Source organism: Oncorhynchus tshawytscha, linkage group LG14 (genome assembly GCF_018296145.1).
Source record: "Oncorhynchus tshawytscha isolate Ot180627B linkage group LG14, Otsh_v2.0, whole genome shotgun sequence".
Lineage (NCBI taxonomy): Eukaryota > Metazoa > Chordata > Actinopteri > Salmoniformes > Salmonidae > Oncorhynchus > Oncorhynchus tshawytscha.
The window spans coordinates 34,143,391-34,215,479 of NC_056442.1; the positions used below are offsets into that span (position 1 = coordinate 34,143,391).

General features: G+C 43.3%; 1 protein-coding gene and 1 pseudogene across 1 annotated transcript; both read left to right on the forward strand.

The window, feature by feature from the left end:
- LOC112267084 overlaps positions 1–6,261 on the forward strand; it is a 9,536-nt pseudogene extending 3,275 nt beyond the window's left edge.
- A 3,112-nt stretch (positions 6,262–9,373) lies between these two features.
- On the forward strand, positions 9,374–58,966 carry traf4a (tnf receptor-associated factor 4a). Its single transcript, XM_024445148.2, has 7 exons — positions 9,374–9,926; positions 47,409–47,460; positions 51,053–51,157; positions 51,388–51,549; positions 54,395–54,556; positions 55,441–55,596; positions 56,349–58,966. Exons 1-7 carry the CDS (start codon positions 9,784–9,786, stop codon positions 56,979–56,981), a joined length of 1,413 nt encoding a protein of 470 aa, XP_024300916.1. The 5' UTR covers positions 9,374–9,783; the 3' UTR covers positions 56,982–58,966.
- The last annotated feature ends 13,123 nt before the right edge of the window (positions 58,967–72,089 follow it).

A 72,089-nucleotide genomic window follows, 5' to 3' on the forward strand; every position in this document is an offset into this window, starting at 1 on the left:
GTCAGATTGGATTTCTTGATCCACATTTCCCTTCTCTGTCTGAATTAGCCTTGTCAACCTCAGTTAGGTTTCATAGATAAATATTGCCCGTAACCATCTAAGCTACTAGCTGCCACTTTAATACCCTCAGATTATGCATTAGAATGGTTACAAGATGAAGGATTTGTTTTTAACGATATGAGAGTGTTATCTGGATAGTCTTTAGTATCAGCAGTATTCACACATTTCCTAACCACATCCTAATGGTACGGTGCCAGGTGATGTCAGTAGGATCTGGTGAGCCCACTCTGCCTGGTGCAGTAGAACAGATGCAGCTGCAGTTCAGCTCTCGCTTTCTGGAGGGACAGTCTGGAGTCACCATCAAGTCTGTGTCCTGTGGGGATCTCTTCACCACCTGTATGACAGGTACAGGCCATAATAGCATCTCAACTGGCACCCTATTCCCTATATAGTGCACTAATTTTGACCAGGGTCAATAGGGCACTGGTCAAAAGTAGTGCACTAAGGGCCCATAGGGCTCTGGTCAAAGTAGTGCACTATATAGGGAATAGGGTGCCATTTGGGATGTACACCATCGCTTATTGTTTCCTGCTGGGGGGCACAGCATCTGTGTCAGGTCAGCCTCAGTAGGGGAGCTTCACTATAGGAAATCAATATTTATTCACTGTGTGTTTTTGCTACCGCACACACACACTGCAGTATATAGCACTATCATAAAGCACTGGAGCAGCATTAGAATGTAAGCTGCACTTGGAAGTGTGGATGTAATCACCTCTTTTACAGAACATTCATCAGTGTTCGTCCTCCCCTACAGAATGTAATCTCCACACTGCTGACCTGGCGTTTAATAGGTATACTTTCTCTAACTGGGATACACCGTTAGTCACAGTCATAGTCTTGAGTGAGCTGTCATTAGTCCAATACCAAAAGCAGATAACACAGGATTAAACTCCCAGCTCTATTTCCTGCTCCCTTATCACCATTTATCACTGTGGTGGAGCAGATTATTATTCCCTTGTTAGGGATTAAAACACACACTATGCTATAGCCACACCCATCAGCTCATCGTACCTATAATCTCCTCTATTTATTTTAAATTTGCAGAACGAGGTGTTATTATGACGTTTGGAAGCGGAAGCAATGGCTGTCTCGGACATGGGGAATTTTAATGATGTAACACAGGTAAATGTCTATGATTTTGAGGTTTGTTATAAACGTTGTCAGTCGTTCTGGGGGAAAGCTTGATATTATTTCTCTATATGTATTTATGCCTAGCCCAAGATCGTGGAGGCCTTACTCGGATACGAGCTGGTCCAGGTGTCATGTGATGCTTCCCATGTGCTTGCTGTGACCAATGACAGAGAAATATTCTTCTGGGGAAGAGGTGACAATGGTAAATGAGCAAGTTTATTTTGGGGGTCGTCAATCACTCTCTGTCTTCTTTGATTATGTCAGCAGTGGCTGTGGGAGAGCTTGGCATTCTAACAGAATGTTTTGCTTTCTGCACCCTCATGTTCCCTATCTGTTCCCCTCTGTGGCAGGTCGCCTGGGGCTGGGCATCCAGGACTCCCACAACTCTCCCCAGCAGGTGTGTGTGCCAGGGGAGTTTGAGGCCCACAGGGTACTGTGTGGAGTGGATTGCTCCATGGTTATCAGCACCCATAACAGCATTCTGGCCTGTGGCAGCATCGGGTAAAGTTACCTTCTCTTATAGGCTACTTAGTAGAATATTTGAGTTCCAATTAACCAGTAAGCAAAAATCCTCTAGTAGGATCAAGATATGAGCTACAATGCATGTAACAAACTAGTCCACATTTAAAATCAATTTCCTCTTCTGAACAGATGCTTGTTTTCGAGCCTAAATATTGTGCATTCATTAGGATAAACATTCCCCTGGAATGTAGTAACAACATAATGAACATATTCAGTTATTGCATGAAAGTGCTGTGAAATTGTACTGGTATTCCACAGAGGTTACTATTAATGCGATCAATCCTTTTCATTAACAACTCACTAAAGAGCAGCGCTCACGTTAAAGGTGAAACATGCTAACTTTATTTCCACTGCACCAACACCCTGCTTGCTTAAGCACTGACATAGCTCTTCATTGACATGCTTTTTTGTGTTAAACTAATGCATGGGTTTATAGAGGTGGTGTATGCCATTTTCTTCTGGGCCAATATCCAGTGAGGCAGCATTCTCATACGGTGACAAACACTCTCTCTGATAGTTAACCCATCTACCAGAAATCCTCATGGGCAGGAAGCAGGGTTCTATTAGAGCGAGGTTTAGGAGAATGAGCACAGTGCTATCTGATCTGGGTTCAAATACTATTTGAAATTATTTCAAATAGTTGATCTGGGTTTAATTGAGTTTGCGTGGTTTAATGGAACCAATATAATATTCTAAAAACTGCTAACCTTGCCTATCTGTCACTACAGACAGGTTAAAGCTTACAGTCATAGTATTTGAAAGATTTCAGATAGTATTTGAATCCAGGCCTGAGTGCTATAGCAGGGCATAGTGTGATGCTGAGTGGAGAAAGCACTGCCCAGATACCTGTGGTTTACCTACTAGTTTACCTACTAGCAGGAGCCCTCCCTAACTCTCTTACTCACTCTACTCCGTACGGAATATTTTCTCTGCCTTGAACACAGAACTCCCCCTCAATGAATTCTTACAGAACATGACACAGCATTTCCTCCTTACACTTTTGTAGTGTGAAATTGTAGAAAACACATTTCAGCTGATAAGGTCAACTGGATCTAGTTTACTTTTAAGATATCAATGTTTCCCTTTTGATACGATTCAAACATTATTTTTAATTAATTGACCAGAATAGTAGATTGATATTTTCTTCTAAGGCTGTGTTTACACAGGCAGTCCACTTCTGTTAGTTTTCCAATAATTGTGTTTGGACCAATCAGATCAGATCTTTTGCATGCCAATAATTGAGCAAAAGATCAGAATTTGGCTCCCATTATCATTTACATTTAAGCCTATAAATGTGTTGCCATGAAAACAATTGCGACTCCTATAAATGTGCTTGGTTAGGTTCAACAACCTGCGGTTGGATAAGATCAACACTGCAAAGGAGCCAGCCCCCTGTGACCAGATTGAAGTAGTCCACTCGTTCAGTCTTGTCCAATCAGCACCGCTGAACGTGGACAAGGTTGTTTACATTTATATTGGAACAGCCCACTTGGTTGCTGTCAGAGGTGAAATTATATTTTGTCTTCACCTGAAATGTCACCATGCAGTTCCTGAACCCATTGTAATTAGAAATCCAAAGTTCCTATAAGCTGCAAGGATGTGACATCCCCCCGTGTCATGCCTAAATAGTAAAACATCTAGATGTATTGTAATATATAGTATTATCTACTATAGGATGCTTGTGCTTCTATGTGTCTTTTGACAATACAAAATAACAATCTTCTTCACACATTTAATTCCCCTGTTCCGTGTGTCCAGAGGAGGGTCAGTGTTTCACATTTGGTAGTAACCAGCATGGTCAGTTGGGCTGTAGCTCCCGTCGGACCAGTCGTGTGCCCTTCCTGGGCCTACAGAGCATCACCATGGTAGCCTGTGGGAAAGCCTTCACTCTAGCCATTGGATCAGGTGTGTAGGGGGCATTAGCAATCAGGGAATATATGATACGGTTTTCTGAAAAATGAATATACAAAAACGTGAAAAAACCGAAACAGCCCTATCTGGTGCAACAGAGACAGGAACAATCACCCACGAAATACTCAAAAGAATATGGCTGCCTAAATATGGTTCCCAATCAGAGACAACGATAAACACCTGCCTCTGATTGAGAACCACTCTAGGTAACCATAGACTTACCTAGACTACTTCACTAACCACAATCCCATAACCTACAAAAAAAACCTAGACAAAACACACCACATAAATACCCATGTCACACCCTGGCCTGACCAAAATAATTAATAAAATACAAAATACTAAGGCCAGGGCGTGACAATATGCTTTAAGCGGACATTTTCAATTTATATAAAGTATTGGAGAAATGTGATGTCATCAGTAAACTTTGGATGTTAGATAACGCACTTTATTAGAAGAGCTAATTGAACACTGTACCAATCGGTTTCTGTAATGTCCATGGAGATGTGCTTTCAGCAAATGCTTTAACAGATGTGTATTAGACATTTTCCAAAGGGTAGAAAGTTGTGGAGAATGCATGTCAGAATGTGTCAATGATCAGCATGACCTCCCATAGGGAGGTTGCAGGCACAGTCACCTCATTGTTTAGGGCTGGCTTTGTTCAGCTCTGCTCTCCCAGAGATAGAGCCATTATGCTGGCATGGCAGGAGCAGGGAGGAGAAGGGAGGGCAGGTAAGACGAGGGAGAAGAGAGGGCTGTCTGTTAAGGATTGTGCAGATTCATGAATCCTGGGGTGTGTGCTGAAGAACGTAACTATTCTCTTCACTCTATCTTGGTGTCGAAGGGGAGGAGTATATCTGGAGAAAGGGGGCCCATGGCCACCTCGGAAGAAAAGAGGTGGATTCTGGGATTCCGAAAGCAGTGCAGCTCGACAAGAGCCACCCGTTCACTGTGACGGTGGCCTGTTGTCATGGCAACAGTCTGCTGGCAGTGAAACATAATATTTTTCCTATTACCTTTTTGTTAAACAAAAGTATGTGAAATTGCCAGTAGCACATACTGTTTGTGGTGAAATCAAACAGAAGGCAAAGGTGAAACTTGAGACAAGCTCCCTTAGATGAAGCTGACAGAGATCCATGTTTTTTTCCTTGTAGAACAGAAGGTCTGAAAGAGCCTATTTGTTAATAGCTTGATAATTAGCTAACCCCACCATGCAGATTTTCCTGTAGCTTTCTCACAGTCAGTTAATTCAAAAGTGACCACCAAGCCCCATGTTTGGCTTTTTGTGTCTCTATCACCTCAGGGTCTGTAGTAACAGAGGCTCAATTAACGTGGATGAGGCAATCAGTTGTGCCTTGCTCTCCACAAGCAATAAAATTAACAACAGGGGCCTGCCTCCCTGTCATGCTTAGCTCGTTAGGCATTGGGGAGATGAGCTGGGGTTAGCTCTGTTTATAAACCTGAATGTAACAAACCAGTGTCTGATAATAGGCATCCTCTGCTATCTCTACAAAACCAGGCAGAGGGTTGGTTAGGTTGAATGTCTGTATCCATTTACACCAGTAATCATTTACTCACATTTCACTATTTACCGTACATAGTGCACAGTTATAGTTATTGATTTCAGTTTGCTTGCATATGGATCTTCATGTAATGGGAATATTTCCCCAACCTTAACAAGAGAATGTATTATCCAACCTGTGAGTAACGGTCCCTCTCATAAGGAAAAGCGAACAAGCTAGCAATTCCTCTGCTTTAAAACAATGATGGTTTCGCAAATGGCACAATATTCCCTTTGTAGTGCACTAATCACTAGTACTGCACTATATAGGGAATAGGGTGCCAAATGGGATGCACCCAATATCTATTAAAATGCAACCCTCCCATTGAAAATATATACAAATTTAGGAAAGATTAAATTGAACATAAAATCTGATCAGTATGTAAGAGAGACGTCTCTAATTTTTGGAAGAGACCCAAGTTCCAGTCCTGTTCCAGTGTAACTCGGACCTGGCTGCTTACCATGTGGTAGTGACCTGAAACGCCAACACAGTAGCCAGAGTGCCCTCACACAGGTCATTTCACCCACATTTGACTTCCATGGCTTTTGTTATTTTATCAGTATATGAGTAGTACATTAGTCCAGATACAGTATGACTAAATCCATGGTAGACAATGGCAGTGTGTGGGCATTCAAAACATTCTTGTGCCACCACACCTACTGCATTGTGAAGTAACCAAGAAGAAATGTGGGTGTATCTATATCTAAAATACAAGAGGGAAATAATTCAATACCTGTCCTGAAACCTTTTACAAGACTCAGACCCCTTATTGCATGTAACTGTACACATGCATGCATTGGGTAAGATGGTATATTCTTGTCTGTCTTTAGTGCTAATATAAGTGATACGTTGATGGCTTCTCTGTTTACTCTTCTTTCTCTCAGCTTTGCTTGAGGAGCCCGTCCCCAGATGATACAGCTCTGTAAACCATTCCACCACCGTCCAGCCCCTCACAGATCTTCGTTGTAAAGGGTTTTAACACTGTTTCCCATGCTTGTTCAGTGAACCATGAACAATTAATGAACATGCACCTGTGGAACGGTCATGAAGACACTAACCTCTTACAGACGGTAGGCAATTAAGGTCACAGTTATGAAAACTTAGGACAGTAAAGAGGCCTTTCTACTGACTCTAAAAAACACCAAAAGAAAGATGCCCAGGGTCCCTGCTTATCTGCGTGAACGTGCCTTAGGCATGCAAGGAGGCATGAGGACTGCAGATGTGGCCAGGGCAATAAATTGCAATGTCCGTACTGTGAGACGCCTAAGACAGCGCTACAGGGAGACAGGACAGACAGTTGACCGTCCTTGCAGTGGCAGACCACGTGTAACAACACCTGCACAGGATGGGTACATCCGAACATGACACCTGCAGGACAGGTACAGGATGGCAGTAACAACTGCCCGAGTTACACCAGGAACGCACAATCCCTCCATCAGTGCTCAGACTGTCCGCAATAGGCTGAGAGAGGCTCGACTAAGGGCTTGTAGGACATGCACAATCCCTCCATCTTGGGGGAATGTCCTACAAGCCCTTAGTCGAGCCTCTCTCGGCCTATTGCGGACAGTCTGAGCACTGATGGAGGGATTGTGCGTTCCTGGCACGCACAATCCCTCCATCAGTGCTCAGACTGTTTGCAATAGGCTGAGAGAGGCTAAACTAAGGGCTTGTAGGACTGTTGTAAGGCAGGTCCTCACCAGCCATCACCGGCAACAATGTCGGCTATGGGCACAAACCCACCGTCACTGGACCAGACAGGACTGGCAAGAAGCGCTCTTCACTGACGAGTCGTGGTTTTGTCTCACCAGGGGTGATGGTCAGATTCGTGTTTATCGTTGAAGGAATGAGCGTTACACCGAGGCCTGTACTCTGGAGCAAGGGATCGATTTGGAGGTGGAGAATCCGTCATGGTCTGGTGCGGTGTGTCACAGCATCATCGGACTGAGCTTGTTGTCATCGACCCTCCAGCATGACAATGCCACCAGCCATACTGCTCGTTCTGTGAGTGATTTTCTGCAAGACAGGAATGTCAGTGTTCTGCCATGGCCAGCGAAAGGCCCAGATCGCAATCCCATTGAGCACGTCTGGGATCTGTTGGATCGGAGGGTGAGGGCTAGGGCTATTCCCCCAAGAAATGTCAGACAGGTGCCTTGGTGGAAGAGTGGGGTAACATCTCACAGCAAGAACTGGCAAATCTGGTGCAGTCCATGAGGAGGAGATACTGCACTGCAGTACTTAATGCAGCTGGTGGCCACACCAGATACTGACTGTTACTTTTAATTTTGACACCCCCCTTTGTTCAGGGACACATTATTCAATTTCTGTTAGTCACATGTCTGTGGAACTTGTTCAGTTTGTCTCAGTTGTTGAATCTTATTATGTTCATACAAATATTTACACATGTTAAGTTTGCTGAAAATAAACGCAGTTTACAGTGAGAGGACATTTCTTTTTTTGCTGAGTTTATTTAGCTTCCTAAGCTTGTGTAGCTAATATAATGCTCTACCAAAAGTATTGGAGTGAGATAGCAGGAGGAGGTCATTGGGGAGCTGTCGTGCAGTAAGGTTTTGTCTTCTCTCACTAGAGGTTGGCATGATACAATACACAGTCCCGGGATGTCTAACTGGTTTGGTAGCTTTATTTACCCAGTATTTAGTTAGACAAAACAATGTTTAGGACTGCCACTACAGTGTGAGCCTACTAACTGACTCGTCAGTCAAATGAAGCAAACAAGTACGACACTTTAAATCTTGAGCACATTATCAATGGCTCTCATTGTGCTTTTAGGATTAGTCCTCATCAATTGGATTAGTAACTTTTGTTTTCATTTACAATAACACGTGGTTTGTTTCGTGTCATAGTAAGGTACTTTTACACAACACATGAACAGTGAAAGTTTCTTTAAGGCTGACTAAAGGAGGCCACTGCTATAGTAAATGCAATTCAAGACACATGGATCTTTCAATCCTCAAGTGTTCATAGATTGTTTAAGATTTTTGATGTGGAAGGGTCACTAACAGCATGGCACAGGTATGAGAGACACATTAAGAGTCAATCTTGTCTCTTCAGCTGTGTGTGTCATAGGCATGAGTCCGTTTGATATGATGTACTTAATTATAACACTGGTTTCATCCCGAAGGGTACCCTATTCTCTACATAGTGCACTACTTATGAACGGAGCCATATAGGCCCTGGTCAAAAATAGTGCACTATATAGGGAAAAGGGTGCGATCACTGGCTTGATCTTACGTTGGAAAGCCTCCAAACAGGCTGAGATGGTGAGTAAACTGTAGTGCAAAAAAGGTGGGTCACTGTCTAGTATAGAGAGATTTACATGGTTATAAACGTCATGCCAGGGTAAGCCAACACAAAACACAGCCCTGATTTTAAGTGTTTCTAAAATCCCATATGGGAAAAATGAATGCTGGAAAAACGATTGCAACTATTTCCCTGTTTGACCGCTAGGTTGTATGGGTATTATGATTCATACTTTGGTACTATATTGTTGACAGGGTCTATGATTTAGTAATACTACAATGCTGTAGCAGATTTTCGCCAGTTATTTGAAGAAAGAGTATGTGCCTGTGTGATGATGTAATCCTGAAGCAACAAGGTTGGTGATGACAACCTATGGCTATTGAATATTTGTAAATGGAGACAATTGTAAAGGTTTTAAAGACAAGTTATTGTCCTATCATTCGAAACCACTTCCGACAATTATCGAAGTCAATGTTTCATATTGATGATCATATTTATCTGCAACTCCATGAATATCAGGCTCTTCTTTTTCAGTTTCACCACCAGAGGGCAGTTTTTCCTAATTATTAATGTGTCTACCTAGGGTCAATTCATCAATACATGTCATGTTTTTTGTGCAGACTTTAGGATGTCAAAACATTTCACTTCGTGATTGAACATTAGATACTGTATCTGTACCCTTTTTTAAGTGAACATGCTCCTTTCAAGCTATTTAATTAAAGACAATTTGCAGGTGAAAGCATACATTATTTCCATTCATTTTATATTATCATTAATTTAATAAAAAAGAGAGTTGAATTAAATAGCTGACAAATAAATCAAATCAAAGGAGGAGATATCATTGACCCATAGCATAGAAAAGCAGATAGGCTATGTTGAGTTCACTTTCGACTCCTCCCGCAAGAAAAATAGTAGGCGGGGGTATGTACCTAAACAGATGGGATGAGAGCATTGTCTTTAATCTGTCACTGTTACCTCTGCATGGAGACATGCGGACGATTTTCCTGCATTTATAGACCCAGATGAATATTGTCAGAAGAAGACATCGCCAGGTTTTGATGCAATAACGTTTATACTTTCGAGGATTCCCTTTGTTTCCATGCACTCGGTCACCCGGTTGCTGGAGAGACATCGGAGCTGAATCGGTCAATAATTTCGTCTCGCAAACCGATCTGTCGCTGGCTGGCGAAGGGGACATGAATATCTGAGAATCTCTCTGGTGACGGCCATCAGAAGAGAGACATCGGTGGCATCATACCACAAATCGCATAGGTGGACCGGACACAGGGGCGAAGGGAGAGACATTAATCAGCAGTGTATTTCTACTCCTCCTGCAGCAATGCCGGGGTTTGATTACAAGTTTCTGGAGAAACCGAAGAGACGGTTTCAATGTCCCTTATGCAGTAAAGCCATGCGAGACCCTGTTCAAGTTTCTACGTGTGGCCACCGATTTTGTGACACCTGTCTACAAGAATTTTTAAGGTAAGCTGTTGGTCTGTGTCTGTGTTTCTGTATGTCTTTCTGTGTGTGTCTGTCTCGCTCTCTCTCTGAATGTATATGTGTGTGTGTGTGTCATATTCCAGATTCAGAGCGATTAGCCTATTGGATTGACATAATGATATTACATTGTAATGTGTTCTGTATACACAAAGCCTTAAGGGTAAGTCAACACCACTTCCTTTTACCTATAATATTGTTTCACCTGTGAGTGCAAAGGCCTTACAAAGGAAGGACACACCTACAGGATATGTTTACATATATACTTTCCAATTGAAACTGAACATTAATGATTAGTTCCTAGAGTGTGAGACAAGACATGTAGCCTATACACAGAGAGAGAGAGGTCTAAAAGCAAGTTTTTTCAGTGTTCTTTAAACCAGTGGTTTTGAAAGTCTATGTAAAAATATATATATATATATATATATATATATACACACACACACAGTGCATTCGAAAAGTATTCTAACCCATTGACTGTTTTCACATTTTGTTACATTACAGCCTTATTCTAAAATTGATCAAATTATTTTCCCCCCCACATGAATCTACACACAATACCCTATAATGACAATGCAAAAACAGGTTTGTAGAAATTTTGGCAAATGTATTAAAAATAAAAAACGGAAATATAACATTTACATAAGTATTCAGACCCTTTATTCAGTACTTTGTTGAAGCACCTTTGGCAGTGATTACAGCCTAGAGTCTTCTTGGGTAAAACGCTACAAGCTTGGTACACCTGTATTTGGGGAGTTTCTCCCATTCGTCTCTGCAGATCCTTTCAAGCTCTGTTAGTTTGGATGGGGAGCGTTGCTGCTCAGCTATTTTCAGGTCTCTCCAGAGATGTTTGATCGGGTTCAAGTTCTGGCTCTGGCTGGGCCACTCAAGGACATTCAGAGACTTGTCCCGAAGCCATTCCTGCGTTGTCTTGGCTGTGTGCTTATGGTTGTTGTCCTGTTGGAAGGTGAACCTTCACCCCAGTTGTGCACCGGGGCCTCCCACTCCTCTTTCTATTCTGGTTAGGGCCAGTTTGCGCTGTTCTGTGAAGGGAGTAGTACACAGCGTTGTATGAGATCTTCAGCTTCTTGGAAATTTCTCGCATGGAATAGCCTTCATTTCTCAGAACAAGAATAGACTGACGAGTTTCAGAAGAAAGTACTTTGTTTCTGGCCATTTTGAGCCTGTAATCGAACCCACAAATGCTGATGCTCCAGATACTCAACGAGTCTAAAAGACGGTTTTATTGCTTCTTTAATCAGAACAACAGTTTTCAGCTGTGCTAACATAATTGCAAAAGGGTTTTCTAATGATCAATTAGCCTTTTAAAATTATAAACTTGGATTAGCTAACACAATGTGCCATTGGAACACAAGAGTGATGGTTGCTGATAATGGGCCTCTGTACGCCTATGTAGATATTCCATTAAAAATCAGCCGTTTCCAGCTGCAATAGTCATTTACAACATTAACAATGTCTACACTGAATTTCTGATCAATTTGATGTTATTTTAATGGACCAAAAATGTGCTTTTCTTTCAAAAACAAGGTCATTTCTAAGTGACCCCAAACGTTTGAATGGTAGTGTGTGTATTTTTTATATATTTGGATATATATACACACACACACACTACCATATATATACATAGACTTCGAGCGCCAGCTATTCTGAGGGAAACTTCGTAGGGAACCAGCTACTAGATGGTTCGATTAGTCTTGTAAATATATATATTGGAACAGAAAATTAAGAGGACAGATTATTCTATGGGAAAATATACAAGCATTTAAAAAAAAACTTACGTGTTATTGAGTAAATGTATTTATTGGTTCCTTCTAATTTTGATAAGAGATACAAATGTAATGAGTTTAAGGTTAGTTGTTCATGTAAAAATCAAAATGTACAGATTTTAAGGTTGTCATTATATTTGAGGTGGGGTCACAATAAATTATTGCAGGAAAATAGTGGTGTATAAATGGGGAAAGAAATGGGGTCCCCATTGAAAAAGTTTGAATACCACTGCCTTAAACCTTAAGGTATTTCACTTACCCAGCCTATGGTATTGAAAATGTTTATAACACATTTCAACATTCACTCCTTGGAAAGTTTCACCCATGTCAACTTTATTCCTTTAGATTAGCCAAATGTAGCCAGCCGTTGGGGGTGTTCTTTATACATGCAAATCTCTCATGAAGTCAGTTTTTTACATTTTCCATTACTGAATTTAAATTGGCCCAACTGTCAGTATTCTGGGAGCCACCAATGAGAACTCAAGCTCCAAAAGGCCACAAAACAGATGAGAAAACAATTGCTTGCTTATATCATAATTTGGCCCAATGCAATTGTAATATTATACATATATGTTTCAGATAATAAACTGTCAGAGATTCAGTGCTGTGATGAGGGAGAAATGTTTCAGACTTTGCTGCCATTCTAGCTGTAGTCCCCTACCATGACACATTATCTAATGTTAAGACCTCAGGATCAGGGACAGAGAGAGGGGAGAGGCACTTTGTCTGTTTATGTGTGTGAGTCTGCATGGAAATATGTCTGCGTGTATTTGTATTTGTCCACGTGTGTATGCTTGTTAATATCTGTGTGTTTTCACCCAGGCAGGCAGAGGGGATCCTGGCCTATCTTCCTTGTCTTCTTGTCTGTCTTTTTGCCCTTAGGATGTATGCCTGCCTGACTGCGTTTCAGGTCAGGGGAGGGTGCAGGGTGGTAGAGGTGCTGGGTCCGGGGCAGTCAACAGTGGCGCTGCCTTGGATGAGGGGGGATTAGACAGATTCCTTTGGAATCAGGGAATCAGTGTGGTGAGAGATTGGCGGACCATTCACTCGGAGGTCACCAAATTCAAATCTCTTTGTAATCATTTTATTTGTCACTTGCTTCATAAACAACCAGTGAAATGCTTACTTACAGGCCCTTCCCAACAATGCAGAGAGAAAAATAGAGAAATTGCACCCTATCCCCTATATAGTGCACTACTTTTGACCAGGGCCCCTTATGGCTCTGGTCAGAAGTAATGCACTGCAGTATATAGGGCAGTGTATCCCTGGTCCTCGAGCACAACAGTACACCTTTTCATTGTAGCCCTGGACAAACACACCTCATTCAGCTCATTGAGGGCCTGATGATTAGTTGACACGTTGAATCAGGTGTGCTTGTCCAGGGTTACAATAAAAATGTGTACTATTGGGGGTACCCAAGGACCAGGGTTGGGAAATACTGATAGGTAGGGTAGGGTGCTATTTGGGAGACATACAGTGTTTAATTTTGGCAACTATTTTAGATTTAGTTTTGAGCCACTTGAGGTTCTCATACCCCTTCACCCCTACAACATCCCTCCCAGCCCCCATTGAAAGATGGCTGAAATACTTGGGGGTCCTACTTTATGTATATTTAATTGGATTTCAATTAAACCCTCATGTAGTCAGTTATTGCAGGATGCAGGAAGCAGAGGTGGGTCTACCTGAACTTTGTGCGACGTCATCTTGGAACACAGCTTCTGTGTTATTGTTTGAGTAGACAATGGCTGGACATATTTCAGTTATGGCAGTTATGGTTCCCCTTTATGTTTTTGCGTTTCACTTCATTGCCAGGGACAACCAGAAGTGGGATGTTTTTTTCACCGTATAGGTCTTATCTAGTTCTCTACACATATTTAGACTATCTTGGGCTACGTCCTAAATAGCACCCTGTTCTCTACATAGTGGAATACTTTTGACAAGAGACATTTGCGCCCTGGTTGAAAGTAGTGCATTATGTAGGGAATGGGGTGCCATTTGGGATGCGTACCAGGAATGACTTGTCTTCCTCCCTCCCAGCTGCACACTGTGAACACGGCTGATGTTGACGCTCTGTGTCAGTCAAATAAATAAGACTCCTAGTCGTAAGCACAGGTTTGCAGCTAGTTTGACCACTAGCAATGCCATGCTGCTTATTCATGGTGCTGTAGATATTATCATAGGACTTGAGCCATGTCTTGTCAAAAAGGAAATTCAACAAAAAGATCAAGGCATTATTGCACTTTTTTATTTGATCATTTCTGGCACTATTATTTTAACATATGCAGTGTCCTCCACTAATATTGGCACCCTTGATAAAATGAGCAAAACAGGCTGTGAAAAAAGTATGACTGCCTCATCTCTGTACCCCACACATAAAAATATCTGTATAGTCCCTCAGTCGAGCAGTGAATTTTAAACACAAATTAAACCACAAAGACCAGGGAGATTTTCCAATGCCTCGCAAAGAAGGGCGCCAATTTGTAGATGGGTAAAAAAAATAATTAAAGCAGACAATGTTTATCTCTTTGAGAATGGTGAAGTTATTAGTTACACTTTGGATGGTGTATCAATACACTCAGTCACTACAAAGATACAGGCGTTCTTCCTAACTCAGTTGCCAGAGAGGAAGGAATCCGCTCAGGGATTTCACCATAAGGCCAATGCTGACTTCAAAACAGTTACAGAGTTTAATGGCTATGATAGAACTGAGAATGGATCAACAACATTGTAGTTAATCAACAATACTAACCTAAATAACAGAGTGGAAAGAAGGAAGCCTGTACAGAATACAAATATACCAAAACATTCATTTTGTTTGCAACAAGGCACTAAAGTAATACTGCAAAAAATGTGGCCAAGCAATTCACTTTTTGTCCTGAATGCAAAGTGTTATGTTTGTGGCAAATCCAATACAACACATTACCACTCTCCATATTTTCAAGGATATTGGTGGCGGCTGTATATCATGCTATGGGTATGCTTGTCATCGTTAAGGACTGGTGAGTTTTTCAGGCTAAGAAAGAAACGGATGAAGCTAAGCACAGGCAACATCCTAGATGAAAATCTGGTTCAGTCTGCTTGCCACCAGATACTGGGAGATTAATTTACCTTTCAGCAGGACAATAACCTAAAACCCAAGGCCAAATCTACACTGGAGTTTGTTACCAAGAAGACAGTGAATGTTACTGAGTGGTCTAGTTACAGTTAGACTTAAATCTACTTAAAGAATCTATGGCAATACCTGAAAATGGTTGGCTAGCAATGATCAATAACCAATTTGACAGCGATTGAAGAATTTTGAAAAGAAGAATGGGCAAATGTTTCACAATTAGGTGTGGAAAGCTCTTCAAGACAAAGTATTGTCTCAGGGGTGTGAATACCTATGTACATGAGATATTTCTGAATTTCATTTTCAATAAATTTGCAAACATTTCTAAATGGGATATTATGTGTAGATGGGTAAAAAAAATGAAATGCATTTTGAAATCAGGCTTTTACACAACAAAATGTAGAATAAGGCAAGGGGTATGAATACTTTCTGAAGGCTCTGTATATAAACATATTTTAATCAATTTTTTTATTTTTTATTTAACTAGGCGAGCCGGTTAAGAACAGATTCTTATTTACAATGACGGCCTACACCGGCCAAACTCAGATGACGCTGGGCCAATTGTGTGCCGCCCTATGTGTCTCCCAATCACGGCTGGTTGTGATACAGCCTGGATTCGAACCAGGGTGTCTGTAGTGATGCCTCTAGCACTGAGATGCAGTGCCTTAGACCACTGGGCCACTCGGGAGCCCATCTTAATAAGATGTCTGAAGGCAAAGCTCTCCAAATATACTGTATCAGGATGACAAGCTCGTATATAGAAAGAGCGAGACCGTTGAAGAGTAAGAGATCATTGGTGGTCAATGCCTTTTGCCTGCGGCTTTGTGTCTACCTCAGAGGCATCCCTGTCTGTGTTCAGAGAATACAAATCCTTTACTCCCTGCATCCCACGCAATGACTCTTTTTAAAACACAAAGACGCACAGAATATAGATTTTTTTCAAGACAAAAAAAGACCAAGCCAGTGTTTTTGTAAAGTAGTGACGACTCGTGCTCATAACAGACAAAGAGAGCACGATTCAACAGTCAGTTGCTGCTGCAGTATACTGTGAAGTGGGGACAACCAGACTATCAGGGAGAGCAATCATCTGCACCTATTTTGTGGATGCGTAGAGTGACTAATGTTACTACCAGTTATATTCAGAGTTAATGGGGAATTGATTGCACTATTTGTTCAGCTCAAGTTTGTATCGCTTTCCATTTCAATGTTGGTGACCTAGGATGCTTCCCAAATGGCACTCTATTCCCTACATAGTGCCCTACTTTTGACCATAGCACTATGGGCCCTGGTCGAAAGTTGTGCCTATATAGGGAATAGGGTGGCATTTTGTACACACACAATGTCAGTGACTTACAATGTCAGTGACATTATTGACTTGGTAAGCTTGCTAAACTGTAGCGCAGCCAAGAGGGGGGCTCTGTTTTCATAACACATTGTTTTCTCAGGTAGCCTAGCAAACATCACACTGTTATTCTGAATGGTATTTTGTCTTCTAAAACATTTCAGTGCCTCAGAGGTCTGTCCACAACGACTTTACTATTCATCTGTCGGGATCCTATTGGTCCAGCTGACAGGGGTTTAGGCTATTTGACAGCCACTTCACCCTTCCATCGATCTCACACAGAAATGAATCTAGTCAATTGATTAACACAGTAAAAAGCCACACGTAGCAGAGTTCACCGAGTGTGTTTCCATTTTTCCATTGGCTTAATTAGAACACTGTGCAAACTGAGGACAGAGACAGTTGCGCACGCAGGGATTGCACAAAGAGCAGTTGGGATCATTCTGAAGCAAGCACAAGTAAGCTTATACCAAAGCTCCCTGAGGTCATTTGTATACATGTTGTACACAGAGTGGATCCCCTCCCAGTGAGTCCCAGCTTTTGTGTTCAGTATGTGAAATCAGTCCAGGCTTGCCAGCCAGCTTTCACTTTGACACTGATAGCTCTGCCAGCGTCTCTGGGACCCAACAGGCCATAAAAATAGTTTATTACTTTAGAGCATAAATCACCAAATTGACACTTCCACTTACTCATAAGTATGAATGATCTATGGTTACATCTCAGCAGGTCTCTCCTTCATCTCTATCCAAGTTTAATCTCATCTTCAACTTTTCCTCACGATATCCCTTGAAACAAGTGGCCTCCACACCCTAGCTTCAGGTTTAACGCTTTTCATATGCTATCGTACAATAACTTTTCCCTTTTCTCTGACAGACACACTACTTTTGAACTAACACAATTTTTTTTTTGCGGAATTATGCCAAAATCTGTCATTCTGCCCCTGAGCAAGGCAGTTAACCCACTGTTCTCCGGGCGCCGACGATGTGGATGTCGATTAAGGTAGCCCCCGCACCTCACTGATTCAGAGGGGCTGGGTTAAATGCGGAAGACACATTTCAGTTGAATACATTGTTGGACAACTGACTAGGTATCCCCCTTTCCCTTTGTGATGAAAAGACTTAGCTTGTCTGTCAGCGTGTTAGCATGTGATGCTAATGGGCTGTTTTCTCCGCCCATGGAGAGAGCGAGGGAGTGGAGGAATGTTTAAATACAACAGGCCAACAGGCAGAAGCCCTGGAGGCTCCCTGGCCCAGCCCTGATGTAGAGTCATGGGGTAGTAGAACGAGTACAGCCCTGAGGCTTATCACTTCTGCAATCAACTGTAAGTCACATGCCTGTATGCTGATCTTGCCCTGCGTCCCAAATGGCACCCTATTCCCTACTTTTGACCAGGGCCATAAGGCTCTGATCAAAAGTAGTGTACTGTATAGGGAACAGGGTGTCATTTGGAACTCAGCCCTGGTTGCTAACGGCAAACCCCTTATCATAGGCCTTGGCAATTAGCTCAATGCTCATTAGCAAAGGAGAATAAAAAAATTCTCCCCATGATATAGGGTAAGAGCGGCCTTACATGCCAAACCCATCCCATACATGGTGTGATACATGGAGTCATGTATCTTGGGTTAGTGTGTGTGTGAGCCAAGGCAGGGTCACACTTGCACAACTGTGTCATCTCTGTGGGAATAATACAGTGCTCCGGCATAGCCTTGACTGGATCAGTAATTGGTTTATTCTGCCCCATAAATTCTTCCTGGATGTGTTTCCTCAACAATATGATAGCCTACTGTAACTTCTTCCTGGATGTGCCTCCACAACACTATGGTAGCCTACTGTAACTTCTTCCTGGATGGGCCTCCACAACACTATGGTAGCCTACTGTAACGTCTATCCTGGATGGGCCTCCACAACACTATGGTAGCCTACTGTAACTTCTAACCTGGATGGGCCTCCCCAACACTATGGTAGCCTACTGTAACTTCTTCCTGGATGTGCCTCCACAACACTATGGTAGCCTACTGTAACTTCTTCCTGGATGTGCCTCCACAACACTATGGTAGCCTACTGTAACTTCTTCCTGGATGGGCCTCCCCAACACTATGGTAGCCTACTGTAACTTCTTCCTGGATGGGCCTCCACAACACTATGGTAGCCTACTGTAACTTCTTCCTGGATGGGCCTCCCCAACACTATGGTAGCCTACTGTAACTTCTTCCTGGATGGGCCTCCACAACACTATGGTAGCCTACTGTAACTTCTTCCTGGATGGGCCTCCACAACACTATGGTAGCCTACTGTAACTTCTTCCTGGATGGGCCTCCACAACACTATGGTAGCCTACTATAACTTCTGACTTCCTCTACTGTCCCGAGGCGCTTATGGTCTAATTGTTATGCCATTTTGGAACATGGTGCCATTTGGATAATTGCCATGGGGTTTATACATGTGGTGATTAATCATCCCCACCGGCCAAGGAAGTATGAGTTTGAGTGTTATGAGAGGGATGATGATTAATTTAACATTGGCAGCATAGTGTCCATGATATGTGGTGATTGTGCTGTTTTACTGATGCAGGCTATAGGCCTACTCATCTATTCTCTCTGCTCCCTGACTTGTCTGTATGGCTTCTCAGTCTCCCACACATGTAATAACACTGAAGTCCATTTTGATGCAGCATCACCAGCATTCTCAGTGCCTCCGCAACCTCCAACTTCCTCTCTCCTTCCCCACATCGCTCTTCTTCCTTCCATCCCTTCCACCGTCTGGGAAAGCGAGTGCACAAAAAGCTTATTGTGAATGAGGAAAGAGTTTGGAGGGAAGAAAAGGGGGATGATTGATGTGGTCTGAGACAGTGGAGAGATAGAGGTCAGGGTCTCGTCAGCCAAGGGAATCTGGATGAGTGTCATTGGTCTCCATTAAAGCCAGATGAATTGACTTCTCTCTATTGTGTGCGCAGTTTGATAGGGAAATGCAAAATAGAGGCACTTTTGGCCAGGGATTAGTGTCTTTTAAAGGACTAAATGGGGTCCGGGAGCACTGGTGCCTTTCTCTGTGTGTAAGCCAGTCCTGCTCTGTCAGCTGGGCCATAGAAAAAGTGTGTGTGTGTGTGTGGGTTCAGCCGGACTAATAATGAATGGCTCAGTGAATGAGGATCTCCAGTTCCAAGCCCCACACCCATCCTCTAGTCTCTTCACATAGGCCTTCATAGACCCTCACAGGTGTCCAAAGACATTCATGTATGTATGGCACACAGGGATACAGAAGGAATGTTTTTCTTTTGCTTCGTCTATTGCTGAGCAAAACGTAGTTCACTGTGCTTCGTTGAAGGGGGTTTAGTTAGCGGAGTGAAATCCCCCAGGCCTCTGCTCTGGTCTACTCTGATCTCTGTTCTCTGGGTGGGTGGTGATGACCTCTCAAAGCTGAGTAGTGCTGTTCAGGCCAGCTGATGAACTGGGAATGATGAAGTTTAGAATCCTTCTGGAAACACTGAGGCAGTAGTAGCCCATACAAAGGAGTAGGGTGAAGTTGCTCCTAGACGCTGATCTTGGTTCAGTTTCCCCCACTAATGGTTCCGGTTAAGATTGACGGAGGGGAAGCTGATTATTAGATCTGTACCTAGAGGAAACTTCAACCCAGAGCTAGTACACAGAGGCAGTTCCTAACATACTGTAAAAGGGGGGCAGGGTGGACACACCCTGACATGGAAGTATCCCAATGTAGGCTGTCACTATTGAGAGAAACTAAACCAGTACTTCCTCACACATGCATGGACTTTGAAGTAATCCATTGTGTGAAAGTCCACTGATCTTTTAAAGTTTAACATGTCAGTTACACTTCCCCACTACCTGAGCTAAGAGGCGTACTGCACCTGGTGAATCACAAATAGAGCTCTGCAAACATACAGTATGAATTATAGCTCTGCCCTTCAGAATAACTCAATGACCTATATGGTGCTCATTCACCCAAATCAACTGGTACAGTAGTCGTTACTGTACATGAATGGACACACTGATTTGATGGCGTTGGACTCTATACATACACTACCGTTCAAAAGTTTGGGGTCACTTAGAAATGTCATTGTTTTTTAAAGAAAAGCACATTTTTGGTCCATTATAATAACATCAAATTGATCAGAAATACAGTGTAGACGTTGTTATTGTTGTAAATGACTACATTAGCTGGAAACAGCTGATTTAAAAAAAAAAATGAATATCTACATAGGCGTACAGAGACCCATTATCAGCAAAAAACACTCCTGTATTCCAATGGCACGTTGTGTTAGCTAATCCAAGTTTATCATTTTAAAAGGCTAATTAATCATTAGAAAACACTTTTGCAATTATGTTAGCACAGTTGAAAACTGTTATTCTGATTAAAGAAGCAATAAAACTGGCCTTCTTTAGACTAGTTGAGTATCTGGAGCATCAGCATTTGTGGGTTCGATTACAGGCTCAAAATGGCCAGAAACAAAGTACTTTCTATTTCTAGTTAGAGACCTTTTGCGCTGTTCTGTGATGGGGTAGTATACAGCGTTGTACGAGATCTTCAGTTTCTTGGCAATTCTTTGCTGCCATTTTGAGCATGTAATCGAACCCACAAATGCTGATGCTCCAGATACTCTACTAGACTAAAGAAGGCCAGTTTTATTGCTTTTTTAATCAGAACAACATAATTGCTAACATAATTGCAAAAGGGTTTTCTAATGATTTAATTAGCCTTTTAAAATTATCAACTTGGATTAGCTAACACAACGTGCCATTGGAACACAGGAGTAATGATTGCTGATAATGGGCCTCTGTACGCCTATGCAGATATTCCATAAAATATCAGCTGTTTCCAGCTACAATAGTCCAGCTACAATAGTCATTTACAACATTAACAATGTATTTCTGATCAATTTGATGTTATTTTAATGGACAAAATTTGTTGCTTTACTTGCTTTACTTTCAAAAATGAGGAATTTTTGTATTTATTTATTTTTTATTTTATTTTTATTTTTACCCCCAATTTCGTGGTATCCAATTGTTAGTAGCTACTATCTTGTCTCATCGCTACAACTCCCATACGGGCTCGGGAGAGACAAATGTCAAAAGCCACCACCACTCAACGTCCTCCGAAACACAACCCAACCCAACCCAACCAAGCCGCACTGCTTCTTAACACAGTGCGCATCCAACCAGGAAGCCAGCCGCACCAATGCGTCGGAGGAAACACTGTGCACCTGGCGACCTGGTTAGCACGCACTGCGCCCGGCCCGCCACAGGAGTCGCCACAGGAGTCGCCAGTGTGCGATGAGACAAGGATATCCCTACCGGCCAAACTCCCTAACCGCTAGGCCAATTGTGCATTGCCCCATGGACCTCCCGGTTGTGGCCGGCTGCGACAGAGCCTGGGCTTGAACCCAGAGTCTCTGGTGGCACACAGTGATGCAGTGCCTTAGACCACTGCGCCACCCTGGAGGCCAAAACGAGGACATTTCTAAGTGACCCCAAAATTTTTAACGGTAGTGTATATGGGTCAATAAAAAAAACGATTGGTCTCTATTCCATTAGGTTATTCAACATTCGTCTTACTCAGGTATTCTGGGGAATGCGTGAACCCTTTGTTTGTTGTTCGTTTTGAATGACCTCACTAAAACAACAAACCAACAAGGTTGTATTTTGTCAACATCTATGGAATACAATACTTGGAATTGAACTTACAACACCAGGATATTTCTATTGCCCTGATAAGAGGTTTCTGTTGTGGGTGCAACTGTAAAACACCGTCTACACTTGCAAGGGTGACGTGTGCTTGTGTTCACGTGTGAGTGTGCGGCTGGGTGTGAGTGTGTGTTTGAGAGAGTATTGTATACTCACTGAACATTTGTGTCACTCACGTGGCGTGATATACTGTGTATGCTAGAACCTAAAGTCACCCATCCATTTAACTTAAAGGCACCATCTTTTCTCATTCAGCTCCTTGGCAGAACATGAGCCTTACTGTTCTTCCCATAAGACCTACAGTACCATGAGAGGAGTTATATGGGTGTGAGCCAGGACGTTGCAAGATGATATCATTGAATGGGGTCTCATGGGAGGAAGCTGAGGGGCTTTAGAGGTCCAGCTGTGATGATGATATCGCTGAGAGAAAGTTATCGGGACTGTTTCACACAGCTGCAAAATTGCAGAGTTCCTTCACACAGACTGTCTCCACATGGACCGGACAGCCCAGTTGTTATTGTCAAACTCCCTTAGCGGGAACTGGGGGTCATTTGGTTGAATGTTGAATGGCACAAGGCCTTGGTGGTGCTAATTGCTGGTCTAAGGTAGGCAAATGTGAGCAAATCTATGTACTTATTCTGGGACTAAATTTCACACCTCTCAAAGAGGGAAAGCACTTAAAATTCTTTGCTGGATTTTTCTCCCCCATTGAAATGTCCTTCCTCTCCAAACGCGCTGACTACATTCCTGAATCAATGCCCCTATGCCATTGTTCTCTGTATGTCAACTCTTTATCAACATTGTTGGTTTTATACAAAAGGAGAGTTTACAAACAAAGTGTGCACAAAGCATCCCTAGAGCAGGTTTGGGACTTGCTGAGACTTGTCTGTGGCTATGGGAGGTCTTATTCAAAGGACTCAGAGTCTGGCAGCTCTTCAGGCCAACAAAGGCGATAGGCATTCCAGTTATGCAGCAGAGCACCTTGCCCATCAAACAGAGAGCATGTTGGGGCCAAGCTGCCAGAGTCCCAGCCTTGTCGCTGGAGCCTGGCCAGTTGGCAGCCCTCCCCAGCATGGCCAGTGCCTACATGTGCATGGGTATGCATGTAAGGTGTTTATTGTGAAACAGACTAGCCCTCGCCTCAGACTACGCCATAGCCACTGTCTGCCACACAACATAGTGTAATCTGCTGGAGCCTCTTCAGACCAGACAGAGCAGACCCAACCCAGGATGTGTTAGCCTACACAACAGCAAATCCAGAGAGCGCCATCTTCTCTGGGCCAGTAGTTTTTACGATTTGTTCCATTTTAATTGAGATCAGGATTAATGGACAATGTAGAGCGGAGAGAGACTGGGTTAAGGATTGTGGGAACTGGGAAGCGATGAGGGCTGTTAGGAGGTGGATGGATAGGAAGATTACCCAAGGTTATACAGCGGACATGGGTGGGTCTGCTCGGCCATGGCACAGCTTGTGCTTAGGTGTTCGAAACCCATTCCACTGCTCGGCAGGCTCGGCTACATCTGTGCACTGCATCCTGTTGTGCTAATTGATTCCCCCCAATCTGTCTGAGTAGTCACTGCACTGGCTGTGAAGCTGACAGCCCCTCTGTACACGCTCGCACACATACTCAGACTCCAACATATATTAAGCTAGTATAATGCATTAATTAATGGATAAAATTCAGTTAACAATTTCTTCCCCCAAGAGAGGCTACTGGCTACGTTCTATTAAACCCAGTAGTCCTGAGAGCTATTAGAAACATGTCTGTGATGGATTGTTTATGTTGTGAGACTCATTAGCAGTAGGCAGGCATGCAGCTGACTGACTGACTGACTGACTGACTGACCAATGGGTCTGGTTACCGAGTGGATACCCAGGCATGTGAGGAATTTGTGTCTGGGCTTTGAAAGGAGAACAGGGGGACAGGAACATGGGGAATGCAGCGGCCCGGTCCTGCGAGGCACCTGTCTCAGTGAAAGGCTCCACTATGGAGCAAAACAGGTGTTTGCAGAGCAGTTGAGCTCTTCACTAAAAGCATACACACATCCTGAATTATAGTATTTATTTGGGAGAGGCCCCTTCAATGATAAGGTCATTGCCATTCAACCCTAAGCCATTCCATCCTGCCCCCCTCCCTCTGGCCAGTGAAAGGGCCATTGTGATGATGGCTCCCTTCCTTCCTGCCCTACGTCTGCTGTCCCTTAACATCAGCTAGCTGTACTTATTGTGTTGGTCAACTAACTAAAAGCTCAATGACCTTCTCAAGTCCACCACTACCACTCTGTCTTTGTGGTCTCGTCCCTTCTCTCTCACAGCTCATTTCAGATATGTCAACACAGCACAATGCTCAGCCTCCTCCCGTCCTCCCATCTCCTTCCCCTGCACAGACGGGCTATTGATCCTATGAAAGAGCCGAGTGGAGGAAGTGACTAACTCACGTGCGCGGCCAGATGCATCATTCACTACCGCTCTGTTCGGGATGAGAGCGCATTTGCCTCGTTGTAGCCTCTCGTCTCATTCATATCTTAATTAATTTCCAATTTCATCCCCTCTCAATTTAACTTTGGTTCCGTGTCATTCCTTTCAGTCGTCATCCGGACCCGTAAATCAATACCGCTGAACAAGAGAAACCTGCCGAAGTGTTCTCTCTCACACTCACTCACTGACTTATGTACAGGAATAGTGTCACACCAAACTGGGCCATTGTGCTTTGTTTTTGTTTAGTAAAATCCACATGGCTAATCGTCCGCTCTGTTCTCCCTTGTCTCTGTCCCTCTGATTCCAAAAGCTTTGTCATTTACCTCAATGGTGTCACTCCTGGCAACAGGAGCAGCTTTAAAGAATGCATGCAACAGGAGCACTGCTTTCGTTTTGAGACAAAGGAGTATTTTCGACGTCACTGCCTCGCCTGGCTAAACAAAGAAACTGCATCATCGAAATGAGGAGTGGACAGCAGCTTGAGCTGCAGCTGAATGCTGGTTTCAAACATATATGGCTCAAGGAGAAGGGGACAGAGGGAAGGAGAGGATTGGATTTCTCTGGCAGGTTGTTTTTGTCTCTGTCTGAATGTATATGGGCTTCAGATTCAGGCTGATAAGGGAAACAGGAGCAACAGCATGTCTGGAGACAAGCTACTGGGTTTATCGTGTTTGTGTTTGCAGTCGGTGTGTGTGTCTACGTCGCTGTTTAGATCACAGACAGCAGCCCTCTGTCGGCTTTCTGAGCACACTTCACACAAGAAGCCTTCCTTCCCTCACTGTTACCATGGCCACAGCCAGCACAGGGCCCTCCCAAACTGTCACCATCAGCGAGGTGCACAGCTCAAACACACCCACTTGAAATGAATTGGTTTACTGAAAAAATAAGAAAAATAGCTTTTTCCTTCATGTCAGATCAATGGAAATGCAGGTAGAGCAGAAATATAAATTACTATTATGTAACGCTGTTTTTACTCTGAAGTGTCACTGTAGAAAAGTGCCAGGATAAGGCATCCTTTTGATCATCTTTTTGAAGGCAAGCAGCATTTAGCGAGGGCGTTTGAAGAAGGCGATGAGGAAAGTTTGGACAGTTTTGTGGCTGTGAGCGAGGAGGAAGCCTGTGATGAGCGACTTATGGCGGATGAGGGAAGATGGTTGTATTCTGTGCCATCCGCCGCAATGATGACTGGGTGCATCCCAAATGGCACCTTATTCCCTTCATAGGCCACTACTTTCGACAATGGCCCATAGGGTCTATGGGCTCTGCCCGAAAGTAGTGCACTACTGTTACTTATGCAGAGGCAGGTCACACTGCCAGGCAGGCACAGGGAGAATCCACGATCATTAACTTCTCCCAGTGCACTCCTCCTCAGATCACCACACCCTCACACAAGTTCTTCACAGCTTTACTTCTGTGGAGATGTTGAAGAAAAGTAAACTGCATGTTATCAGTTATCTACAAGCTACACCTTCAAGGCACATTAGGACATAAGTTTCAGCAGTTGGGGTTTATCATTTTGCCTATTTATTTGTCATGGGGAATCTTTGTGGTGTTTTCCTGATTGAAAACTCTCTCCTTCTCTTACACAACCTGCTAATGAATGAGTTCAACAACATTAAAGGCTTGGCAGAATTTTTCCACAGATGTTCCATTGGGATAAATTAAGCTCCCAGACACCACATGACATGAATGAAAGTAGTGTACATACACCTGGGATCTCACTCACACACATTGGCCTACTGTACAGTCAGGAAGTGAGATCAAGGGACAGAGAACAAACCCTCTGACCTCACTGTTGGTTTTATCCATAAATAATATCAATCTCTATGGGTAAAGCATTAAGCTATGGGTACAGCATTAAGCTATGGGTGAAGCACTAAGCTATGGGTGAAGCACTAAGCTATGGGTGAAGCACTATGCTATGGATGAAGCACTAAGCTATGGGTGAAGCACGAAGCTATGGATGAAGCACTAAGCTATGGGTGAAGAACCAAGCTATGGGTGAAGAACTAAGCTATGGGTGAAGCACTAAGCTATGGGTGAAGCACTAAGCTATGGGTGAAGTACCAAGCTATGGATGAAGCACTAAGCTATGGGTGAAGCACTAAACTATGGGTGAAGCATTAAGTTATGGGTGAAGCACTAAGCTATGGGTAAAGCACTAAGCTATGGGTGAAGCACTAAGCTATGGGTGAAGCACTAAGCTATGGGTAAAGCACTAAGCTATGGGTGAAGCATTAAGCTATGTTTAAAGCACTAAGCTATGGGTGAAGCACTAAGCACAGTAGATCACCTATATTCTATGTAAACCGTATCAAGGTGAAGAAAGGAGAGCAAATTGGAACTTGACCTTGGAGCTATCTCTTTTAACATAATCAGACATTTAATGGCAACAGGTTCTCCTTTCAGTGCACCCATTCAGGCTTTTTGTATCAGCAACTCCTAAAAGGTGACAAGAAGGTAATTCCTTTTCGCCATTGTTCCCTCCAGACACAAATACAGCCTGCAATGAACCCCTCTGGTCTTTACAACCAGCAAAAGGCTTTATGGTTGTTGTGGGAATTGAGTATGAAATGGGAGCACGGTGGTGAATCACAGGTCAGATAGGTTAGACACAGAAAAAATATTGCTTTCAACAGTCCTCAATTGTATCTTATTTGCCTAACTTACTCCTCATCTATTGATGTGCCATAGAAGCAAGGTATAAATAGCTTGATGCTAATTAATTCACTGCCTTTTCTCAAAAGCCATTTGTTGCATTTTGCTGACATCTCACACAGTGAATGTTTTAAAAGAAATGAGTGGTGATGAGAGGTTCTTATACTAAAATAAGTCTTACCAAGTGCCGTCTTTAGCCAACAATAGCATACTGCTGCTACATGTTGCATGTCTCTGTGCAGGCTTGAGAGCAGATGCAGGAAAATCAGAAGATATGTAGTCCATAAGACATTATTGGTAGCAGGGAGGGATTATGTGTCCAGCCCACCTGCTGTCCCTGGGACAGTGTGCTGGGGGGAAGCAGCATGGAGTTGGTGAGGTAATCCGCCTTTAGCCACCAGCTTCCTGGATTAGCACAATGCTAATGTGGTCTTGCCACCGTGCGATCCTGTTGGCAGGCCATTGTTGTTCTCCCTAATTTGTGTCAGTTTTTGTAATCGCCTAAACTTCTCCATTGACCAGTGTGACGGAAGAAGTTGACGAAGGATTAGAGGGTCAGGACACTTCAGATTGGGTTTTCTGCTTTCCTCTGTATGGTCTCTTATTACATTTTAGTCATTGTAGTTGTGGTGAGTACATTTTTCCTCAATAAAGAATTTATCAGCAAAGTCTGTGCTAGTAGGAAAAGACAATAAAAAAAGGTGCAATAAAGTAAACATTTGTTTATGACTCCTTTCTCTGTGTGAGGAGTAGGAACAACAGTCACTGTTGTGTGCATTATTTCTGTGATGGACGAAGCACTGATTTCAACTCCGCCATGGAGCAGATGGCTTGGCTGTCCAGGCATTCAAAGGGGCTCTGCCTGCCCGGCTCGCCTTATGCCTCAGTGAGAACAGAATAATGGAAGGAGTGTGCTCAACCAACAGAATGACTAAATGACTGTAAAATGTGCTCTGTGATGTCAGGGAGCAGGTAAATCACAGTGAACTGGGCTGGAGGGTTGATGAACCGTCACTGGTCACTAGTGGCACTGACTGTAGTGTAGAGCCTTGGACTAAGAACATTTCAAGGATGCCTAATTTAGAAACTAAACCGCTAAGTGGCTTGTGATAGATATATTACTTGTAGTTGGACAGCTGCCAGTAATATTTTATGGAGAGAATATTTTTTCTTGTCTTGGGAGTAACAGATCTCAGTGTGGTTTTAAAACTCTTCACATGCACTCAGGGGGAGGATTACTCTTTGGGGATACATGCTAATCGAGGAAACGAACTAGCCATGGGCATATTCATCACTCTCAGTTCTGTGTCCCTGATATATTATAACTGGGCCTAGTTTATAGCTATGGACTCGAGGCTTTATCGAGATTGTATTTCACCGAACACTCCCCATGTCTAGAGCTGTTATGGTGACCGTATTACCGCCACACTGGCAGTCACGAGTCATGATGGCAGTCAAATTCCATGTGACCGTTTAGTCATGGTAATTAGGCTTCTCCAAGCTCTGATGTCGCTGATGGTCATTGGTAGCCTACCAAACTTGCTAACTGCCTGGTACTCAGCACTCTATTGTCCCTCTAATCACTCTGACATCAATGTAAATGTCATCGAAAATCTAATCAAACACTTCATGAGAGCCCATGAGCTCATGTTGCGCAACATTTCTATAGGCTATGCAATTGCGTGAGAAAACAGAGTGAAGGCCTCTATTAAAAAGAGGATCCCATCAGCTTTCTATAGGCTAGGTCTATTATATTTATTTCTCAACCTTCCTAATATTAAGCACATTGCTTCTCTTTAAAACAGAAGTATAGCCTACCTGGCTGGCATGAAAATGAACCACGGGAAAGGAGTCCTCCATTCTCTATTTAAGTGCAGAGATGACATGTATTTTTCCCCTGCCCCTGTTTCGAGACAGGTGCATAATAATGGTCCATTCTAAATCAAAACAAAATTCACACCTATATTATTTAGTATATGTAAAGAGAAGATTAAATGAAGAATAGTGTGATGGGTGACAATATTAGCCTATCACTTGTGAATGATATATTATCGCTTGTGAATGATGCCCATCTTGTGTGCAGTAAGGCAAGAAAATACGCATGCTGTTTTTGGCAACTTTTTCAAATCATAATCGCACACCTCATGTAGGCTAGCCCATAGGCCTATACTGTATGCTTTGATAAAGTGGCCAAATAACTTCTTAAAATTAAGAATATTAATCCCCTTTACAACGGTTGTAGAGCCTAACTGGCACACATACGCAGTGCGTGAGTTTCAAGTTTGGGGGAGATCATTTTCAAATTGTGAATGAGAGGAGAGTGTACAGCCTGTACAAAAAAACAAAGCAGAGCTCAGGCCTTTCAAGCAACTTTTTTCAAATCATCATTAGAGTCGCATCATGCAGCCTTACAATGTATTAAAGATCTAAACATATAGCCCAACGTTTGTATCACAACTAAAGTTACATAACTTTAAATGAAGCATATAGGAGAACCTATTTCTTTGTTAACCGCTCAACACAGAATAGCCGCATGTCCACACTCCCTCAAATCATTTGGAGAACATATCCTTTCTATTTTATTCAGCTTTGTTCAATTGTATTTTTCATACTATAAAATAATACCATGGAATGCTCAGAAAATCTTGTCTGCTGTCTGCTATGATCTAGTGTAGCCCACAGCCATATGGCATAGCCAGATCAGGACCTAACATAAGGACAACTCGGAATATGCTGTTCTGTTCTTCTGAAATAGACTCCATTTTCTTCATATCATGTTTCTTAAGACCTGTCTAAAATAAATAATGGATTTATTGTAATGGTGTAGGCTATATTACATGGATTTATTAGACTTTTTCAAATGTAGATGTTCCAAAGGTCTACATCAGAGGCTTGTAGGCTAGCCAGAAGATGCTAATTGTGTTTATGTTAAAGAACGGTCGACTACTGTGAGACTGGCAGTTATTTGCTTGACATTCGGCTGACGAAATTACAGTACATGACTGCCACAGCCCTACTCATGTCTAGAGGATGATAGACATTCTACTCACAGTACTCTGACTGTGTTTTTTGGTGATGGGATGCCTTCTGGGGGAAACCTCTAGTCTACGGTATGATATGTGTCTGCTGATTACGTCATACTTCAGTTTGGTCGTAAGTATCAAGGCAACTTTTGTGGTAAGTAGTGAAAAAGTGCAATTTTAATCTCTGGCAGTCTTACAGCTTTTTGCCTTTGTTAGAATGTGCAGAGGATTTACTTACGCTCTCTCAGGTATGCTGCAGTCTTTATCCCTAAAGTAGGCTGTCCCATGAGGTCTCAAATAGATTTCATTTCCCAATGAGGAACCATCTCACCTCTGCATTAAGGAGCTTGCACCTCCAGCAGTGTCTTAACTAATCACAGGCGGTGCTTTAAGAAGCAGGGATGGAATAGTACTCTTCTGTTTCTCTCATCCCTCAGGATTAAGACCAAACCTGCACTCTTCTCCTTTGCCGGATATCCTGCCAGTGAATACCAGAGATTAGTGAGGTGTTTGTAAGAGGAGTCTGAATACCTCCTGTGAGTTTGAGAAGGGGGCAGGATGTCACCTTTATGTCTCAGATTTACTGTATTGATGTATGCTTTACTTTCTGGCTCCATTAGCTCACTCAGGTTGGGCCCTGGTCAAAAGTATTGCACTACATAAGAAATAGTATGCCAATTGTGACACATCCTCAGTGTTTGAGGGGTGATGGCAGGACAGTCTCTTAGTCCTATGCTATGTGTTTATAATAAGACAAAGTGCCTCTTTTAATAAGCCAATCAGTGCTTGGGCTAGTCATAAGCCAGTCTCTGAGCCCCTCTGCCCAGCGTTGGTTGGCATTCTTCAGGATTACTGTGGCGGCACCACCGCCCTTCAAAGGCAGCAGACGTCGCTCGTTGCGGATCACCCCCACAGCAGACATCTGCCCCCTGAAAGCAAAGCTAGAATTAGATCTACCATCTGTCATTAAAACGTCAGGAAATGCATGTGTGAGGAAATGCATTTACTGTGTGTGTATGCTAATTTGAGTCCAATATGTGTAAACTGAAGATTAAGCTTCTGCTCTGTTTTATAGTGCCCCAGTTTACCAGAGTTGTGTGGGTGTGAGAAGTAAAGAGAGTAGAAGCAGACAGTACTGATCAGAGTGGGGAGTTTCACACCTCTAATACTTTGACAGGAGCTCTTAGCACTTCTTCAGAGGCTAGTGGCTCCTTCTCACATGTGTGCCATGTCAAACCCAGAACCTTCATTGGCCCCTGGTGGTAGCCAAGCCCTGTGAGAAGCCCAATCAACCCCACTCCACTACCTCTACACCTTGGGTGCATCTCAAATGGCACCCTATTCCCTTTATAGGGCCCATAGGGTTCTGGTCAAATGTAGTGCACTATATTGGGAATAGGGTGCCATTTGGGATGCAGCTCAAACTTAAGATCAAAGACAACCTTCTCCTTTTTATTCCCTCATCAAGTCCCCATTCTTAGATGGGTTGTCATGGGTTAAACTGAAGTGCTCAGAGCAGTGATACTGCTGGTCCTGCTTGGGAGGGGGGGGGGGTGTACAGTGTGTGTGGCTGTAAGGGGTTTCTTGTCTGTTTGTACTTTATCAGTGCTGCGAATGTGTTGAGTATGAGGGCGGCTGCAGTCATGCGTGGTGTGCAGCCAGAGCCCAGCTACCTCCCATTAGGATTGATGGGACCGCTCTCCATATCAAACCCCACCCTGGACCCAGATCAGCAGGAGTTAATAAAATTGAATTGATTCACTTGTACCTCCTGCATGCAGGCAGCATATAAAAAAATGTGGGTGGAAAAATGGTCTGGCAATGCATTCAGGGCTCTAAAGTGTGACCGATTTGGCCGCATATCTGACAAAATATTTTGCTGTGCGACCAGGAATTTTATTTTGGGAGCACTTTGTAACTATAAAAAACATCTCCCAGATAATAATTGTTGTAATGACAAGGCTTGGCTGTAGCGTTGTTTCAGAGTGCCCTAGAGAAACAAGCAAGAGCAGATCCGTTAGCATCATGGTTGCACCATTACTACAGCGAAAGGGTCTTGCTTCTAACCCAACCAGGTCAAAAGATCATTTTTATCTTTCTATAGCGCAGGGTTTCCCAAACCCAGTCCTGGGGCCCCCTCTGGGTGCATGTTTTGGTTTTTGCCATGTTTTGGTTTTTGCCGTTCTAGAACTACTTGCGTGTTATTAACCATTTGTTAATACTTTGTTCAGTCACTTTGTTCAGCCATTAACATCGACAGTGGAGCGGGTTGGCTGGCTAACAACCAGGTAAATGTACCAGTATATCAAAATATTTGGGGGCACAGAAAGAAAGGAAAATGGATAGCTTCTTCAGGAGATCAATAGAGAGAAATAGTAATGGCATCTTTTTGTAGGCACTAACTGTACCATGGTTCATTGGACAAAGCTTATGGGGAAAATTACTGTGTTTTTTTGTAGGATTTTTGGATAGATGCCGAAAATAAGGTCTGTTGTAAACACAGGCTTGGGAGATCTTATACGTTTTGTTCTATGAGATAATCTTCATCAGCTAACTTCACTTTTTGTGAAGTTTGAATTTATGTAATAAAAAAACACTAAGCACATAAAGGCTTCATAATTCATAAAGGTCATATTACCTGACTGATATCTCATAGAACAAAACGTATCAGATCTCCTAAACCTGTGTTAACCTCAGACCTTATTTTTGTAATTTATTCCAAAACCCTGTTCCCTCCCTATCCATTTTTCCCATAGGGATGGCTGAACTAACCAGACGTAACTCATTTCCCGGTTTTAGGACTACAAGCTGATGAGCTCTATGATCAGAGAAGAAGAGGAAGAGAGAGGCCCAACTTGGCAGAAAATCTGTCTCCCTCCAGCAAGTGGCGTTTTTCTCGTTGTTTCGCCCAACAAGCAGGGAGTTTTTGAATGGAGGTCAATGAGCGTGTCGAATTTGGTCAACAAAATAATTCATGGCTTATTTGCTACGTGAGGTTTATTTGTTTGAATAGAAGTTTCGTAATGCTTAAGCAATTTAGAGAAAAAAGTTGTCTTGAGATGCTGAGCGATTAACCAAAATGTTGCTTAATTTGTTTGTCGGTTCAATTATTTGAATTCCATTTAGTTCGGTTTTTTTTCAGTAGAGAAAAATCAGATACAGCATGAACTATGTGATGCAGTAGGGAGTTGTAGTTTCCAACAAGCCAATATTATACATGGTAATTAACTAAAATAACCATAATCCATCGCGCATCTACTGTTCAGGTCTGTTTCTTTTACGCCTGCTACGGAAGAGACCGAACAATGCCATCGTGAGAAGGTATAGAGAGCAGCTGTTGCTTCGTGAGGTATCTCTACCAGAAAATACATGATCTAAGTGATTGATAGTTGGTTTTCAGCAGTTATAAAAGTGTGCTTTATTTACTTTGAAGAAGTACTAAAATAGGGATTTTGGCAGACAGCATAGGCAGCAGCTCTAAAGAGATGAGATGATGACTTGGAATGAAATAATAAAGTCACCAAATAAAACTATTGTAATATATACAGCAAATGAAATATTTTATTCAAGTAAAGTAATGCGAATAAATTATGGTTAATAAGTGATAAGCAGTAATGGACAGTCACTACAATCATGGGACTTTAATTTTTTTAATTATGTGTTAACGATTCTTTTTTAAATAATCAAACCAACCTCAAAAAGCAATAACCAACACTACGAGATGGCTTTGCATATATTTATGGCATAAGGCTAGTAGCATAGCATCTCTCTTCATTGAATACAGGTGGTTAACGTCATCAACCCTCATTGAATATTAAAAAAAGGATTACAAAAATGAAATGTATCCACCAATCCAAAAAAAGGATAGGTGGGAGCTGGACAGCCGCTTTGTGGACAACTCCCATTGTTACGACGGAGAGACATGTAATCTTGTCAGTATGTCCATGATCTTTGATCATAGCAATAAAGGATTGACAGTTCTCTTTCATCTCATCATCACAAACCTGATGTTTTTAAAGTGACGGTGTACAATTTTCAATTTAATGCATCTCGATGGGAAAATAGTGCTTCTACACAATGTATGTAGAATGTAGACATCTAATATTCTACAAATGACTTTGTAATTGCAATGACAGGTATTCTTATCAACATTTTAGCTTTTATAATAAACTAGTGTGTTTGCAGTGTTACATATTAGTTTCTAGAGCACAACATGCTTCAACAGTTGCTAGAATTCCTACAGGTCCGATATAGGCTGTACCTAAATCAATTTAAAAAAATGTTATTTTCTGGTGCTCCTAAATTTCACGTATGCACAAGTGCTACCAGTGAAAAATGTTAATTTAGAGCCCTGGAACGCATTACATTTGCTAATTTATTTATCCTATTTGAGTACCATCCAAGTACATGTAGGCTAAACAGTACAGTTAAATCCAGCCTTATAGGCAGTCCATCCCATTGGAGAGGATTCATTGCCAACCCAATGAAGCACTTAACTCTGCCAGCTGAGCTATAGATCACCAATGAAGGTTTGCCAGTTCAAGCGAGTTCAAGGAAACCATAAAATTGCTCAGTTGACAGTATTTTCATCCGATTGACTATGACAAAAGTACAAAGTCGACAAGAAAGGTTGTGCTGGGTTGGCAGTTGGTTTGGCAGTTTGCAGGCCACGTGAAGATTCTGAGGCCCTGGTTCCCCTGATGAAGACTCCATGTCTATAGCACAGTCATATTGATGGAAGGAGACGGCAACAGGGATTGTGAAGGAGTTTAAGCTCCGTCTCCCCTCCTCTCACACACTTAAACATGGATTATGGCGTCTCAGAGACTTGAACCCAATTTGCAGATGGCTGCATCCCTCCCTCTCTCCTCTGTGCTCTGGCAGGTGGCTGGACCCTTTGGGGGGGTCCGTGTTTTCTGTTGCGCCAGAACACAATCGACTTGCATCAGAGCTGTGCCACTATGAGTCACAGTGTAGGCTAACGGTGTAGAGCAGACGCTCCTGGTTTCCAACCGATCAACCACCTCAGATCCCCCTCTGAACAGTGTGCAGAACCTATTCCATGATGTATTCTCTGAGAACTCCCTGTGGCTCAGAACATACGTCTGATATCATATATGTCAGAGAACTATCCGTCTGTTCCTTTTCTTACAAGGATGTCAGGGAACATAACTTTGCCTTTTTTGTTGGTTTTGACATGCTAGCTTGTTCCCCAACGCTCTACTCGGGGGGCTGCTGCCATGCATGCAATTCGTAAGCTTGATTATGATTATGATGATTATTCAAAAGCTTGATTATGATGCAATTCTAAAACCCTTGGAAAATATACGTTAACACATTATTACCCTTCAACACAACTGCCTGCATTAGTGCTGCTAAACAAAGATGGCATTTGAAAACAAATAGATATTTCGCTAACCTTTGAACGTGGTAGGACTGTGTGAATTAGCTCACAGATGGCTTGTGCTCACAATTGCCAGCTCACTCGGAGAAACGCAAAGAAAAATGTATTTTGTTAAGTAAGCGGTGCAAACTAGTGCCGTCACTTGCATCTGAAGAACTTCCATCTTTGTACATTTTTCTAGAGAGCTGTCCCATGATCAATACCTGCGTCCGTAATGCCACCATTTCCCCAATATAGTGGTCTACTTTTGCCCAGGACCCATAGGGCTCTACATGTGAATAGGGTGCCATTTGGGATGCAACCAGGCTCACCCCAGCCCTCTTCTTTGCCCCTGGGAGAAGGAACCTCCTCCACTTTCTCTGTGCATGATCGGCATCACCGAGACACAGTGGTAGTGCACTATATAGGGAATAGGGTGTTATTTCGGACGCACCCAGTGACTCTTTATGGTTCACCTGATCCCCACCTGAGTTATGGGAAGCTCTCATTAAACACAACATTGCATCCTTACCAATACTGTTTATGAATCTTCCTGAGACATCCTCCTTGTGTGGAATAAGGAACTGATATGATGGCCTTGGTATAGGCCTACAGTCGTGGCCAAAAAATATTGTCCCCCTTGCACTTTTTTCAAGTAACTAAGTTGAAATTAAGTATTTGGTCTCCACAATTCTTTATTTCACTTAATATTACAGAACCTTTGTTTTTTATTCATTACTTAACATATCCATTTAAAATAGCCTAGACTTAATAATTGGTAGCACAGCCTTTGGTCAAAATAACTGCAATCAAGCGCTTCCTATAGCCATCAATGAGCTTCCTGCACCATTTTAGTGGCAGTTTGGCTCACTCCTCTTGTGCAAACTGTTCCAGTTCTCCCAGACTTGAAGGGTGCCTTCTCCCAACTGCTGTTTTCAGATCTCTCCAGAAGTTTTTAATGGGATTTTGGACTCATTGCTGGCCACTTCAAAACAGTCCAGCGTTTTGTCTTGAAACATTCCTGGGTGCTTTTTGAAGTGTGTTTTGGTCATTTGTCCTGCTTGAAGACCCATGACCTTTGAAGGAGACCCAGGTTTCTGACACTGGGTCTGACATTGCACTCCAAAATACCTTGGTATTTTCCTGATTTCACGATACCGTGCACCCGTTCAAGGCACCCAGTGCCAGAGGCAGCAAAGCAACCCCACTGCTTCCCTGAACCTCCTCCATGTTTGACTGTAGGGAAGTTGCTCTTTTTGTTGAAGGCTTCCTTTTTTTCTGTAAACATAGAGATGGTGAGGGGCCTCCCGGGTGACGCAGTGGTCTAAGGCACTGTATTGCAGTGCTAGCTGTGCCACCAGAGATTCTGGGTTTGAGCCCAGGCTCTGCCGCAGCTGGCCGCGACCGCGAGGCTCAGGGGGCGACGCACAATTGGCCCAGCGTCGTCCGGGGTTAGGGAATGTTTGGCTGGTGGGATTATCCTTGTCTCATCGCACACTAGCGACTCCTGTGGCGGACCGGGCACAGTGCACGCTGACCAGGTCGCTAGGTGTACGGTGTTTCCTCCAACACATTGGTGCGGCTGGCTTCCGGGTTGGATGTGCGTTGTGTCAGTGCGGCTTGGTTGGGCTCTGTTTCCCTAGTCCGTACGGGAGTTGCAGCGATGAGACAAGACAGTAACTACTAATAAAATAAATAAATAAATATTATTTTTAAACATAGAGATGGTGTGCTTTACCAAAAAGCTCAAATTTGGTCTCATCTCTCCACAGAACATTCTCCAATAAGGATTTTGGCATGTTCAGCTGTGTTCTGCCAAATTGCAGATGGGCGTTCTTATGTCTCTCTCTCAGCAGTGGGGTCCTCCTGGGGGTTATATGATAGGAGTATCATGGTGCTTGTTGAAACTGTCGTACCTTGTGTCTGAAGGTCAGCTTGAATCTGTGTGGCAGTTGATCGAGGTGCTTTCTCCACCATTCAGATAATCCTTTGCTGCAATCTTCCATCAACTTTTCTCTTGCAGACACGTACAGGGAGGTAGGCTACAGTGGGCTTTGGACTTAAATTTCTTGATAATATTACGTACGGTGAAAATATGAACATCAATGTCTCTGGAGATGGAGTTCTAGCCTTGAGATTGATTGTCCATGCTTGGCTACAATCTTGTGTCTGACCTCTTCAGATAATTCTCTGGTTTTCTTTCTTTTCTCCATGCTCATTGCGGTACACACAGTGACACAGAACAGGAGAAGGAGTCATTTTCTCTGATCAAACTGGTTAAATGTGTGCTTTTTATATTGCAGGCACCTGCAACTCACTACAGGTGAGTTCAATTCCAAAGTAAAGGAGAAACACCTGCTTGAAATCAAATGATTTTTAACTACTTATAGAAGGTGTCAATAATATTGTCCAGGCCATTTTAGAAATGGTGTATTATTTGAAAAAAGTGCAAGGGTGCCAATATTTTTGGCCACAAGTGTATATTTTGTGTTGATCACGAAGCTCATCTCTTGGATGGGAATGCTCACTGTCTGAATGCTATGTCTGTCTGTAGGCTATTTAAACACAGTAGTTTTCCCCATGGGTTTCTTCTACCTTAGTCAATATCTTTCATCCTAGTGAGGAGAGTGGTTGTGTCCCAAATTGCACCCTATTCTCTTTATACTGCACAAGGCCCATAGAGCTCTGTGCACTATAAAGGAAATAGGGTGCCATTTGGGACGCATCCAGTATGTTGACGGGAGAGCAGGAAGAGAGAGAGAGAGAGCCATGGAAACGCTGCCAGACAACCACCCACCCACACACTTGTCCTTGTAGTATGAGGCCTAGTTGGCTTTCCTCCACTTGCATCATTTGTGCTATTGTAGCTGAGAACAACAGTAGAAATACTCATGAAAATGTATTAAGAGTGTCTGTAGTAGAGTAGATACAGAATACATACTGTCTGGGTCCAGGCTTGAACAAACTGGATCTTGAGGAACTAGGCCTAATACCTGAGGCTGAATCAACTCTTGTTGATGTCCGTGACATTCAGATAGTCAGACATGGTCAGTTCACATTAAGCTGTCACTGACTGGACATGGACAATTCCAACACCAATGATGTGAGTCAGATATGATTTTACAAATGACATTTGCTGTACAAGCATGTCCTCTATGCATCAGTCAATCAAACCCCGATTAAAAAAGGCAAAACAAAACAAGATGTGCAGTACCAGTCAAAAGATTGGACACAGCTACTCATTCCAGGGTTCTTCTTTATTTTTACTATTTTCTACATTGTAGAATAATAGTGAAGACATCACAACTATGAAATAACACATATGGAATCATGTAGTAACCCAAAAAGTGTTAAACATAGAGAAAGTGGAGGTAGTTCCTTCTCCTCCCAAGGACAAAGAAGAAGTCTGAGGTGAGCCTCGCTGCTTCCCAAATGGAACCCTATTCTGATATAGAGCCCTATGAATCCTGGTCAAAAGTAGTGCACTATGTAGGGAATAGGGGCTGCATATTTGGGCTGCTGCCCCTGCCTTTGTCCAGGCTGTAAACTGAGTCTGCATTCAGCGGGAGCAGGGAATGCTACCCTCCCATCGTATCAGATTCCATAGGTAGAAACACCTGCTTCACCCTGTGTCCTCCACCTCCTTCCTCATCCCGGGGATCCCTCTGGTTGTGTCTCAAATGGCACCCTATGCCCTATATAGTGCACTTATTTTGACCAGGGTTTAAAGTAGAGGTTGACCGATTAATCTAAATGGCCGATTAATTAGGGCCGATTTCAAGTTTTCATAATAATCGGAGATCGGTAATTTGGGATTATTTATTTTTGACACCTTTATTTAATCTTTACTTAACTAGGCAAGTCAGTTAAGAACACATTCTTATTTTCAATGACGGCCTAGGAATGGTGGGTTAACTGCCTTGTTCAGGGGCAGAACGACAGATTTTTACCTTGTCAGCTCAGGGATTCAATCTTGCAACCTTGCAGTTAACTAGTCCAACGCTCTAACCACCTGATTACATTGCACTCCACGAGGAGACTGCCTGTTAAGCGAATGCAGTAAGAAGCCAAGGTAAGTTGCTAGCTAGCATTATAAAAACAATCAATCAATCATCATCACTAGTTATAACTACACATGGTTGATGATATTACTAGTTTATCTAGCGTGTCCTGCGTTGCATATAATCAATGCAGTCTCATTCGCGAAAAAGGACTGTCGTTGCTCCAACGTGTACCTAACCATAAACACCAATGCCTTTCTTAAAATCAATACACAGAAGTATATATTTTTAAACCTGCATATTTAGCTAAAAGAAATCCAGGATAGCAGTCAATATTAACTAGGTGAAATTGTGTCACTTCTCTTGTGTTCATTACACGCAGAGTCAGGTTATATGCAACAGTTTGGGCTGCCTGGCTCATTGCGAATTAATTTACCTGTCACGCCCTGGTCGAAGTATTTTGTGTTTATCTTTATTTATTTGGTCAGGCCATGGTTGGCGGCGAGGGTGTGGCATGGGTTTTTGTATGTGGTGTGTATATATGGGGGATTGTAGCTAGTGGGGTGTTCTAGATAAGTCTATGGCTGTCTGAAGTGGTTCTCAATCAGAGGCAGGTGTTTATCGTTGTCTCTGATTGGGAACCATATTTAGGCAGCCATATTCTTTGAGTTTGGTGTGGGTGATTGTCCTTAGTGTCTTTGTTCCTGTCGCTGTGTTAGTTGACACAAGTATAGGCTGTTTCGGTTTTCGTTACGTTTATTGTTTTGTAGTGTTTTGTGTGTATTCGTGTTACGTTTGTTTTATTAAACATGGATCGCAATCTACACGCTGCAGTTTGGTCCGACTCTCCTTCACACCTAGAAAACCGTTACATTACCAGAATTATGACATAACATTGAAGGTTGTGCAATGTAGCAGGAATATTTAGACTTATGGTTGCCACCCATTAGATAAAATACGTAACGGTTCCGTATTTCACTGAAAGAATAAACGTCTTGTTTTCGAGATGATAGTTTCCGGATTCGACCATATTAATGACCTAAGGCTCGCATTTCTGTGTGTTATTATGTTATAATTAAGTCTATGATTTGATAGAGCAGTCTGAATGAGCGATGGTTGGCATCAGCAGGCTCATAAGCATTCATTCAAACAGCACTTTTGTGCGTTTTGCCAGCAGCTCTGCAGTTTATGACTTCAAGCCTATCAACTGGGACGACAGGGTAGCCTAGTGGTTAGAGTGTTGGACTAGTAACCGAAAGGTTGCAAGTTCAAATCCCCGAGCTGACAAGGTAAAAATCTGTGGTTCTGCCCCTGAACAGGCAGTTAACCCACTGTTCCTAGGCCGTCATTGAAAATAAGAATTTGTTCTTAACTGACTTGCCTAGTTAAAAAAAAAACTCCAGAGATTAGGCTGGTGTAACGATGTGATGTGAAATGGCTAGCTCGCTCTGAGACTTGGAGTAGTTGTTCCCCTTGCTCTGCATGGGTAACGCTGCTTCGAGGATGGCTGTTGTCATTGTGCTCCTGGTACGGAAGCTATACTGTTACACTGGTAATACTAAAGTGCCTATAAGAACATCCAATAGTCAAATGCTATAGAGAGAAATAGTCCTATAATTCCTATAATAACTACAACCTAAAACTTCTTACCTGGGAATATTGAAGACTCATGTTAAAAGGAACCACCAGCTTTCATATGTTCTCATGTTCTGAGCAAGAAACTTAAACATTAATAATCGGTATCGGTATCGGCGTTGAAAAATCATAATCTCTAGTTTAGTTTAAAGGTCTCTAGACAAAAATAGTGAACTATAGGAAATAGGGTGCCATTTGCGAAGCAAATTCTGTCTGTTCTTTGGTTCGGGGCCCTTCATTCACCCAGTCACTGCCCAATGACTCCCTGTTCTACAGACCTCTTCACTCATGTGGATATGGAGTGTACTTCAGATCACTTCTCTAATCTCCTTTGTCTCTTCTCTGAATGAAAAGGTACAATATATATACAAAAGTATGTGGACACCCCTTCAAATGAGTGGATTCGTCTATTTCAGCCACACCCGTTGCTGACCGGTGTATAAACCGGTGTAATGCAATCTCCATAGGAAAACATTGACAGTAGAATGTCCTTACTGAAGAGCTCACTAACTTTCAAGGTGGCACCGTCATAGAACGACAAGTCAGTTTGTCAAATTTCTTTCCTGCTAGAACTTCCCCAGTCAACTATAACTGTAACTGCAACAACAGCTCAGCTGTGAAGTGATAGGCCACACAAGATCACAGAACGGGACCACCAAGAGTTGAAGCGCTTAAAAATGGTCTGTTCTCAGTTGCAATACTCACTACCAAGTTCCAAACTACATCTGGAAGCAACGTCTGCACAAGAACTGTTTGTCGAGAGCTTCATGAAATGGGTTTCCATGGCCGAGCAGCCACACACAAGCCTAAGATCACCATGCGCAATGCCAAGCGTCGGCTGGAGTGGTGTAAAGCTTGCCGCCATTGGACTCTGGAGCAGTGGAAACGTGTTCTCTGGAGGGAGGAATCATGCTTCACCATCTGGCAGTCCAACGGACGAATCTGGGATTGGCAGATGCCAGATGAAAGCTACCTTCCCCAATGCATAGTGCCAACTGTAAAGTTTGATGGAGGAGGAATAATGGTCTGGGGCTGTTTTTCATGGTTCGGCTGTGCCCCTTAGTTCCAGTGAAGGACATCTTAACGCTACAGCATACAATGACTTTCTAGACAATCCTGTGCTTCCAACTTTGACCTTCCCCAACAGTTTGGTGAAGGCCCTTCCCTGTTTCAGTATGACAATGCCCCCATGCACAAAGCAAGGTCCACACAGAAAAGGTTTGTCGAGATCGGTGTGGAAGAACTTGACTGGCCTGCACAGAGCCCTGACCTCAAATCCCTCGAACACCTTTTGGACGAATTGCAATGCAGACTGCGAGCCAGGCCTAAACGCCCAACATCAGTGGCCAATCTCACTAATGCTCTTGTGTGTGAATTGAAGCAAGTCCCCACAGAAATGTTCCAACATCTAGTTGAAAGCCTTCCCAGAAGAGTGGATGCTGTTATGTAAGCAAAGGGGGGAACCAACTCCGTATTAATGCCCATGATTTTGGAATGAGATGTTCGATGAGCAGGTGTCCACATACTTTTGGTCATGTAGTGTATTTAGTCAAATGTGATGGAGGCTCTTTATCTTTTGAAGGAGAGCTGTGATTTAGAGTCCTTTCATTAGCTCCAACTGCTACTAACATCAGCAAGAAATCTCCCAATCTGTTGTTGGTTACTACTAGGCATCGTATAAACAACAGAAAATGTAGTTTTATGACAGGCCATTTAATTTAACTGGAACGGGTTTACATTTTCTCCCTTTCAGCATTGCATAGGATAGGTTTATTGTACATATATTATATTGTGCAAGCCAGAATGACCCTTAGGGTCATGTTTCTGTGGTGTACAAGTACAAGTACACCTCCTGGACAGGAGGCTAGTCTGTCAACGGGCTTGTAAAGGGCAGTTATAATGACAGTCTCATTACTGTTGGAAACAAGAGGCTGATCATTTGATGTCAGTTATAACACATACACACACACATTCATATACACACAAAAAAAACTGTTGGATTTCGGGGATTAAGAATCTCCTGCTGAGATGAAACAAGATTCCCGTTTTCTCCCAACATTCTGGTAGCAGAAGCATGGACTTGGGATCAGCTGGGAGACTAAAAGTCAGGAAGCCTGAATAAAAGGAACTGATGGCATTTAAGATCTTGTTTGTGTAGACGAGTTAATCCACTTCTTTACTTCAAAATAAAATGATTTTGCATGAGGATGAACATTAAACCTCAGGGTAAGCTTCCAGAGAAGACAAGCAAGCCAGGCCTGATACATCTACTTGCCAGACAACCCAGTCAAGTGTCTTGATAAGATCTCTGAGTTTGAAAATACCTCCTCTGAGTCCCAAATGGCCTATGGGCCTTGGTCAAAAGTAGTGCACTATTTAAGGAATAGGGTACTATTTGGGACGCAAGTCAACCTCTCACAGCAATAGCAGAACTCTCTTTTGGACGTTAACAGGTCACAGACGTCCTGCTCTCCAGAGCTCTCATAAACTCCTCTGAGTTGTTTGTTTAGCTCTACACAGCCATGCCCTTTAAACCTGGTTAGGGTCTGGGGTCTCCATTGCAGCTTTCTCTGTGTGTGGTGGCTGTACTGTACTGTCCCTAGACAGCCTGTCTGCAGTCTTCTGCAGGCCAACCAAACCTGGGGGTTTTGTCTTGTTCTTCTCTGCGGCCGTCTGCCTGTCACGAGGCATATGGAGGGTGACGGTACAGTGTTGTGATTGCTGTCCTCACTTTATCACTGGGCTCAATGGATGGCTGTTTAATCTGCTCTCATGGCCTACAAGAGGATTTGAGGGCAAGAGAGAGGGTGCAATTAGGGGCTGGGGAGGGGGATGGGTCAGGGGGTACAGGGAAATAATAGGGTAATGCTGGGGGGGGGGGGACTTTCACCCATGGAGGGGAAATGACCCTAATTAGAACTGGGGAGAAGGCTGTTGTCTGACCAGATAAGGGGGTGATTTTGAACATGTAATTAGGTGTGGGGCATACTCATCCAGCCTTCTGCTGTTTTGGTCCGCGGGCCTGCTGGATCGGATTTTGGCCTCCCTGCACTGCAGCACAACAGCTGTGGAGCCTAGGCTACTCTCACGGTATTAGAGACAGGGAAAGGATGGGAACCCATTGACATTTTAATGTGGTGATTATATTAAAAACGCTATGTGGTTACCGAGCAGTTCTGTCTGCAGTGCTTTCCCAACATGAGGGATTGGTTAGTTTGTAGTTTATCAGCCACTCACCCTGTATAATCATTGACTTTGCTTGTGAGAGCTGTGTTCAAGTCAGGCACTGTTATCTCTGACCTGTGTATCGTAGTAGGCACATATTTGTCTCCTGTGAAACTGTAGCCTAGTTGGAGTGAAACTGTTGGTATCAGTAATGCCGTTGGTTTGTGGGTGGACAGGGTGCAAGGTCCCTGCGGGTGACCAGGCTGTACTGTATGTATGCAAAGTAATTTTCCCTTTTTTCAGTGTTACAATAACAATATTGTTGATCCTCTCACAGTGCTGAGTGATTGGAGGTGGGCATTGAAGTAGTCAAGGGCATTGAACAGTCATTAGTGCAACCTTACTCTCCACTGTAAGAAGGTCTTCAAGTAGTCATAGAAATGGTTTGTCAAGAGAAGGGGAAGACTTGTATAGAAGCTATTATTAATCCAATGCCCCCTCCTCTCTGCTAATGTGCTGTCACAAAGCGGCAGTGAGCTCCACAAACAAGCGGGCTGTAGAGTCGGGGAGCATTATGAACAGCGGGCCAAGCAGATGAATGCGTGGCTGCAGGACGTTCTCTGCAAAGCAGGGAGGGAATAATCCTGACAGGCTGTGACTATGTTTTTCGACTGTCTGCCTCTCTGTGTCAGACAGAGCAGAGGAGCAGCCTGGGTGGGTCCTTTACCTGGAAACCCTTCTTTCCTGCGCTGCTTACATCTCCCCTGTCTAGTCCAGCAAGGAACCCCTTTCTGTCTGTTCCTATTTCCTTTCTCTTTATGGGGGAAGAGTCACTACATAGCCCCACGTACCACATGGCCCCCTATTCCCTATACAGTGCACTACTTTTGTGGGCCCTGGTAAAAAAAAATTGTGCACTATATAGGGAGTAGGGTGTTGTTTGGGATGTAGCCCACAGCTCTGCGTCATGCAGTCCGGCCCTGTGGCTCTAAAACGCATAATCAACATCAAATAGATGAGGCTCTAATGATGGAGATTAGTAAATTATTTCACAGTACATATGAGATGTTCTGCTGACTGGGCTCTTTCACCTGGTGATCGATAGATTTTTTTTTTTTTCACAGACACATTGTTTATTAATTGCTCTCCAGCTCCCTGCTGACAGAGTGACCCTAATGGACTGGAATTACTGTCGTCTCGTAATGCATTAACCTCCCCCTCCCTCCCTCACCTCTCTCTCTCTCCCTCCCTCCCCCTCCCCCTGTCATCCCTCTGGTCTGTTGTTCTGCATGCAGCTGATTCTACAGCAGCTGGAGAGGCAGGCCAGGCAGCCCAGCCGGGGCAAAGTGCAGGATGATCACTGATCATGTGTTCCACCACCACATGGCCCTGGGTCTCTGGTCCACTCCCTGGGGGCCTCAAGCTCTGTCAATTGACATTGAGGCCAACTAGATTTCATGGTATAACAAGAGCCACGGGGACCCTGGTCAATAGGGACGTTGTATGCATCCCAAATGGCAACTTATACCCTACATAGTGCAAAAGTAGTCCCCATAATGAGAGGCACCCATTGTATGACCCTGGGAGCAGAGACCACTGCCCTCCCTGCCCCCTTCGGGCTCTTTGTTTTCCTATTAATCTATTAATGTACTTTAGAGAATGGAGAGGTCAGCTTTTTTTCTGTTGTTTACCTCATACATGGTGATAGTAGGACAGATGGAGCTTCAGGGCCTTGTGGCTTCAACCCAAAACACTGAGGTTATTTTAGTCCCCCTCTCACACCCGTGGGTAATGAAAAGGAGCATTTCACCATGAGTGTTACAGTACCTCTATCAATTGTTGCAAAATTCTTGCCTGGCTGCGGCCTATGAAAATTACATTACGATCCCATATATGTGCACTGGGCCACGAGGAAAGGGAAGTACATTCTCATCTCATGTCACTGACTGACTGACCCTCTTGATCCATGTCCCAGCCACCACTATGGCTCAGCAGGGGGCCTGCAGCCCACCACTTCACTACAGACACGTCTCTTTAAGGGGTGCACACATCGCACCGAATGTGGATTTCCCGTTCGTCTACCATTCATTTAGCGCCCTGTACATGTAAAATCAGTTTGCACACTCGGTTCCCCTGTACTCTTGCAAGGCAAAATCTCAGGGGATCTGCCACTGATGGCCCTTTAAAGTTGCTCTTTGTGTCACTTATTGACTCGCTTCGCTGTAAATCAAATAAAATGTCATTGGTCACGTACACATATTTAGCAGATGTTATTGCAGGTGTAGCAAAATGCTTGTAAGAAATAACCCCAAAAAACAAAATACTGCAAAGTTGCTCTGTCAGCGCCTTCTTTGTAGATCTACTGCATAGTACATCTATGGGCTCAACACGGTGAGCTCCCCCCCACTGCCTGCCTACACTACTGACGTCATCTGTATTATTTACTAGAGTGAATATTTCATGGTGGCATCAGGACTGGGGACGTGCTGAGTTGTTACCAGAGGGCCACCGTCACCCATCTCATGGCAGGCCACCCATCTCTTCCTGCCCTTGGTAAAAGGCAGCTAAATCAAGGCAGGCAGTGAGTGTTTCATTTTTGGCGCTGCCTGTGTGATAAAACCAGAGATCTCAGATCTTAATTTGGGTTTTATTGCCGCTGGAGAAAATAGAGAAGGGAGGGAGGGTACAAAGTTACCGGCCTCCTGCTCTTTATAGGAAGCAGGAAGCTTCTTCACACACGCTCAGATTGTCATCCCCCTGCTTTTAAAAAGAGGGGTAAAAATGAACACCTTTGACATGACAGCGAGAGAGAAAGGGAGGGGTAGGGGCGGGGGAGAGAAGCCCTTAATGTATTATAGATAGACAGATCAGGCTGCAACGTCTTCTCTTTTCCTCTCCAGTAATACAACTGTGAATTTGTGGAAATACATCCCTGGAGGGAGGGAACATGAAAGGGAAACTTCATAAAAGTTAGTGGCTCAGAGAAACTAAGCTGGGTTTATTGTACAGTGCAGTGTGGTTGGGATGGGTGTGTGAGAGAAGAGAATGGGTGTGCGGGTGCTTTTTGAAGGCAACTGGAGGAGAGGCAAGGGCACTATGTGTGGACCTCTTAGGACAGTGGTACCCAATCATAAAAATGGATTGTCAATGATTATTAACGTGTCCTTTCCTTCTTATGTCTTACAGTGAGGGGGTCTTCAAGTGCCCAGAGGACCAGCTGCCCCTGGACTATGCCAAGGTACGGTTAAAACTCACTTATCCACTTTCTCACATGTCCCTGACAGTCCCACCCATTCAAGTTTGAATACGATCTGTGTGCCAGTTAACCAATACTTCAGCCTACAAACATAGTTAAGCCTACAACCATAGTTAAGCCTACAAACACGCCCCAATCAACAGAATTCACCCTCACTTTCTGATGTGCTCCTTCTTACAAAATCATGTCTCTGGGCTACCCAGTAACTTCCCCATACAACACACGTATTATGAATGTAAATCTGTGTGTTGTACCACGTCCTGGTCAGGCTGAGATGAGGCCTTATTTTAACTGTGAATCTGAAGTGGTGTGACCTAAATGGCACTTTTGACCAAAAGTAGTGAACTATATAGGGAATAGGGTGCCATTTGGGAAACCGCAAGGGCACATGAGTCACCATGTCCCTTACCCCAGACCCATAGACCAACAGACAGAGGGCTCAGGCAGCTAGCTAGCCATCCTTGTATAGGCCCACTAATTGCGCTAACGAAGGACCACAGGCTACTCATTCCCCTTGGAATGTCAGGGTTGATGACGGTCCGTTTCTCAGTGCACAAAACAGTTCACTCTCGCACACTACTGTCAACATGGAAGTTTTACAGTTTTATACAGTACCCATGAAAAACAAATGGGCAGACATGATTACACAACCGGAGAGTGGCTAGGGAGTGGTAAAAGCACTCTCCAGCCTAACAGCCAAAGTCAAAGGTTGTGGTATATTTTTAAGTATTGCATTTCTGGAGAAAAGCAGGGTATTGCGTTGATCTGACAGAAAAGAGAGGCAAAATCACTAAAACAGTAGCTCTCCTAAAACTCTTCATCCCGGTCCAGAGAAAGAATACCACATCTAAATCTCTTTAATTAAACTTTTGGCTTCTTACTCCGTCTTTTATTTTAAGCATTTAATCAGATTGTACAGGGGGTGTATGGTGGCAGTCTATTCGTAATGAAAGAATGACTCTCTCACAAACTTGATTTCCCCACTGTGCCAGAGTGTGCAGCGAAAGGATAAGGACTTAATTCTGCTCTGTGCACGAGAGGACCCCAAGCTTAACGCTTAACAAAGGAATTAAAACACCAATGACCACTAATTCATCATCTCAGTTACTGTACAGTCTCACTGGCTAGTTTTCCCATGAATTAATGAATTGCCCATACAGTAGGCCCATCATGCTCTATACTAGAACATTAGCATGCTAAAGTGTGTTAGGAGTTTAGAGGCAGTCCAGTGAGGTGGTGGGGTAGCGCTGCTTATGCAGAGCTGCGAGAGTGCTAGCGAAGCTCTTAAGGAGACTGTAGTCACGACAGAGAAGCAAGTACACGGGTCCCCACTGGGAGGACGTGCTCATTGCACACCTGTCAGACACTGGTATTTACTGATACCTTCACAGCCTCCCAGTCACCTGTAAAATACACCTTGCTGGTTACTAGAGATGTGTCCCAACTGGCACCCTATTCCCTATATAGTACACTTCTATTGACCAGAACCCTGTGAGCCCTGGCCAAAAGTAGTGCAGTCCAGCTCCCTGGGTACATCTCATTACACTATGTCCCTGTCCTTGCCCTCCCCTGAACACATCTCAATTCTAATAATGCTCTGATTTCACCCAGGCAGTGCAACATGTCATTCAAATATGGCCCTGTTGTCAAAGAGAGGAAGCAGAACGTCAGTAATGTAAAGGGATGGGTTCTGCTGTGAGACCGCAGCTGACTGTCTATTCCAAAACACAGACAGACAGACAGACAGACAGACAGACAGACAGAGACAGACAGACAGACAGACAGACAGACAGACAGACAGACAGACAGACAGACAGACAGACAGACAGACAGACAGACAGACAGACAGACAGACAGACAGACAGACAGACAGACAGACAGACAGACAGACAGACAGACAGACAGACAGACAGACAGACAGCTTTAGTTCCATGATCCTCCAGGGACTATGTTATTAAAAGGTCTTTATTGCAGTCCCCCGCAGACTCCCAGGCTGGAACAATAAGGGAGTGTTAAGGTTTACTTTAGAGGATTTGGTTTCTTTGTCATCTTGGCTCAGCATGTGATTTCCAGTAGAAATAGTACTGCAGTTATCTGCTTCAATCACTCACCATGCATTATTATGCTGCGTACATGCTGCAGTACATTGTAAGAGACAGTGCTGTTCTGTAGCACAATACAATACTTGCTTTATTGGTCCATTTGCACAGATAACCTATTCTTTATTTGTTGCTGTCATAGTATCCAACCTGACACACAACACACACATCACAGACTGGGAGCAACACACACATTCTCTGCCGTAGTGCTGAGCTCTTTTCAAATGGAAAGATTCTTCTCTACTTTATATTTTGGTGACTTGAAGGCAGTTTTCCTTACAGCATGGTGAATGTGATATATAATTCATCCTCACTAGTTAAACTACTGTAGCACATAGCTTTTATTTGAGATGACATAACAGTTCATGTAAGTTAATGGACCAGTAAATGTTGCCAAGTCAGGAGAGTGAAAAGTTTTACCTCAGATCTACTTTTGGCCCTAATGTATTATTCAGTGGACCCTTTTCAATTCCACTGCACACTTACCGTTTATAATTTTACCGTTCTAATAGGGTGACGAGAACATAAACATTTACAGAGTACTTATTTATGTCTAAAAAAAATCATTTAGGCTATGGTAAAACCATAGTATCTCAATGTTTTGATTCATAGCCTATAGAGAAAGAGACTGCCTCTCGTATGAAGGCGTGTGACTACCGTTGAGCTGTTATTTGTTTTAGGGACAGCTCTGACATTTTGAGGAAGTTCCTTTTCTCCTCGTGTGACAGAGGCAGGCTGGGCAACATATGGACAGAGATTCATGCAGTGCTGCCTCACAAGGGTTGTCACGGAGAGCGTGTGTGTGTTTGTGTGGCCTAAATCTGTAAATCCAGAGGATACTGTTCTTTAGGGAGCAGATTTGGCTTGTTTGGATAGAGAAGGACCTCATCCTTCTTGATCAGTGACTATGGGGTGTTCTCTCCCTCCTTCCTCACTTTAATTCTCTCTCTGATGTTTTCTACATTTCATGAACTATAATTCCATAAACATTGCAGTATGTGTTCTTGTGTTCACAGAAGTTCAATTGTTATTCCTAATTTTGGGACTGATTCATTTGTCATTCATGTCCAGGACTAGTACTTTGAACTTCCTCTTCTGCTGTTTTGCTGTTGGTCGCTAAGACCCTCTTTGTCAAGGCTTCATTGTATTATTAATACACTTAGTTAGGCATCAACATGATAATCATTCCTAACTGCTGGAAACACCCTTTGTCTTAATCAGTGACACACTATATTAGTTTGAGTGTTGCCCTGGGTGCGGCCACTATTCCCCCACACTGTCCCCATAAAATAACCACACCATCCAGGGTTTATACTGCAGTTATCCCAGTGTGACCCGATGCCTGTGTTTTGCAGTCAGTATTAAGGAGATAGCTTCCTGTACAGGTAGTGTACTTGTACGTCAACCTGGACAAGGCGTACCTATACCTGTGAGCCAGTGCTGATCATGTCCTCATGGTTGTGTCATGGCTACAGATCTACCCTGACCCAGAGCTGGAGCAGCAGATCCTGGCTCTGCCCATCCGCTGCATCCACAGTGAGGAAGGCTGTCGCTGGACCGGACAGATGAAGCAGCTCCAGGTCAGTAGCTGCCTGCCTGGCTTTCTTACCCTTTTTTACCTCTCTCTCACTCATCCTCTCCCTCTCTCATCCTGTCTAAGATACCTTTTTTATGACCATAGCCCTGTGTCTCGTGCCTCCAGTGTGTTGGGTTATCTGCTAGCGCAGGCCTGGCTAAATGCAGGCTGAGAGAGCGTGTTGGTGTCTTGCTGCTGACACATTCCTCTCCCCCCTCCCTCCGTCTCCCTCAGGGTCACTTCTCCACCTGCGCCTTCAATGTGATTCCCTGCCCCAACCGCTGCTCCATCAAGCTGACGCGCCGTGACCTGCCCGACCACCTGCAGCACGACTGCCCCAAGCGCAAGGTCAAGTGCGAGTTCTGCGGGAGCGAGTTCACCGGGGAGGCCTATGAGGTAAATAAACAACAACAAGCAGAGACCTACTTTTTCTTTTTTCTATTTTTACAGAGTAGCACTAGCAAGTAAACAACCTGGTTAAGGCCACATTTTTCACTGAGTGAATAGTAGTCTTTGTAGTGTCTACTCCAGGAAGCCAAGTATGTAAATTACGCTAGCTTTTGATGGTGGCAGTGAATTTAGAAATAACACGTTTGTTGGCGTGAGGGGAGAGATGTAGAACTGTGCACCTTTCATACTGTGTTTTTCTCTCCGTCCAGAGAAGTGGTGCCTCAGGGTTAAAGTTAGCCTCTCTCCCTTTCACTAACACCTCTGTTACTGTTTACAGGCTGCCCCTCCTCTGTTTATACAGGCCCAATGTGGCCTTTCCACCATAACAGAATCATTAATATGGCTCCAGCTTTTTATAGGAAAGTCAGTTGTTCATTTTCAGTGGCAGTGGGATCATAAAATTGGCCCTTGAATGTTTTGGTACACCTACTGGAGAGCTCTTCTTTGACTACACCCATTCAGCATCGTTCACACCCTCTTAAGCCTTACACGGAACCCAAACCGTCTGCGTGTGTGCACCATTGTGCATAAATTCACTCTGAACTAATTACATTAAATTGGGGACAGGTCAAAAAGCATTAAACATTTATGCCAATTTAGCTAGTTAGCTTGCACTTGCTAGCTAATTTGTCCTGGGATATAAACATTGGGTTGTTATTTTACCTGAAATGCACAAGGTCCTCTACTCCGACAATTAATCCACACATAAAAAGGCCAACAGAATCGTTTCTAGTCATCTCTTCTCCTTCCAGGCTTTTTCATCTTTGAACTTATATGGTGATTGGTATCTAAACTTTCATAGTATTACCACGACGACCAGCAACACAGTTCGTCTTTCAATCACCCACGTGGGTATAACCAATGCGGAGATGGCACGTGAGTACCTGCTTCTATAAACCCATTAGGAAATGGGAGAGGCAGGACTTGCAGCGCGATCTGCATCAGAAATAGAAATTACTCATATTTTAGCCCTTGGCAACGCAGACGCTCGTTTACGCGTGCGAGCAGTTTGGGTGCAATAATTGAATAACATAGATTTCTAAATGTATTATGCAACGTGAGCGGTTATTCATGGTATTTGCCCCACCCGTTAAGGATTCACATAATCCCAACCAATACTACTAGTGATGCAAACTGATTGTCATAGCTAGCCACCATCCATGAATCTGCAGGTAGCTCAAGTTAACCAACTAAGTTCAATGTTAGCTAACTAGCTAACATTAGGCTATAACTAGCAATGATAATGGCTTTCTGAGATACAAATAATATTACTACACAGATGATACACTTAACGTTAAATAGTGAGCCAGCCAGCTAACTAGCTAACAGTTTGCTATAACTTGCAAAGAAAATTACTTTCTGACCAAATTAGAAAACAAAAGATAGCTAAATATGTTGCTAGATTCTTACCAGTATACAGCCGCCTGTGTTCTCTTTTCGACTTCCTTTGCATTTGCAATCATACTGTACTCTGCTTCCACTGGGCATTCCACTGATTTCAAAACTTAGTCAACTTCTTCCGTGACAACAGCACTGATCGCTATTTCTTCCCCATTACTTTCATCAGAAGATTCTATAATGTCTGGTTCAATGAAAAGGTTTTTACCTAAATCAGGGATTTCCTCATCGTCTGATTCATTTTCAGAGTCCGAGAGAGTCAGCATGGCACGATCGTTCTCCAGAAAGTAGTCCATCAGGAGGCCTCCCGTGTGGCGCAGTGGTCTAAGGGACTGCGGCTAGCTGTGCTACCAGACACTCTGGGTTTGAGCCCAGGCTCTGTCGCAGCCGGCCGCGACCGGGAGGTCCATGGGGCGACGCACAATTGGCCTAGCGTCGTCCGGGTTAGGGAGGGTTTGACCAGTAGGGATATCCTTGTCTCATCGCGCACTAGCGAGTCCTGAGGCGGGCCTGGCGCATGCATGCTAACCACGTCGCTAGGTGTACGGTGTTTCCTCCGACACATTGGTGCGGCTGGCTTCCGGGTTGGATGCGCGCTGTGTTAAGAAGCAGTGAGGCTTGGTTGGGTTGTGTTTCGGAGGACGCATGGCTCTCGACCTTCGTCTCTCCCGAGCCCATACGGGAGTTGTAGCGATGAAACAAGACAGTAACTACTAATAATTGGATACCACGAAATTGGGGAGAAAAAGGGGGTAAAAAGAATACGAAAAATCATTTTAAAAGAAAGTAGTCGATCCCAAATTTTCCCACTGATCTTTATCGAAAGCGCCTATTAAATTCAGGGCAGCAATGTTGAGAGCAGTAGCAGAACTTTTGCAGTTCTCCATGATATCTTTCATGAAAGCAGCAGTAGCAAGGATTATCTACATATACTAAGCAGCTCATGTTATACACAGAAGTACGCTACATGGCAGACCGATCCAAACTTATCTTTTGGCATGTCCAGCCCATCCATCTCAGCCAATCATGGCTAGCGGTTCCTGTCTTTTTCCATGGCTAAACCAACTAGGCTCGTAATTTAACAATTTCATTTGTATTTACAGATGGCGTACACGTTTGTTATTAAGGCACATGAAAGTTCACATGTTCCAGAAAGCAATTATGCAAAAATAAAATAATTTTGATTTAAAAAAAGTTTACTTTCAAATGCCTCTCCTGTGAAGTAGTGACGTGTGACATACGACTAGCTTCTTGAAACGGGTCACAAAAATGATGAACTGCGCTGGAAGCTTGCTAGTTTTACTAGTAGTTTTGCTGGTAGTTTAGTTGGTTGTGATGACATCACTGCTTGTGTTGTGACCTGTGTGTGTGTGTGTCCTGTCTTCTCTCCCAGAACCATCAGGGTATCTGTCCCCAGGAGAGTGTGTACTGTGAGAATAAGTGTGGTGCGCGGATGATGCGCCGCCTCCTGTCCCAGCACAGTCTGGCTGAGTGTCCCAAGCGCACGCAGCCCTGCAAGTACTGTGGCAAGGAGTTTGTCTTCGACACCATCCAGGTTAGTCAACAACATCAACATACCTCCTCTGACCGAACAAGCTCTAGGACTTCTTCCTTCCCTACATTCTCTTGCATATCCTGTTTTACAATCACATTTGTCATCACTTGATTAATGGCTACATTTTATTTTCCATCAATGTAGTATTTGTATTACTGCTTGGAAGGCCAGACCTAAATTAGTGCCCAAACTCAGACCTGTGAGAATGAAGTGTTTTGAAGGTTTATTCCGGAGGTTTGTTATGAGTCCTTTCCCTATTTCACTGTGTGTGATGAAGGAACAGTGCAGTCTGTCCTGGATGAAGGAGGGTTCTCAGTCTCTGTAGAGCGGGATGGCCCTGGGCCCACAGCTGCATGAACACTGGCTTTCATGGTGCCCACTACTCTGTGCCAGCCCGCTGTGCCTGCTGCTGTTTGTGCTGGCATTGCCCACCCTCGGGCAGCACCTGTCACCTCTCTGCACACATCCTGTCCTCAGGCTCAGCGGCCGGCCACTCGCACTCTCCTCTCATACCCACAGTTTATTCATCATGTCTCCCTCTCAGAGCACATGCTTTATGAGTTCAGCTCCATAATCAACTCGTTTATCTCATTCATACATTTTAATAGACAGCCATTATGATATGATATGATACACTGCGTTTCTTAATCACTCATACAGTGATTTTGCTGTGCAAAGGGCTTCATGTTGTCTTGTCGATGCTCTTTCTCTTAATTGGTGGCAAAGATGCTTGCATGATACATGATTAAAAAAAATTGATCCCAATATATTTTTTATCTATCTGGCTGTATAAATCTGGTACATTTCCAGAAATGTTGATTGATGTGCATTTTATCTATGTCAAATGAATGTAATAAATGTAATAACTTTTTTCTACCCTCCAGAACCATCAGTACCACTGCCCTCGGTTTCCAGTCGCATGTCCAAACCAGTGTGGCACCCCCAACATAGCCCGGGAGGACTTGGCCAATCACGTGAAGGAGAACTGTGGCAGTGCCCTCATCCTCTGCCCCTTCAAAGATGCCGGCTGCAAACACAGGGTAAGGCTGACCTGCTGCTCTGTAGCTGGTTTTCATTACTTCAGACCCTCAAAGAGAAAAACTTTGATTCTAGCTTTTTGCGAGAGGCATAGTTTTATTTTTCATTACTGCCCACTGCTTTATTGATGTCACGTTTAATACTTTTTCCACTCTCGGGTAGTTTTTTGTGCATATTTCCAAAATTATATTTGGATTATTATGCTTTATGCTCCGGTTGAGTTGAAACCCTGTAACTTATGTCCAAGGGGATGATTACCTTCAACATACAGAGCCGTCTGCCTGTCCTGCCTCTAGGCTCTATTTTAATGAGAGTCACACGTTTTCTCTGCTATGACAGCGCATTTTAGTCTATTTTTGAAACTGCCGTCAATCTGAGAAAATGTGGAGAGCTCCCAGAGTCAGAGCAGACAGGCTTCATGCTTTGTGTTTGAAATGGGCGTTTGGAAAGCTCAGTCCATAGCAATGCAGATGGTCTGACAAAATGCATCAGGATAGAGAGTACAACCAAGCGTGCAGATGTTCAGTACACCAAACACAAATGTGTATGGCAGGGCTCCCAAAAGAGCAGCTGATTAGCAGACAGCCACAGGCTTGAATGTGAAACTCAAACAGACAAAACAATCTAGTGTGCTGTGCCACATTATTAAATCCAACATATTTCTATACAGCGTTTGTACTATACAGAGTTTCACCCTCCTTGCTACACACAGTGAGTGACGTCTCCCTAACTAGTCTCTCCTCTCTTCTTGCAGTGCCCAAAACTGGCGATCGGGCGTCACCTGGAGGACACGACCAAGTCCCACCTGACCATGATGTGCAGCCTGGTGGGGCGCCAGCGACAGGAGATCCTTGAGCTGCGGAGGGAGATGGAGGAGCTGTCAGTCAGCAACGATGGAGTGCTCATCTGGAAGCTCAGCGATTACTCCCGGAAACTCCAGGAGGCCAAGCTTCGGAATAACCATGAGTTCTTCAGTCCGCCCTTCTACACCCATCGCTACGGCTACAAGCTGCAGGTGTCTGCGTTTCTCAACGGTAACGGCAGTGGGGAGGGCTCGCACCTGTCCATCTACATCCGGGTGCTGCCGGGGGAGTACGACAACCTGCTTGAGTGGCCCTTCTCATACAAGGTGACCTTCTCCATCATGGATCAGAGCGACCCGTCGCTGTCCAAGCCCCAACACATCACAGAGACCTTCAACCCTGACCCCAACTGGAAGAACTTCCAGAAGCCGTGCAGCACCCGTAACTCGCTGGATGAGAGCACCCTGGGCTTCGGCTACCCCAAGTTCATCTCCCACGACGAGATCAAGAAGAGGAACTATGTCCGAGACAACTCCCTCTTCCTCAAGGCTTCCATAGAGATCCCCCAGAAGATCATGGCCTGAGGGATAGCTGGTTTTGGTTTATCAGGAGGGAAGGGAGGGTGAAAGACAGGCTTGAGACTGATATGACACCTTCCTTGAGAACTTCACCACACTTATTCTTTAGACACTGACTGACTGTCCATATCCATATAGCCACTCCACTGTAGGAGCTGCTAGTCTGTTGGCTTGTGTTGGAGGACTGGACTGGAGGATCCCGCTATATTTAAATGGTAGAGAATTCTAAGTGTTAGGTCTGCAGAAACCATCACTCTCTGATTCTTATTTGTAAATGTTTATTTTCTAACATTTTTCTTCTCAATCTGCAACAAAAAGCCTTGGAAATCGACAGTGCCTAGAAAGTTTATTTTAAGTTATATTTTGTTGTTTTTCTACAGCACAGATGTAAATATTAAGAAATGATTGAGAGATGTTCTGGGGCTGGAAGGCATTCTTAAGCCTTTGCACTTAGAAATAATGTTTGGCTCTGGTTTGAACCATCCCATCTAATCACGAGCGGTCCAAAGAATAGGGCAAAGCTCAGGCTAGTGGAAGAAGCTCATCACACTCTCAAGCCCAACTGCCGTTTGTTTACATGCTCTTATAGTATCTCCCACTGATCCTTTAACAAATTCAAAGCTCTTGGTTAGCAAATTTGAGATTGCTGTTAAGCCCTTTGTCAGCAAACAATATTACAGCTGTGAATTAAGTGTGTCACTGTTCTATCACTCTCTGTCTACAATTCGTAATTTGGCACATTCTATAATGCTTAGAAGGAGAGGATCATGATCTTTAGACAAAAAACAATTTGTCACAGGCAGATTTATAAGCTTCTAAAATACATCTCCTGTGGGGTCCCGAGAAGATAGAACCCATCTACTGTATCTATGCTTTGCTGGTCAAAGATGCTAATGTACAGTATGACGGTCTTTGAATGGGTAGAATTGAATCCACTCAGTCCTGTCAAGGGGTGATATGGTACATGTGCACTTAAGTGTGAAGGGAAAGCCATGAGGTCTTGGTATGTAGGTTGGGGAGAGATGAGCTCAAGACATCAACAGAAAAACATGCATCTGTCAATGCGATACAACGTGGACCACATTTGTGTACTGTAACCTGTATTCTTGAAATCTTCTCCCTTGATACTGAGGGCTTTTTTTGCAGTGGAGGAACTGTTAAATGGAACCAAATTCTTTTTATATTTGAAAAATGTGAGCAACATTTGTTAATAATGTGTCATAGACAGAGAGACATTGGAGTGAATTAGCTTAACGGAGGGCTGTGAACTGAAGTGCATTCATGGTTTTTACTCAGCCCAGGTGGGCATAGGGGCTGTTTAGAAGATGCTTTATGCCTTGATCCTCTCCTGAGAATGACGTGCGGGTGCCTCGGACTGCATCTTAATAGTGTGGCGCTGCTTGTTACCATGGCCACCAGCGTGCATCTTCACTTCAGCACGTAAGCTTGCCATAAGGAGAGGTTGAAGAGGAGCAGCCATGTGCAATACACCAGTCAGAGGCTCCATCAGACCAGTAACACCCGCAGTGGAGGACTTGATCAAACATTCATGACATATGTGAATAATACTGATGTAAAAAATGCAGAAGCACATTCTGTCGTTTTTTTATTCTACATGAAAATACCTGGTTTCTTGTTATAATACCAGCCAATATTTTACAGTGATTTTAAAGTTAAAAAAAAAAAACATTTTGTAAGATTATGTATTTTGCAAAGTACTTAAATGTTTAATACAACTTTTTGTTGGAGAGTTAGGGTTGAGCTTGGGGATTTTATGGACAGTTTTTAAAGTTGAATCTCTTCTGAATCTGAATAATTGGTTTGTTTGTTTCGTTTGGATCTCACATATATTGTGTCTGTATTTCGTTTTTAAAGTATTTATTTTAAGGCGCCATCACGTAAGCTTGATTAACTAGATGGCAAAAATGTTTTAATATGTTGATTGATGAGTGCTTCTCAATTTCTCTTTTAAAATAAAATACTATCTATTACCTCTTGCTTCACAATGCTGCTATATATACTCTTTATGTAGTTGTATGTCTGAGTGTTTGCATCACCTACTGAGCTCTCCCCTTTCATCCACATTTTGTCAGGCAGTTTGGCCTCTCGTTGTTTACATTTACCCCCCCTCAAAATGTTTTACTGATCGCATTGATGATTCTGCTAGGCTTGTAGCACATACAGTAGACCAAACTAGATACAGTTCCTGGCTCAGCTGTCTCGTGGGCAGATACCTTCACATTCCTGCCTTTCTCAGCACTTTAAGTTTTTCTGAGAGAAATGTCTTGCCTCACCGTGTTTCACTTGTTTTATTTAGTCTCATGCTGAGCACCCACCATGCATCATAGTCTGAATGGACTTTTCACAGTAGAGCTGTCTGAGGAGCAGGCCCCATCAGATTACAACACACAAAGCCCTCCTGGTCGCCTCCCTCCCTCGCTCCCTTCCTCCCTCTCTGTTCCGACACCTCCAGAGATGGAGGGAACAGAGGAAAGGGGGCAGAGGGAGAGGAAGCAAGGCAGACGTTTGCCCTGCTTTGATGTGGTGCCAGGAGTTTGCTGTAGCTCTCAGCTTGAATGATGTTCAATGTGGAGTTTAGGGAAGGGGAAAATGAGCTTTTACCTCCATTACTCAAATGTCCCTCAGGAAGGACACTGTCTTTTTTCACTTGTTTAGAATAGTTTGGGGAACTCTTTTCTCCAAAGTAAAACATTTGAGTTACACAAAGGGTGATGTGGAATGGTACTTACGCTCCGCTGTCAATTCTCCAGGATATTTGGTCATAGTCCTACTTACGTTTCTCTTTAAATGGCTACTTATTTAGAATTATGGGAAAATTGTTCCCTTGACAAAATATGTTTCCCTGCTGTGGGTAATGTATTCAGTGGGATGATTCATCTGTGGAAGGGAGGGGTTTTCTGGGTAGGACAATCCCCTCTCTGTCTGTCCACAGACTAATGGCTTTCCACAGAGAGTGGCTTCATTCTGAGCTGCCTTCTATATAGTTAAGCATAATAACCAAAAGCCATACTGACAGCCTCAACATTTCCTGGTGCTGGGGGTTCAAACAACAGCCTAGCTCGTGCTGCTTTGGGGCTGTACAGCAGCATTAAAATAGAAATGGCTAATTGCATGTTAGCTTCATGTTTCCCATGCTGAGAGTAGCGGAGCAGATTAGTCACGTGTCATGCAGTCAATGCTCAACGTACTATACAGTACTGACCTTCTATTTTGCTCATGTGATGGTTCGCCCGGTAAATGAGTCCTCGGGTAGCCTACACCCAAGCTCTCACACTACAGTGTTGTTCCCTATAGGTTAGCACACCCAGACTTTGGTCAACGTGAATACATGAGTGGAGTGTCTGAGCAGGTTGGGTGAAAGAGGCTGAGTAAGAGGGAGGACCCAGCCCAGCCCATAAGGATTTCCTCTGCCATACAACACATCAAAGAGTTGTGGTGTGGGTTTGTGTAGCGTGCCATGCTGTCGTCTCATGTTGAAGTTAAACCATGACTGGTGTGGAGCCGGAGGGAGGGTAAGTGGAGTGGTGTGTGTGGCTCGGCCTGGCTGTGTCCTCAGAGCAACAATGGTCTCCTCAGGACTCTGGCTGACGGATGCCTTGCACCTTGGCTACAGATAATATAGTTGAAGAGTCAGCTGATCGAACAGAGCTTTACTAGTACAGTACTTTACTATACCCACAATGTCAAGTGCTGGTAATTATAAATAATCTGATTGTGGATATCATGCCACTTAACTAATTGGATTCTCTCTACCTCTGTCCCACATGTAAAAGTTGTGCTGTTCAGTGTTGTGGCTGGCTCTCCTTATTAGCACACTGGCTCTTTTTCAGTGGCAGCTTTCAGATAGATCAGATAACTGCCCCAGGAGCACAGAGAGCAGCCCTCTCACTCCATACTGTAGCCAAGCAGGGCTCCCAAGGCCAGAGACCTCGGGATAGACACTGCTTTGATTCAGGGAGTCATTCCATCCAGATGCCTCCTTTCACTCAATGTTGCCCTTGATCCCAAACAAACCGGACGACATGATCTTTATCTATAATGGACGTGGTAAAGGGCTGCGCCACACTGACCAAACTGATAACAACCACAATCATGATGGTCGTCGTTTTCGAGCTCCAACTAAACTTAGCTATTTTCTGATTCTTCTGGCATTTAACTTTACAAAATGTATCCGTTATCATTAACTAGGAAAGTCAGTTAAGAACTAATTCTTATTTACAATGACAGCCTACCCCAGCCAAACCCAGATGACGCTTGGCCAATTGTGCACTGCCCAATCATAGCCAGATATGATGTAGCCTGGATTTGAACCAGGTACGGCAGTAATGCCTCCTTCACTGAGATGCAGTGTCTTAGACTGCTGCGCCACTCAGGAGCCCCAAGATCTTTTGAACATCAGATCAGCAGTTACTTATCCCAATTCCGACTTCAACTTCGACTTATCTAACCTGGCCGCTTTCTGCAATTCCGACCCAATTTTTGATGTTTTCAAGAGGAAACGCCAGCATAACAGAGGCAAAAGAGGAGGGGGAGTACTGGTGAGATTGAGGCTAAGGGAAAACCGGCTACCACATCCCTCCATTCTATTGGCCACTTGATAATAAGATGGAGGATATCTGATCGCGGATTTGCTAACAACGGGACTCTTGTAATTGCAATATGCTCTGCTTTTCTGAAACATGGCTGTTGGACAAAATGCCCGACATGGGGTATCCAACTAGATTCTCCATTCAGCAAGAGGACAGCACAGGGGAGTCACACACACTCACATACAATCTCAAATACAATCATCATAAATGCTGCATCATATACGCTGCTACTCTGTTTATCGTGAGATCATCAAGGACAACAACCACCCGAGCCACTGCCTGTTCACCCCGCTATCATCCAGAAGGCGAGGTCAGTACAGGTGCATCAAAGCTGGGACCGAGAACCTGAAAAACAGCTTCTAACTCAAGGCCATCAGACTGTAAAATAGCCATCACTAGGCGGGTTCCACTCGGTAGGTAACCCTGCACCTTAGAGGCTGTTCCCCTATATACATAGACTTGAAATCACTGGCCACTTTAATAATGGAACACTAGTCAATTTACTAATGTTTACATATTTTTGCTTTACTCATCTCATATGTATATATTCTATTCTACTGTATTTTAGTCTATGCCACTCTGACATTGCTCATCCTAATATTTATATATTCTTTAATTCCATTCTTTTACTTTTAGGTTTGTGTGTATTGTGTGTATTATGAATTGTTATAAATTACTGCACTGTTGGAGCTAGAAACACAAGCATTTCGCTACACCCGCAATAACATCTGCTAAACATGTGTATGTGACCAATAAAATTTGATTCGATTTTATCCTGATGCCTAGTCACCTTACCCCTATACATATCTATCTCTATCACTCCAGTATCCCTGCACATTGTAAATATGGAACTAGAACTGACTGACCCTGCATATAGCTTACTTACTGTTGTTCTTACTTATATTTATTTTAAAAAAAAAATATATATATATATATATATATATCATAGGTACACTTCAACTATGACAGACAAAATGAGAAAAAAAAATCCAGAAAATCACATTGTAGGATTTTTTATGAATTTATTTGCAAATTATGGTGGAAAATAAGTATTTGGTCAATAACAAAAGTTTATCTCAATACTTTGTTATATACCTTTTGTTGGCAATGACAGAGGTCAAATGTTTTCTGTAAGTCTTCACAAGGTTTTCACACACTGTTGCTGGTATTTTGGCCCATTCCTACATGCAGATCTCCTCTAGAGCAGTGATGTTTTGGGGCTGTTGCTGGGCAACACGGACTTTCAACTCCCTCCAAAGATTTTCTATGGGGTTGAGATCTGGAGACTGGCTAGGCCACTCCAATACCTTGAAATGCTTCTTACGAAGCCACTCCTTCGTTGCCCGTGCGGTGTGTTTGGGATCATTGTCATGCTGAAAGACCCAGCCACGTTTCATCTTCAATGCCCTTGCTGATGGAAGGAGGTTTTCACTCAAAATCTCACGATACATGGACCCATTCATTCTTTCCTTTACACGGATCAGTCGTCCTTGTCCCTTTGCAGAAAAACAGCCCCAAAACATGATGTTTCCACCCCCATGCTTCACAGTAGGTATGGTGTTCTTTGAATGCAACTCCTCCAAACACGACGAGTTGAGTTTTTACCAAAAAGTTATATTTTGGTTTCATCTGACCATATGACATTCTCCCAATCTTCTTCTGGATCATCCAAATGCTCTCTAGCAAACTTCAGACGGGCCTGGACATGTACTGGCTTAAGCAGGGGGGCACGTCTGGCACTGCAGGATTTGAGTCCCTGGCGGCGTAGTGTGTTACTGATGGTAGGCTTTGTTACTTTGGTCCCAGCTCTCTGCAGGTAATTCACTAGGTCCCCCCGTGTGGTTCTGGAATTTTTGCTCACCGTTCTTGTGATAATTTTGACCCCACGGGGTGAGATCTTGCGTGGAGCCCCAGATCGAGGGAGATTATCAGTGGTCTTGTATGTCTTCCATTTCCTAATAATTGCTCCCACAGTTGATTTCTTCAAACCAAGCTGCTTACCTATTGCAGATTCAGTCTTCCCGGCCTGGTGCAGGTCTACAATTTTGTTTCTGGTGTCCTTTGACAGCTCTTTGTTCTTGGCCATAGTGGAGTTTGGAGTGTGACTGTTTGAGGTTGTGGACAGGTGTCTTTTATACTGATAACAAGTTCAAACAGGTGCCATTACTATAGGTAACGAGTGGAGGACAGAGGAGCCGCTTAAAGAAGAAGTTACAGGTCTGTGAGAGCCAGAAATCTTGCTTGTTTGTAGGTGACCAAATACTTATTTTCCACCATAATTTGCAAATAAATTCATAAAAAATCCTACAATGTGATTTTCTGGATTTTTTTCCCCTCATTTTGTCTGTCATAGTTGAAGTGTACCTATGATGACAATTACAGGCCTCTCTCATCTTTTTAAGTGGGAGAACTTGCACAATTGGTGGCTAACTAAATACTTTTTTGCCCCACTGTATATGTATATATATTTAGATTTATTGTGTGTTTTATTGTGTGTTTTCTGTTTTCTTTTCTGTTATTTTTAGTGGGACATTGCTATTGATTACTGCATTGTTGCGTTTACAGCTCACAAGAAAGGCATTTCACTGTACTTGTGCACGTGACATTAAGACTTGAAACTAACCACTCTCCAGTAGACATTACCAGCTGTGTTTCTCTGACATGTGTGTGTGTGTGCGTACGCAATGTGTGTACTGTGCATTGAATGGAATGGGGGTAGTTGCCTAGAGATGGGAGTCTGCCTGTAGATGATAAATCTTTTAAAGCCCTCTGTCTGAATGTAGGAGTGGGGAACGGGAACGGAAGCCTGAAGCCTCTGATGTATTGATCTCCCTATGCAGACTGTGATTCATCCAGCAAATGAGTGGTTGACCTGCTGTTTTCTACCTCTCAACAGCCAACAGAGCAGGACCAGAGGCAGTGACCTGGAACCAGAGGCCACAGAGTGAGTCCCAAATGGCACCCTATTCACCTTTGGACTTATGTCAAAAGTAGTGCACTAAATAGAGAATAGGGTGCTATTTGGGACATATCCAAGGGTTTCACTGACAGCCTCTCCTCTCAGCAATGCCTGCCTGGATCAATGACTGACTTGCTTTACCCATTGGGGGATGGGGCTGGGAGAGGAGGCTGTGAGAGGGAGGGGAGAGCTCTGATGTCTCCCACTCCCTCCCTCACACTCCCTGCTGATCTCAATCAATACACTGCTAATCCTGTTCTGAGGTTTGGTTCTGCGTGATAGGTTAGGTGAGGGATTTGTGAAAATACACATGCACGGTGGGTACAGTGTGTGGTTATGATTTTAAAAACCATTGTAATTTGTTTGTGTTTTTATGTGTATAAAGTGGTGAATGATACTCTTCATTCATGGGTGGAACATGTTTTTTTGTGCTCATTCTAATTCCCCTTGTATATTGCAAATATCTGCATTAACAGCCATAGGGGGAAGATGTGGGGGGCAAGGCTGGGTGGTAGTTCATGTGTAAGCATCTCACATACCTCACACAAAACTGTTATGTTTAATCTTACCACTGTTTCTCGCCCCAGTTGGAAACACTAACACAGATTACTAAAGTTTCTCTCCTCACTTCCCTCTGTACAAACACTGTACAAAGACAGCGCATACGTACAGAGGTCAGGACCAACTTGCTCCTGTCACCTGCTCCTAGTCTGCTCAGGGTACTGGATGGTCAATGGCAAACACTAGGGATACACGACGTGCAGTCCAGGCCTCACTGACAGTTATGTGGACTGAAGGCTGTGAGAGGCGCTCTCTCTCTCTGTCTCCTGTATGGTGGTCAGAAGAACCAGTATCTGACACCTATATGAGGATTCCCCAACTGCTCAGATGCAAACAAGCAGTGAGGTGTCTGACTGGAGAGAAGCCATACAGCCCATCATGTTTAGAGACAGACAGGACTGGAGAGAAGCCATACAGCCCCTCAGGTTTAGAGACAGATAGGACTGGAGAGAAGCCATACAGCCCATCATGTTTAGAGACAGATAGGACTGGAGAGAAGCCATACAGCCCATCATGTTTAGAGACAGACAGGACTGGAGAGAAGCCATACAGCCCCTCATGTTTAGAGACAGACAGGACTGAAGAGAAGCCATACAGCCCCTCATGTTTAGAGACAGACAGGACTGGAGAGAAGCCATACAGCCCATCATGTTTGGAGACAGACAGGGCTGGAGAGAAGCCATACAGCCCCTCATGTTTAGAGACAGACAGGACTGGAGAGAAGCCATACAGCCTATCATGTTTAGAGACAGATAGGACTGGAGAGAAGCCATACAGCCCCTCATGTTTAGAGACAGACAGGACTGGAGAGAAGCCATACAGCCTATCATGTTTAGAGACAGATAGGACTGGAGAGAAGCCATACAGCCCCTCATGTTTAGAGACAGACAGGACTGGAGAGAAGCCATACAGCCCCTCATGTTTAGAGACAGACAGGACTGGAGAGAAGCCATACAGCCCCTCATGTTTAGAGACAGACAGGACTGGAGAGAAGCCATACAGCCCCTCATGTTTAGAGACAGACAGGACTGAGAGAAGCCATACAGCCCCTCATGTTTAGAGACAGACAGGACTGGAGAGAAGCCATACAGCCCATCATGTTTAGAGACAGATAGGACTGGAGAGAAGCCATACAGCCCATCATGTTTAGAGACAGACAGGACTGGAGAGAAGCCATACAGCCCATCATGTTTAGAGACAGACAGGACTGGAGAGAAGCCATACAGCCCCTCATGTTTAGAGACAGACAGGACTGGAGAGATCAGGGTGGATAGATATACAGTACCGTTCAAAAGTTTGGGGTCACTTAGAAATGTCCTTGTTTTTTAAAGAAAAGTGAATTTTTTTGTCCATTAAAATAACCTCAAATTGATCAGAAATACAGTGTAGACATTGTTAATGGTGGAAATGACTATTAGAGCTGGAAATGGCAGATTTTTGGGGGAATATCTACATAGGTGTACAGAGGCCCATTATCAGAAATAAAAATGAACCCAACTTATTGTGGGAAGCTGGTGGAAGGCTACCCAACACGTTTGACCAAAGTTAAACAATTTAAAGGCAATGCTCCCAAATACTAATTGAGTGTATGTAAACTTCTGACCCACTGGGAATGTGATGAAAGAAATAAAAAGTGAAATAAATCATTCTCTCTACTATTATTCTGACATTTCACATAAGACAGGGGATTTTTACTAGGATTCAATGTCAGGAATTGTGAAAAACTGAGTTTAAATGTATTTGGCTAAGGTGTATGTAAACCTCCGATTTCGACAGTACATATTTTATGCTGTTTAGTTTATTGGGAATAATATTTTATTCACACCATAAACAACCCATAAACAATGAACATAGTTACAGGCAGTACATTCTCTGCACATGCAAGAGAGTCCCTACATCCCAAATATATTAAGACGATCTCACAGTAATTAATACAAAAGCTAAAGCCCCGTAAAGACACAAAACTGACAATGGTGTGATTAAGGACCGCTCTGTGAAGACAATAAGGCTGTGATTCAGAGGGGCTGCTGTGTGTGTGTATGCTGAGATGACAGGGAGGCTCTGAGAGATCCTTATAGAGGGAGTATGTGTCCCATTCAGAGGAGAGGCCTGAGCTGTCATAGTCAGGGAGGACTGACTGCATTATAGTCCATAGAGAGAACACTTCATCTCAGCAGAGAGAGGGGTTGTTCCACAAATGGCACCCTATTCCCTATATAGTGCACTACTTTTGACCAGGGCCTGGTCTAAAGTAATGCACTATATAGGGAATAGGGTGCCATTTGGGGCATGCACAACTTCATCTCACTTGAAAGAGAGAGAGACAGAACAGCACTAGTGTCAGTCACAGAGGATATACTGTAGCCTGAGAGAGAGACAGAACAGCACTAGTGTCAGGCACAGAGGATATACTGTAGCCTGAGAGAGAGGCAGCTGCATGAGTGCATACAGTAAGAACCTTCACTGTCAGGACCACCATATCAGGAGCTCCATACCAGGAGCTCCGTACCAGGTTCTCCATGAAGCTATGCCCTGAAGCTACTGAAAGGAGAGAAATAGACAGTGCAGAACAGAACAGGTTTTACCCAAATGCAAAATGCTTCTTTGTACCCCACACATACAATTATCTTTAAGGTGCCTCAGTAGTGCAATGAATTTCAAACACAGATTCAACCACAAAGACCCGGGAGGTTTTCCAATGACTCACAAAGAAGGGCACCTTTTGGTAGATGGGTAAAAAAAGCTGACATTGAATATCCCTTTGAGCATGGTGAAGTTATTAATTACACTTTGGATGGCATATCAATGCACCCAATCTCTACAAAGATACAGGTGTCCTTCCTAACTCAGTTGCTGGAGAGGAAGGAAACCGCTCAGGGATTTCACCATGAGGCCAATGACGCCTTTAAAACAGTTACAGAGTTTAATGGCTGTGATAGCAGAAAACTGAGGATGGATCAACAACATTGTAGTTACTCCACAATACTAACCTAAATGACAGAGTGAAAAGAAGTAAACCTGTGCAGTATATCATATTCCAAAACATGCATCCTGTTTGCAATCAGGCATTAAAGTAAAACTGAAAAAAATGTGGCAAAGAAATTAACTTAATGTCCTGAGTGCAAAGTGTTATGTTTGGGGCAAATACAACACAATGCATCACCGAGTACCACTCTTCATATTTTCAAGCATGGGGGTGGCTGCATCATGTTATGGATATGCTGTTCATCGGCAAGGACTAGGGAGTTTTTGGGGGATAAAAATAAATGGAATAGAGCTAAGTAAAGGCAAATTCCTGGAGGAAAACCTGATTCAATCTGCTTTCCAACAGACACCAGGAGACAAATTCACCTTTCAGCAGAACAATAACCTTGAACACAAGACAAAATATACACCTGGAGTTGCTTACCAAGACGACATTGAACATTCCTAAGTGGCCTAATTAAAGTTTTGACTTAAATCAGCTTGAAAATCTTTGGCAAGCCTTGGAAATGTCTGTCTAGCAATGATCAACAACCAACCTTGCAGAGATTGAAGAATTGTAAAAAATAATACTGTGCAAATATTGTACAATCCAGGTGTGCTAAGCTCTTAGAGACCCATAAAGACTCACTGTCAAAGGGGATTTTAACATGTATTGACTCAGGGGTCTGAATACTTAAGTAAATAATTTGAAATGATGGGGCATTGTGTGTAGTTATGAGGTATTGTGTGGAATTATGAGGTATTGTGTGGAATTATGGGGCATTGTGTGGAATTATGGGGTATTCTGTGTAATTAATTATGAGGTATTGTGTGTATTTATGGGTGAGATTATATTTTTGTTATCCATTTTTAATTCAGGCTGTAACACAACAAAATGAAAAATAAATCAAGGGGTAGGAATACTTTCTGAAGGCACTACAGTACACTACTTTTGACCAGACCCATGCGGCCAGGTCAAAAGTAGTGCACTATGTAGGGAATAGAGTACCATTTGGGACACAAGCGAGGTGAAATTGGGGAAATGACCTTCAGTGCTGCGTACCATGAGGAAGCACACTACATGATTGCTTGACAGGGAGATGGGAGAAAAAATGGACGGTGGGGATGATGGTTACACAGTACAAGCATGACTGAGTAATGTTGTGTTTATTCCCTACACGACTGCACACATCAATCCACAACGTGAGGCAGTTTTTAAAAATAAAATAAAGTAGCGAGGCTATATACAGAAGGTACAGGTTCAGAGTCTATGTGCGGGGGCACAGGTTAGTTCAGGTAATTGAGGTCAAATGTACATGTACTGTAGGTAGAGATAAAGTGACTATGCATAGATAATAAACAAAGAGCAGCAGCAGCATAAAAAGAGTCGGGGTGGGGGGGAATGCAAATTGTTGCTGTTCAGGAGTCTTATGGCTTGGGGGTAGAAGCTGTTAAGAAGCCTTTTGGACCTAGACTTGGTGCTCCGGTACCGCTTGCCGTGCGATAGCAGCGAGAACAGTCTATGAGTAGGGTGGCTGGAGTCTTGGACAATTTTTTATCCATAGATTAGGGCCTAATTAATTTATTTCAATTGACTGATTTCCTTATATGAACTGTAACTCAGTAAAAAAGATATGGTCTGCTACAGCATGACTGCATGGGATGCCCTTGAAATGCTTCTCACCCTGCTTTAGCTCTTGTGTCTGTAATCTGTGTGTTTAGGTTTAACCATTGTCACGCTAGAATCTGCTGTGTAGGATAAATCTCTTTGGGTGGAAGTCAGTCGTCCTACTGTCAGTCAATCTTAACGCTGGGCTTTAGCGTTTAAGTGACATCTCTGTAGTTCTGACTCAGGTCCGGCTCTAGCCTTTTGGGGGCCCCCCACATCGCGGAAAAACATTTTAGTGGCGCTCCTCCTGACAGCGGAGAGAAAAATATAAATTTTAAAGCAAGTTTTCTACAATTCTACACATTTTGCCATGGGTGGAGAGAAAACTGCAATTTTATAACAATTTTCATGCAATGATTTTGCGATGGGGCAGCGAGAACAAACGTGCAGTTTTACAGTTAATTTCCTACAATTTTACACATTTTGTAACGACTTATGCCATGTTAATATGATATCTGAGTGAGAGTGACTAACAAAACCAATGGATGCCCTCTGGAGGTCAGGGCCCCTGGGCACGTGCCCTTCGTGCCTGGTCGGTAATCGGCCATGATTACTACAAGTTTAGATAGCTGGCTAGACTAACTACCAATCTAAACAAAATGTAGCTGACAGGGCTAATTGAGTGACTGTCAGTGACTGTTAGTGACTGTAATAACAAGAGAAAAACTGATGATGCACAACCAAATTTCTAAATTGTGCCTGGTGTATTCTACTATTCATACTCTCAATAATAAGTTTAGACCCTTCTGAGTTGCTAAAAAATACATATATATTATTTTTTTGTGGTGTAACTGCCGGGGGCCCTAAGTGAACACTTATGCCTGCCTGACCTGTTCTGACAACCCATAATCTGGTGTTACAGGGAAGACAGAGCAGCATGTGGTCACACAGAACAAAGACACACAGCAGATGTTTTACAGCAGCCAGCAGTAGCATAATATTGATGCATAGTGTTCACTCCAGACAAAACAAGACTACTTCCCAAATGGCACCCTACAGTATATCCTACATAATGAACTACTTTTGACTAGGGCCCATAGTGCTCTGGTCAAAAGTAGTGCGCTATATATGGAATAGGGTGCCATTTGGAATGCATTCTATGAGATGTTCTAAGGACTCTACTGTAGCTGTCTCCATTCCTGATTATCTTTTGTCTCGTTGTTTCTCTTTCAAAAATTCTGGAATGACAGGATTAACTATTTAGGCCCTGTTTGTTAAAGGTGCAATATGCATAAATTGCTCAGCCATTTCCTGTTTGCTAAAATTCGAATAGTTTGCCTAATTTCAGTTTATCTGACAAAAAAGCAATGTGTAGTGTAAAGACTCATTGTACCATCTATACTGCTGTGAAATAGATTTCAATAACCAAATATATCGGATTTTCAGCTGTTTGAAGCTGGTGTACAAAAAAAAACAAAGTAAAAGACGCAAAAATCAAACTTAAGAATGGGAAGCATAGAAAAAGATCACATAGAACAGATCTACCACTTAGACTTGCATTCAATAAGAATGACAGATCTATAACTCACATTTCTATGTGAATCTGGTCAGGTCACCCAAAAAGTTACATATTGCATCTTTAATAATAACAAAACCTTTTTGCAACAGAAAACAAAAACAAGTGTTTCTTATTGGACAAGTGTTTCTTATTGTTTTTATGACCATTTTCATTATTTTATTTTTAACTTAGTCCTGCATGTTGGAGCCTAACATTTTCACTGTACCCTGCATCTCTCTCTCTCTCTCTCTCTCTCTCTCTCTCTCTCTCTCTCTCTCTCTCTCTCTCTCTCTCTCTCTCTCTCTCTCTCTCTCTCTCTCATATAACCCTGAGCCTCTTTTCCTGGAGACATTAGAACCTTTCATCTCATTAGTCAATTCAGGTCAAGTAGACAAACAGGAGCAGTGTCAATGCTCCACAGGTGTCTGAGTCCTCAATATAACCCAGTTTCACTTATAACCAGCAGCAATAATGGCTGCTTTTCCAGGGAAATTTTATTTTGGTCTTTTTGCTATTCAAATTTGTGTGTGTGTGCACGCACGCACGCACACAAACACACACTCACTGGCACCTCAAAGACAACAGCTAGACACCTGCCAATCCATGGTATGTAGTTTTTTGCCTGTTCTATGCTAATTACCAGTGTTTTCATGCTCTGTGAGTGATGAGCTGTAGTAAGTTTATTACATTTCTGCTGCACAGAGGTTAATCCTATTACAGCCACTTTCATCATAACCATAACATCTAGAGTAGATTTCCTCATCTCTCCCCACTACACACACACACACATCTTCCTGTGTGGCGTATCAGAGAGGACCTACAGTATCTGTAACTAACAACACTAATATTATAC

Excerpts from the sequence above, each read along its gene's own strand:
- traf4a (XM_024445148.2), top strand. The coding sequence starts at position 9,784 with ATGCCGGGGTTTGATTACAAGTTTCTGGAGAAACCGAAGAGACGGTTT. Across the intron at positions 9,927-47,408 it reads TGTCTACAAGAATTTTTAAG|TGAGGGGGTCTTCAAGTGCC; the intron begins GTAAGCTGTTGG and ends TATGTCTTACAG. Across the intron at positions 47,461-51,052 it reads TGCCCCTGGACTATGCCAAG|ATCTACCCTGACCCAGAGCT; the intron begins GTACGGTTAAAA and ends TCATGGCTACAG.